Raw genomic sequence first — 72,089 nt, 5'->3', positions numbered from 1 at the left:
AGCAGAGCAGGCTCAGCAACCCAGAATGAAAAGGGACCGTTGTCTGTGCCAACTAATTTATGCAGCCGAGTGTAAAACATACAAGCAAATCCCCCAAAGAGGAGCACTGACGCCCCTGAAGTCAAAGCCTTTCTGCTCATCTGCTGATTAACGGTTGCAGAGCAGATGCACCCTGTGCCACGACTGGCTGGCATAGGTCGGGTGTTGTGGAAAAGGCCCCTTCAGCTGTCTGCTTGGTTTAAGAGGAACCTGTTTATATGAGTTTAAATATACAGTCCATGAACAGCCTGTCTTAACGGGAGCGTCCCGATTTTTCGCATGGGCTGATTTAATGGCAGCAATCAGCACTGTGTTCTGCCTGAGATCCTAGGCCATGTGGATAAATGCAGGCGGCATTCAAAACAAGGCATGCGGCCTCAGACATCAGCTGGGGAGAGCCTGGGTTGGTGGGCTGCCACCAAAATGTCAGCTAAAGTAAAAATTTCAAGGTGGATGGGTAAGTTTCTGTTTAGGTGAAATCTTTAAAGAATTTCATGGGAAGCAAACACATTCCAATAAAACTGGGGCCCACAGAAAACATAATGCAAGCGCAGGTCCACTGTATGTTCTCTCAGCCTCGCCTACCTTACAGGGCTGTTGTGAGAATGAAATGTTCACTTCCCTGTGCTTATGGGCAGAAAGATTGGATTAAAAAATGTGTGATGTTAGACTTGGTATGGGATTTTGAACTTCCTGAAGAGAAACATCTGAGGAATTTCACAGGAAGCTAGAAAAAGTGTTGATAAGACCAGTGAGATTTCTCCCAGGTGTTCTCTATACTCCTATTTTTAATGTAACTAATCTGCAAAGGTTGATTTGTCAGCCTGACTTATGATAAGCTCTATCTATGTAAACAAGGAATTGCAGGGTCTCTTCTGAACAGTTGTCTGGTTACTGTCTTTCTGCAGGCATCTGTGAAACGCAGCTGAAACCCTGCAAATTAATTCAGTCATTTTAGGAAAAGGTTGGGATGCAAATTAACAATAGGCTATGAGGCTCCTTTTCCATGGTGGCTTCTTATATACAGCAGAGGAAGAGCAACTGTTCTTGTTCAACCCAACCGGCAGCTCAGTCCTATGCAGAGCTTACAGTGGTAGACCTCATGATCTGCCACCATAAGCCCCAGACCAGTGGTGTGAAATCCACACCGCTTTTGCGTACTTCTGGGCAGTCAGTACAAAGTGCCAGAGGCCCCACAGATTCTAGACACCTTGCTGGTGCAGGCAGGTCTGTGCAAGAAGTTCAGGGGATGATTATGGGTGGTACTGGGCAGGGAATGGGCTGTGTAGGGGGCTGTTTGGGGGGCAGCAGGGGGGAATCTCAGTGGCAGTAGTGCATGCCAAGATTGTATCCCCACCCTCTGAATCTCCTTGGACTTACACCAGCAAAATAGCTGTCATAGGTCTGAGGAGACCCACTGGAGGCCAGGTGGACTATGTAAGGGGAGGTAAGTAAGCAGAAGTTTTACTTATCTCTCCTGGACCCTCATAACAAGCAGCATGTGTTCCATCAGTGGTGTTGTGTACTTTGGACTGCTGGGGGGATAGATTGGGCCCATAGTGTCTTTTCCAATGACTCTTTGCTGGTGTCTCATTTGTGTCTCTTTTGAGATTGTGAATTCTCTGGGACAGAAAAACATTGTTGTTTTATTTTATTTTGCTATGTTAACTGCTTTGCTGAAAAGTAATATAAAACTTTATTTTTAAGAATAAAAATAATAATAGGCTTAATGAATTTTGCTTAAAACAAAAATTTTGTTTTGCTTACATTTGTTTAAAATTGTTGAATGAAATGTATTGGAGTGTTTTATTTTTAAAAAAGTAAAATGAACCTTGCAAAGATGAATTTTTACAGCAAAATCTGAAAATGATTGAAATCCAACCATTCAAATGTCAATTTTGCCATGTTCCTGAATTTATAATGTGTGAAATTTCATTTCTGCTGAACACGTATATCAAAGGCTGCAATCCAATGCATGCTTTCCTGGGAGTCAGTCCCATTGAACACAGTAAGACTTACTTCTAAATAGACATGCTTAGGATTGGGCTGACAATCACTTAACCTGATTTTAAAGCAGATGTCTCAGAGAGCCCTGGATTGTGTTGGTTCTCCTTCAGCTCATCATAATCTACAATCATCCTTTTGAATGGGCAAATCAGAAACTGGGAGAAAGTCAAATTTCCCTATCCCAAGATAACAGATCGTGTAAACAAGTCAGTTGCCAGTCACCAGCTCAAGAGGTCTCAGAGGAAATGGACTTGCATAATTATCGCTTGCCCAGCTCTGCAGATCCTGGGTTTTGCATTTTGATTCGTAGGCAATTTGTTAGGCAGGAGGAGATATGTTGGGTTTCTCCCTTTTTGGCACAGTCAGAAGAATCTGCTTCTTGGAACTATTGAGGTGTGGTTCTGAAGAATATATGAAACTGCCTGGTACCAAACATTCAGCAGTGTGACCAAACTACCAAGTCCATATAGTCCACTGTTATCAACCCTAACTTGTCCCAGTTCTTCAGGGTTTTAAACATGGTTCCTCTCCCATCCCTACCAAGAGATACAGGGGCCAACCTGGCAAAGCAGGTTCTCTATCACTTAGCTGCAGCCTCTCCTGTAGCAATTGGTGCTTTCATTTCTGTGTGCTGTCCCCATGCTATTGTTTTTTTTTTGGGGGGGGGGGGGCACTGGGAAAGGTCTTATGAATACTGTGACACATTTGAGATTTTAACAAGTTGCACAAGTTCACATTTATGGGTCAGGGTAAGCTACAGATCCTTTGTGAGCCACAGCATTTGCTGTCCCAAAGAACAACAACTTATGGTGACTACTGAAACTGACCAGACCAAAGTAGCAAAATGGATCAGGTGTTGAAAGCACAACCCTAGAATATCTACTCAAACGTAAGCCCCATTGGGTTTAATAGAACTTACTTCAAATATTTTTTTTATATTTATTTTTCAGAATCCTTTATTGGCATATATACTCCAATGTAAGTGTGTACAGGATTGTAGCCTCAGTCAACTTGCTGGGAAGCTGCCCAGAGGAAGCCTAGATGGTATTTGTCTGAGCAGATTTGCCCAGAGTGTAGTTTGAACCAAAGCTTAACAGAGTTTAACACCAGAATTTATTTATAGTGCTAAGTCTCAGCCCTTGAATTGTAAAGAAATAATGCAGAACAGTATCTCAAAGAAGCAGCAAAGTGCTTTTTCCATTCCCACAATCATCATCATCATCATCAGCAGGGATATAAGAAGGCAGAGCTGTGCCATTGTTTTCCATAGGTCTTTGAGGAGCTGTGATTTCAAATAATCCATTAGTTTTATTCTCCAAGAGGATTTGGGCCCCAGCACCTCTTGCTTTTAGACATTAAGCATTAACTCTGGACACACTCTTTGGTTGCTTCACACACCACTGGATTACTGTACAATGGATGACTAGCAGCTGAGAGCGCAATCCTAACCCCTTATGTCAGCACTTTCCAGCACTGGCATAGCGGTGCCAGTGGGACGTGTGCTGCATCCTGCAGTTGGGTGTTACTCACAGAGGCCTCCTCAAAGTAAGGGAATGTTTGTTCCCTTACATCAGAGCTGCATTGCCCTTAAGTCAGTGCTGGAAAGTACTGACATAAGGGGTTAGGATTGTGCCCTGAATGTGTAAACTGACCCTATTGGACAGCATATTGTGTTTGAGGACACATGACAATTCCATCTGCATTGTTGGGATAACTTCTACACTGATGGAAGTCATCACTTGATGTTAAAGTCATTGAGTGATGAATTTGCACGTGTGTGCCATTAGCTCAGATACGCATGGCAAACAAATATCAAAAAGTAAAATAAGACAGTGACTCCATGTTTCTTTTCCTTTGCTTTTTACAGGCTAATGTCACATGCAGTTGAAGGCTCTGGAGGTCATCCCATCATGTTCTCTGGAGAGCCAAGTCTGATAATCAATGAAGCTGGAACAAATATCCACCAAATGAAAAATGGTGCAGGGAATCTGCTACCAATGAACCATGCAAGATTAATTTATTTGTATCTATTTAATTCCATATATCCTGCTTTTTTGTTGTTGTTGTTGTTGTTGTTTTTTAAAAAAGCCTAGGATGTGTGTACAACTTCGTTTCTTCCAAATCCCATGCATCGGTCTATCTCCTATATCAGTGATTTGTGTAACATATTCGTAATAGCTATTCTTCTCAGTAGTAAACTACATTTGGGAAATTTCATTTGTGGTGTATTCTTCAGTCACATTGCTAGGACCCAAGTCATTCCTGCCTTGCTGTCATGTTTGTCATGCCCTCAACCTCAAACAGTGATTAGGGGAGCAACACAGAGCTGCACAAGCTGCAAAGAAGCTAGACCCAGAATCAGGCCCCAGCACTGAACTTGAGCCTGTCAGCTGTGAATCCCTCAAACCAGAGACCCTCCAGAGCCAGATTCCCCTGAAAAATCAGCTCCTACCTCACCCAGAGCCTGCCTGTAGACATTGTGTCAGGTAGGAGTTGATTGAAAGAGTTCCAGACCAGAGGACTGTAACTTAAGATTATTTAAGAAATGGGGGGACCCTGAGAAGGAAGTTTGGCACAAGAAGGATAAAAGGCCTCAGTTGAGTGTCATACTTTCAGGGGGCAAATGGCCGACTTGGAGCTGTCCAGGTGCTGCAACGCTGGCCTGACACTGGCTGATTGACTGTGGTTGGACCTGCCATTGCCAAGTGCCTCCTTGTGCCTCATGGGATCCCCTCATGGTCAGGACGGGACATTATGCATTGAATTGCATCACAGCTTAGATGAATTTGCAAACATAAAAAGAATCATGGCCCTTCCCTGTATTGAAAAGCCCACAACACACTTTCCAATAATCACAGCTGCAGGAAAGGAAGATGTCAGTAAACTAACGTTAGCCTCCAATCCGTTCCAGGATTGATAGGCTGGAGCACCAGGATGGTGGACTGGAGCTCCGATGATGCTTTAGCCCACCACACTCCTCTCTTCCACAGTCCTATTACTTCCTCTTCTTATTGGAAAGCCCTCTATTGGACCAACAGAAAAGTTAACCTGCAATTCAGAGCTCATACACAATATTGACCCTTACATAATATTGTAATAACTTGATTAAAGTCAGATATTATGCACATATTTCCAACAGCTCGTCAACATGACAACTGCAAGGTCCCGTGCCCAAGAAGTCCCTCCCTCCAGTCACACCTTCCTAACTGCTGGTGCTGGGGGAACCCAGAGGATGAAGAAGGAAGGGTTTGGTGAGGTTAGTGTGGAAGAAGATGATCTTCTAAGTAGCTAGGCTGCAAGCTTGGTTCCAGGCTATTTAGTGAAGGAGTTGTATGCCTCTACTTGTTGTACAAAAGGTTCAACCAATGTGTGGAGGTTGGGAAAGGGGACAGTGGATGTGAATCTACTTCTCCCTCAGTGTTGAGTTTCATTCTCCATAGAAATCATGCTATATGGGTTCCTCAGAGCAGCAATTTCCAACCTTTTTCATCTCCTGGCATACTGACAAGGCACTAAAATTGCCAAGGCACATCATCCTTTTTTTGACAATTGACAAGGCACACTCGAGTAGACTCACATCCCCTACTAATTTATGGCCCTACTAATAAATTGCCCTTCTAATAAATGACCTTTTCTCAAACTCCCACAGCACACCTGCAGACCTTTCAAGCACACCAATGTGCTGCAGCACACTTGCCTTAGAGCAATGCTTCTCAAACTCTCTAATGCGGTGGATCAGCAATTTTTCTTTCCAATGTGCCAGGGACCAGTACCATACAGACTAGCACCAGCCCGCAGACCACCACTCTTGAGTAGCATTGCCTTGGTGTATTCAAGGCACAATGAATGTCCTTGGTGCCTTGTGTTTGGTCCTCCTGGAAAACTAAGCCCTATCTTTGCAGCTGAGATTATATTCAGCACCTTCACACAGGTGCTGAACTGGGTAGCTATCAGTCGCCTTTCCACCTTCTCCTTTCTTGCAGCAGCTCAACCCTCCTATTATTTGTTAATTAGTAAATACATCTCACAAGTCCAACAGACAGGCAGGCAGGCAGGCAGACCCTGCAGCCCTGCGACGGCATGTGCACCCCCCAGCTCCCCTTCTGCCCTCATTTGCAATGCTTGAGTGGGGATTTCTCTATTTGCAGAGCTAACAATGCATGTTCCCAGGGCCTTGGAGGATGGTGACATCACTGCAGAGTTGATGGAGAGAGTAGGGGGCGGGTGGGAGGAGAATAGCTGAACCCCTCTCAGCTGAGGGGCTGAGGGAGGGGGGCTCACATAATGCAGAGGCAGGCGTGGGAAATGAAGGCATCTGGTGATGAAGTCCCTACCGACGGCTTTCATTCTCCCTCAAAGGAATCCCAGAGAACTCAACAGGGCACGTGGGTAGCGAAGAGACACCATCGGCCTCACATCCTTTCTTGCTAGAGAGCTAGAGAGCCAGAGAGGGCACGACATTCCTCTCATGCCTACTTCAGAGACAAAACCTTGACCCATCTCATATCATACAAAAGAGCAGGGAAGCGGGGGGGGGGGGGGGAGGGAGATGGTCTACAGAAAGTTCGACCCATAGGCTCAGCCAGCATGTGGCAAGAACTCCTTTCAGTTTTTCCAGGCAGCTTTAGGGAGTTGAGGTTGTGGCTCAGAAGTAGACCACCGGCTTTGCATGCAGAAGGTTCCAGGTTCTGTCTCTGGTGCTTCCAGGTGGGGTTGAGGAGAACTGCACAGCTACGGCCAATCAGAATATAGACAACGCAGAGCTTGACTGACAAGGGATCTGACTCAGGATATACTGGCAACCTCTTGTATATGTGAGCCCATGATGTGCAGCATAAAATGGTGCATTGGTCTATGCCAGGGGTGTCCAAAGTTTTTGGCAGGAGGGCCACATCGTCTCTCTGACACTGTTTCGGGGGCCAGGGGAAAAAAGGAATTAATTTACATTTAAAATTTGAATAAATTTACATGAATGAAGGTCTTGCGACAGCTCAAGGCCTATAAAAGGCCTTGCACAAAGCAAGGTTGGCCTTTGCTTTGCTGCCGCTACTGCATCACAGACGTGAAACAGCAAGCAGTGGAGGAAGCCCTCATCCCACAGCTCACAGGAGAGGTCAAACAGTCACTCTCATGCTGAGAGCAGTTGTGTCCGGCCAGTGTGGACTCCAACAAATCCCCAGAGGGCCAGAGACTCATTGGAGACTGGGGGCTCTCTGAAGGCCGCACTGAGTGGCCTCGAGGGCCGCATGTGGCCCCAGGGCCGGGGTTTGGGCACCCGTGGTCTATGCTAATGAAAACCTATTCAGCATGCTAAGGCATGTGTTACTGGCAGAAGTCAAGCCTGAAGCTGGTTCTTAACCTTGGGGGGGGGGGAAAGACAACAAGGAGGGGGTAGATCAGGGTATTGCAACCTATTCCCCATGGGCCATATCTGACCTGCCACGCAAAGTCTCCCCTCCCAGTTCTGCGTGGGAGGTGAGTCCAGTTTGCTTCAGACAGGGCATGGCAGATCAATTTGCCCAGGCTTGTGGAGTCCCTGTGTCACACGCAAAGACTCCGCAAGCCTGGGCAGGTGGCTCTGCCGTGCGCTGCCTGACATTGTGGCAAATTGGGTGGGCATAAGCCAAACTCCACACAGCTGCTTCCAGGAGCTCAGTAACCCAGAACTTAAATGAGGGTTACATGAGGATGTCATCACCAAACATCTTCCCCCTTTGCTCAAAAAGGTTGACAACTCCTGGAGCAGATGTAGGTCTAGAAAAATTGACATGTACTGGGTGATAGATTCAGGATTGACAAAAGAAAGTACTCCTTAGCACAAGTAACTCACTGCCACAAGATGTGGCAATGATCGCAAGTCTGGATGGCTGTAAGTCTATCCGTGACTATTCATCGTCATGAGAGCTATGTGAAGCCTCTTGACATGAGTCTTCTTTTGAGCCGTTTTGAAGCTTTGGTTCATCAAGGCCGGTGTTCCAAAATCCAAAAGGCCAGCTTTCCAAAACTGGTGACTTGCCCTGTGGACCTGATGCTGCGTGCAGCTCTTCGTCAGAGGATTAATGGGGGTTGCCTCCCTGCCATGGGCTAGCCCCCCCATCCCTGTGGTGCGCTGCTCCACAGTTAACAGGGAGGTGGCATTTACAAATCCCTCAATTGCACAGAGCAGAATGCAAGCTCAGAAAGAGCCTTTATTAGCAGTTGCCTGCCTTTTTCATTAACCGCTCCATCACAGCTGCCTAATTATGGTCACCATTATATCCTCGCTGTCTTTCCCTCACCACGGCCCTGACCCACCAACCCTCTTATTAACCTTAATTTTCGTCTTCAATCTTTGAGGCCTGTGGCGCTCACCTGAGTTCGGGAAGATGTTCAGAAGGAGGTGTGTGTACATGTTGTTGTGGGAGGGGGGAAGGGCTTTGGCTAATTGTCAGCTTACCTTCATCTCAGCATGGGGCAGAAGCTTTGGAAAAAATGGGAGGCCCCCAGCCCCATATCTCACCGCCAGCCTCACGCTGCACACCAGATGTTCAGAGCCGAAAGGCAGAGGCTGGCAGCTCACTGAGCTAACAAGGTGGCAATCAGATCACTAGCAGGGCATTGAAAGGTGCTGTGAAAAGGGCCCCCACCTGAGCTGATGGGGCCAGGCTGGGCCTGAACACAACTGGCAACCAATTTGCTATAATAGGCAGGGCACGCATTTCAAAGGCACTTTCCTATTTCAAAAGTATATTCCGGGGTTTTGCACGCTGGGTCCCAGCAGCTGCTCAGTTCTGAATGTGCACCCAAGAGCAGGGCAGACTCTCCTGCTACCCCACGCGGCTGATGAAGTACTAGCTGCCAGAGAACCAAAAACCAGAGGTGTCAAAAAATGCATGGAGATTGAAAAGGCTGGGAGGATTTTTATTTCTATTGTTATCCTGTCCTTTACTAGGGGGACTCCAAGTGGTACTGTCCCCCTTCATTTTTTTTTAATATGGCAACACTGCAAAGTAGCATGAGATGAAGAGTCGGTGACTAACCCAAGGTCACTGAGTGAGCTTCAGAGGGGAGGGAGGCCTGGAACTTGGGTCTTGCCTTGCCTAGCATCTAACATCTTTGCCATGATACCACACTGGCTCTCAGGACACTGTGCTCATGTGTGAAAGTGTCGCTCTTAAGTAGAACTGTCGAAAGTATGCTGGACATTGGAATGCGATAGTGCTACAGGAATTTTCAGATCTGGACCCCAAAATAAAGAATGCACCAGTTTTGGCCCAAATCCTGTCATATTTTGAACATTCAGTGGCAAGCTCAGTCTACGACTTGGATGTGTGTGTCTGATTCATACTTTCAGCCACCTGATGGTCCTCTTTTTATGCCCTCTCCCCCCCACTAGGTACCTAATTCAGCATTTCTGAAATTGTGGGTTAAGACCCACAAGTGGGTTGTGACCAGATTCTGGTTGGGTCATGGGACCAGAGGAAATCCAGAAGCCACAAGGCAGTCTGGGGCATGACTCAGCCGGCATGGCCAACAAAGTGGGTTGCAGTGTTGAAAAGTTTGAGAACTGTTGATCAATTAATTTAAAATGGTTACACATCCCTTTCTGCCATTCATAGTGAACTGCAAAACAAAGAATACAAACTCTTTAAAATAGCTCAATAAAATCCTAAGAACAAACTATATACCTTTTTTAAAAGCAGTGAATGGCAGCTCTGCAGATAAGCTCACTATCAATCTGACAGCCCAATCCTATCCACACTTTCCTGGGAGTAAGCCCCATTGACTCTAGTGGGACTTTCTTCTGATTAGACATGCATAGGATTGGGCTGTGACCCAGTAGGTGGAACTTCCCCAGTTCAGTTACTTTTGATAATAAATGGGTTTTATAAACCTAAATTAATGTGTGATGGGGCACTCCATATGCAGGTCCATATATATGTGTACATGTCTGATCTGTGCCATCTTACCCCCTTTTTTGGCAGTAATAACCCTCAACACTTACATAGGTGTTTCAGAGTGTGCAAAACCCTTCATGTGCATTATTTCAAGGTAGTTCTTACAACAAAACTTGTAAGGGGAAGAAATATTATTATCCGCAGATTACAGCTGGGGAAGACTGAGGCTGAGAGGGAATGGCTTGCTTAGTCACCTGGTGAGTTGATGACAAAGGCAAGTTCTGAACTGGAGAAGTCTTGATTCACAATTTATGGATGTTTCGACAGAGGAAGGACTGAATAATTTAGGATACTTGGGGAGAGTCCATAGCTCAGAGGCAAACAACCTGCCTTGTCTCCTGAAGGGTCCCAGTGTCTCTAGCTAAGAAGCACAAGTATCGGGCAAGAGGGCAGGCCTTCATCTGCAAGCCCAGAGAATCAGTTTAAATCAGAATAGACAGCATTGGACTAGAATCAATCAAACAACAATTTTTCTTGTTGTTGCTGTTTTTTACACTGTACCGAATTTCCATACACCATACATACATGTTTGGCATAAAGAAGGGGTGCGTCCTCCACCCTCTTAGGAAGAGAATGGCAGTTCAGATAAATGTGCAAACCAGCTCTTGGACCCATGAAAAAGACCAATCAAATGGTAGCTGTCAAAGGGGCTTGGAAATTCATATTTCCCCTTGAAGGAAATCAGCAGTCAGAGATAACAACAGACTTCTTCCTAATAAGGTGGGTGTTTGGGATTTGTTTTTAAATATAGTGATTATTTTGGTTCAGGGTTAGGGAGTCTCAAATCGCTGCGGAGCTATTTTAACCCTTGCTTTTAATAGAATTTTTAAAAGTCTTTGAATAATTCAGTTAGCTGTTCTGGACCTCCTGAGAATCAGGATCAAAATACATAAATAAACACATAACTGGAGTGGATCCACACATTGGCTTTGGCTTCCTGGGACACTGTAGCCTGTTAGGAAATCCAGATCTTCGATTTTAGGAGAAGGATGAAGCTTTGAGACCCAGATCTCTGCTTCCTCTCTTGCCCCCTTTCCCTCTTCTCCGCCTGCTGCAGCATTTGAAAGATATGAACCGCAGCAGCCTCCCTCTTTGGGGAAAAGGGGGAAAAACCCACCCTGATAATAAAGTTCTTATTTCCAGCACATTTGCCATTTCCTGGTCTAAGTAAAGAGTGTCATAAGAGTGACAAGCTAAAAGCTGCTGATTACTGTGGATTCATGGCATTTATTCTCCCAGTGAAAAGAGCAAACATCAGAAATAATGTGGTCCAGCCTGCCTCGGAGCCTAACCCTGCAATTAATCAGCATTCATGTGAAGAAGGTGCAAAGCGCATCTGATATGTAGAGAGAGAGAGAGAGAGAGAGAGAGAGAGAGAGAGAGAGAGAGTAATTAAAGGCAGATGCTTTTGGGGAGGTGGGGGGGACTGGGGAGGGAAGCGCATCCTTAAAAAACACAGAGGAGGCTGAAACTCTCCAGATGCCGCTGATTCTGCCTTTGCTTCTCATTGCAAACATGGCTCCTGGGCCTGGAAAACCCTGTGTTTATCTCTCTGGTTATTTGGCAAGGCTAAATGCAAGACCGTTTGTATAACAAGATGGGCTTAGCGCCCGACATTTCACAACCCCAAATCGAGACACAGTATACCAGAGAATGCTGCCTGAGTGCCACCTCTTCAGTGCCCCCTCTTGGATGACCCACCAGCTGATTTTGGTAATTTTTTTTCAGTAGAAATTGGCATTATTTTAAATACATAAATAAATGCATAAGAATAATGTGGGAATGAAATTTGAAATGCCCACAGCATAATTCTCTGTGTGAAGTTTGTCAACAGTCTCTTTGGCCCTTAACTTTGCTTCAGGGTCTACTTGGGCCCGAACCTGGCCTTGCTTTACTTTGTGTTGCCTTCCATCCCTGTTGAACCCTCTTCATCCCTTCAGTTTTCCTCATCTCAGTGATGGTTCCTAAATCAACTCCTGCAATCTTGGCTGAGTTTTGGCACTCTTGAGATGGCAGATCAGTCTATCTATATCATGAGACCAGGTGAGGCATCTCAGAGAGAGCACCCCCGTCCCTCATGCAAGGAGAACGGGCTGTTTGTTTTGCTAAGTGAACAAGAAGGTTTGGGAGAAACACTCTTTAATTCAGCCTTAAAATCGATTATCTGAACCTTGACGCAGCTCAGCGGTGCAGGAAGGGGATGCAGGCGTCTCAAGGGGAGAAACAGCTCTCTCATCATTGTCATCATCATCACCGGCTGCCCCTGACCTATTGCCGGCTCTCTGCCAGGCCTTGGGACAAGCCCGTAGAGACCTTTAATCCATGGGGATCAGTAAATTAAGCCACTAAAGCATGAAGGGCCTGAGCTGTGTTTAATCGCCCTCTTTTGTGCACTGCAATAGCTAAATGACCATACAAAGGGAAAAACCCACACAGGGGTCAAAAAGGGACAGGGTGGGTGATTAACCTCCCTAACCTCTGTGTTGCTAAGAGCAAAGGCCTTGACCAGAAGCCAAGACACCGTCAGGAAATATGGCTCACAATTACCAACAGGCAAGAAGGAAAATTAATTGAGTGGCAAAGGAGAGCAACAGCAACCCAGACTTCTAGGTTCCAAGCACCTCTTAATTTTTCATTCCTCTGGGAGGCATCAGTTCCCCCAAATCCACTCCAGTCAGCAAAGCTATCCCAGTCAGCCACATGTGCTCATGAGAGCTTTTGGTTTGCTCTCCAGACATCTCTGGACTGCTGGATTTTCCCTCCTGGGATTTCTCCCAGATATAACAAAAGTAGATAAACAGGTATATTGACTTTGCCCAGTTTAGGATTGTACTGTCAGAATGCTGTGATTGTCAGGCTTGAAGAAATCCTTTCCACACTGATTTATCTGACAAGGGGCTGTAGATTTTAGGGGGATCCTGAAGATCTGCATGCGCCTCTCATCCTCCTCATGCAGACAGAGCTGGGTGGGTTGGCTGACATTCCCCCCCCCTCCCCACACACACTGTGTGTGTATATCAGTGGGTTGCACACATTTAGCACCAGGACCCACTTTTTAGAATGAGAATCTGTCAGGGCCCACCTGAAGTGACATCATCAAGCAGGGAAATTTTTAACAATCCCAGGCTGCAATCCTCCCCACACTTATCCAGGAGTAAGTCCCATTTACTATCATTGTTAAAAGAATTTACATAGTAGCTTGTTAAAAGTATAGGTCTGTAACATTTCCCCAAATGCAGTCACATACCATGGTAGCATCAAGTCTAACATATTAAAAATAAAATATTGAAATGAATGGGGACCCACCTGAAATTGGCTCACAACCCACCTAGTAGGTCCCAACCCACAGTTTGAAAAACACTGGTGTATATGCATGTGCTTCCCAGGAAGATGCAGTAGGTTCCCTCTTTTGTCATTTTAAAGAGGGTATGTTGTCTTATGCACAACTTGGAGCACAAGCAAAAAGCAAAAAAAAAAGGGGGTGGCATTGAGTTATAATTTGGGGGTACATTGGGAGGTTCTGGGTGGTGGTCAGGGTGACCAGATACAATCAAGGACAGGGTGCCTTTACCTCTAACCATTGTATAGAAGAGGGAATTTTGGCAGGTGCAGCTCAGCATGGAAGGGTTTAAAAAGCTTCATCTGTCAAAACGCCTTCTTCTATACAGTAGCTAAAGGTGTCGGCGCTCTGTCTTCCATTGTATATCTGCTATTAAATACCTGTATATTGCAGAAGATTCTGGAGCACATTCTAGAACATAAGGACACACAAGATTCCTGCTGGGGCAGACAAAGGGCCTGCCGTGACTCCAGCATCCTGTTTCCCAAGCGGCCAGCTCAGACGTAGGACATGTAGGCAAGTCGCTCTCTTCTGTGGTTGCTTCCCCATGACAGAGGTATCCACCTCTGAACCTGAAAATAGTATGTGGGTAGCCCAATCCTAATCTGTGCTGGAGCAGGCAGGCCAAGTGGCCTGTGCTGTATCCAGTGCAGGTTTGGAGGTGGACCTGACACAACTCAGTAAGGAGACTTATGTCCCCTTACTCCGAGTAGTTCCCCAGCCACCTCAATGGGGCTACTTGAATCTGCACCAGCTAAATTGCTGGTGCAGACCTGAGCAACTTGGTGTCAGGTCAAGTTGCTCAAGAGGGAGGTTAGAATCCGGTCTAAGTGCTGGAGGCTGATCCCACCCCCCTCCCAGCCCAGCCCACTGACTGGCCAGCCCGCTGTCTGCACTCCCCCCACCCTGGAATGCCCCCAAAATGCCCCCCTCCCTCCCCAACCCCCTGCACTGCCAGCCTGCCACCGGTGCAAACTTACCTCTGCAAGGACTAGATCCAGCACGGGGAGGCCAGTGCGCATCCATGCGCCAGACTCCCCAAATCCTGTGGTGCCGTGAACGTCAGCATGTTCACAACACCCAGAAGTCAACACAAGTCAACAAAAGAAGTTAGCACCAGCTTAGCTCCACCTCAAGATTGAGCTCATCGTTGTCATGCCTAGCTGCCACTGATAGACATGTCCTCCCTGCGTTTGCCTATTTCTCTGTGAATAACTTTGTCAAAGCCACATGCTCAGTTCATACAAGTCATCGGCTGCACTGTCACCTTGTGCAAGCTCAGAGTGGCCCGAGAGCATATCCAACACACTTCTCTGCACATCAGAAGTTGACTTCTACGGAGTCAGGTTATTGGCTCATGACAGTGTACACAGAGTATATTCTGGTGGCAACACTTCAGGTAGGTTCTTTTCTGGTCCTACTTGGAGATGCCAGAGATTGAACCCGGGACCTCCTGTATGCAAGGTGGTATATACTGCTGACCAAGGGCCCAATCCTCTCCCATTTTCCAGTGCCGGTGCAGCTGTGCCAGTGGGGTGCACAATACATATTGTGGTGGGATGCAATCACAGAGGCCTCCTCAAGGTATGGGAACATTTGTTCCCTTACCTTGGGCTGCATTGTGGTTGCACCAGAGCTGGAAAGTTGGACAGGATTGGGCCCCAAGGTAGCACTACTGCTGACCTATAGCCACTCTCTCTAGACCACACCTCCTCCCCAAAGCTCTTGTAGCTTGGTATTTGAAACAGGAGATCAATACAGGTGTCCCCCACTTTTCGATTATCTGTTCTTCTGATCCTTTTCAATAATAACCAGAACCTGTACATTTGATGTGTGGTCCTCTCTTTTGATCTATTTTGTCATGTTTTCATGACCTTCCATGCACTGCTTGTTCATTTTACTGTGCTTTTGTATACATAGTGTGTTATTTCACTTTCACACACATTTGCAAATGATGTATAGCACGTTATTTATTTTTTTCGGCAGCCAAAATGTATTTGTAAGCTAAAAAACCGAAAAACCTAGATTCAGCATTTCAATGCTTTCTGGTTTTTGTCAGTGCTCTAGTCTTGGCCTAACCTGTCAGATAAGTGGAGGGGGGGAACAGTCTCCAAGGGGCTTGAGGAATGGGCTCCAACACTTCCCTCTCTCTAGCATGCCACCATTAAGGAAAAATGGCCACTGGCGGTTTGTTGTTTTCCTGTAGCATGTTTGACTGGTTATCTTGTGCTTTTATTTTTTATCTCTGTTGCAGGCTGCCTACACGATGCCTCATCCCCACTTCAGGGGGACTTATGTAATGGTTCTGCATAAGCTGGATGACCCAGCTTACCGGGTGGCTCTGCTGAGGTCTGTAGGAACACACAGTTGTCTGCACGGACCTGCGTTATTGTGTTTTTAGACGTAGTCTCACCCTGCTTACTGCTCTGCTCCCAACAGCATGCAGCAAGGTTTCAGAGCAGGTGCAGGGACCGCACAAGAACGCCAAAGGCAAACATGGAATGGTTCAAGTGGAACATTGGGAAGGGCAGAGAGGATGTATGCTCTCCACCAACCTAATTCTGTAACAGGGGCCGCGAAACTTTCAGCTGCCAGGATCACACATCACTCAGTATTGCTCTTGTAGTGGGCTGGAGTAGGTGAATTATAAAAAATAAGACATTCATTTTGTGCATCACTTTGCAAGGTTTACAATAGGTGAAAAAAAATGTTTGCCATATTCGCAGCTGTTGAGCTGCTTGCCAACTCTCTTTCTCTCTCTCTCTCTCTCTCTTTCTCAGCTGGGCTCTCAGTGAGAGCCATGCAGCCCAGAAATCACTTCATCCAGCCAGAGGAAGGTGGGGGGAGGGATGGTGGCTGGGAGAGAAGGGGCAGAGGAGTCACACAACGTAGTATAATGTCCTTGGGTTCCGTACACTGCTCAAAGTGTTGGTGGGTTGGATGAGGCCTGAGGGCCATAGTTTGGGGATTCCTGTTCTATAACATCAGTTGCAGCAAGCACAGTTAGCGATGGACCAATGTTTTAACACCATTGCTTTCCTTTATTTGTTCAGTGCCAAGTCCATTTCCACACAACCCATTTTTTCACCTGCCCTTCTGGTGAAAAATGAATACAATTTTTAAACCAGAGGGTGAGAAGGAGTAAAGCTGAACTAAACATCCCCTTCAAGTCAGCGACTAATACTGAGGAAAAGGCTGCCACCTCCTGATGATTTTCTGTAAAATAAGTTAGTAGAGAGTCTCTGGTGTTTGGGGGCGGGGGGGGGGAGTTGAATCCACAATCTGTAGTCACTTCCAATTTGACTCCTTGGTAGAAGACAGATCATGAAATGGATCCTTGCTTGCTGAATTTACTCTCTGTCCCAACCGCATGACTGAAAAATTCATCCATTTTTTTTATCCCCCCAGAAAATAGATAAGGCAGTTGAAAGGACATTCATCCCCAGTAAGTCTATGCTCAGTAGATGATGCCTTCATCTCTGTGCAACACACAGAACTCACCAGGAAAGACTTTTTTTGACTACCACATTTCCTTGGCAGAATGCTGTGCCTGGTGGATTTCTGTCTAACTTGCAGCTTCTAACTAAAAAATAAAAAAGGCAACTCTAATAACAGGTCTTTAATTATTCAGAATCACAGGCTTTTCTCATTTTCACATCTGCAGCTTACACAGGCTTTGTTTTAAATCGGATCCTAACTTGCAAAACCTGCATTGCTGAGATGAGCCTTGATTTTTTTCCCCTTCCAAATTCCCTCTGCATTAATTTTATCTCCCCACCATCCATGAATCCACCCCTGTAAATGCCATCCCTCCATCCAGCCATATTTAATTGTGTGGTTATTCATTTTTTCTACCCAGGCTTGGAAGCAGGATGTAAACCTAGTGGAGGAGAAGATAGTCCATTGGGAGCATTTCCAAGGGAAAATCAGTGCAGCCCCCAAGTTCCCCATAGATATATAATAATATTGTTTATAAAGCACCTAGAATTGCAAGGTGCTGTACAAATCTTAAAACTCAAACAGATCGGCTGCCTTATAAGAGAGGCAAAAGAGGTAAAAACAAGATGGAAAGGAAAGGAGGACAAATGGGGGAATGACAGAGCAAAGGGATGTCTCTTAAAGAAATGAGACACTTGAAAGCAAAAAGAGAAGGAAGAGAGTTGGATGTTATGTGGAAGGGCTAGGGGGTTACAAGAGAAAAGGAATGCAGGCATTTTATGACTTCAGCATAAAATGACTTCAGGATACATTTTATTTGCCATAACAATGTGTACTTCTGCCGCTTGTGATTATTGATCTAAATCAGTGATTCTCAAACTTTTAGCACCAGACTCACTTTTTAGAATAAGAATCTGTCAGGACCCACCGGAAGTGATGTCATGGCCACAAGTGACATCATCAAGCAGGGAAATTTTTAACAATCCTAGGCTGCAATCCTACCCACACTTACCTAGGAACAAGTCCCATTTACTATCATTGGCAAAAGCATATACATAGTAGCTTGTTAAAAGTATAGAGCTGTAACATTTCCTCAGATGCAGTCACATACAATGGTAGCATCAAGTCTAATATAGTAAAAACAAAATATTGAAATGAATGGGGACCCACCTGAAATTGGCTCGCGACCCACCTAGTGGGTCCCAACCCATAGTATGAGAAACACTGTTCCAAACTATCCCTGGATCTGAGCACCAGATTCACTTCCACTTCACTATTCACTTCCAAGACTTTTGCTTCAGGATGGGTCATTCTCTGACCTTTGCTGATTCCATTGCTATAGATATGATGAGCTATTTAAACAAGGAAAATCACCCTGAATGGCCTTGGAAACTACTCTTGAAATGTAAGGCCTGTGAATGTTGCCCCTTTCCCAGCTGAAACCAGCTGAAAACTCTTTGCACCTCACTGCAGAAATCTCAAATGGTGGTGAGATGCTGCCAAACCACTTTTCAAGGTTTGATATACATGTTGCATTTTGAAAAGCTTTTTTTCTTGCAATGTTAAGGGCTAGGACGGTATTCTTTACAAAGAATTGTAGCATCCTCTTGATTTTTACCATTTTTCTGTGACGTGCAAATGCGAGGGGGGGGAGTTGCTACATTCTGGCTGACTTGTCTGTGAAGTCAACATTTCTGCCTATACTCCTGAAACCCCACTACCCCACCCTATAGATTCCCCTCCCCCCATGTTTCCTTCTCCCTCTCTAATTTTCTTTAGAAAGAGAATAACCTGTGGTATTTCCCCCCCCTTTTTCTCGAAACTAATGGACTCCTTAAATAGAAAAAATTGCACCCTGTAATTAAGATCTTGCTTTTTAAATGATTAATCATTCTAACCCCTTCCAGCAGCATCCCACTTATTTCTCCTCTCACATTGAAATGCAGATCGGAGACAGGGAGGGAGGGAAAGGAGGAGAGTTGCTGCAGACTGGAGGAGCAATTAAATCTTTCACAGCTGTCCTTCTGTACGGTGATCTCTCCAGATGTCCAGCTATCGCATGGCAGAAGGGTGTGAGTACCCAGCAATAGCTGTGTCAGCTCAGCCTGTGCGCGAAATGTGTGATCCGCACATAGGTTTGTCTTCCTGTCCTGTGATAGCTGTCAGGCCCAGCAAGCAGCAGCAAAACACACACACAAAGTGAGAATGTCCTGCTGGGTGAGGACAAGATCCACCTCTCATCTAGCAATCTTTTTCTGACAGCAGCCAAACAACTGGACAGAAGTGGGCATCCTCTTTAGTAGGCTCCCAGCATCTGGTGCCAACTCAAACATTGTCCTGAAATACGGAGGTTCTATTTAGCAAATATGTGACACATCCCAGACCGGTGGGGGAGGGAACAGGACTCCTCTACATACACTTTTAAGACATATTGAATGACGACTCAAAACAAAAGTAGGTGTTCTGAGCATGTGGATCGTGTGTTTTTATCTCCACAGGCGTCCAGCAATAGGAGGGCAAGTCATTGTCAGGGCACTTGCCCCCTTTACTTGCCCCCGATAAGGCTAGAGTGCACACCACAGCAGGGCCCATCTGGTCCAGGTGGGGAGATTTAGAAGCCCCTCAAGATCGGGGCCAGCAGGCGAGGCAGTGGCTGGGGGCCCCTGAGGTCAGCCAGCTGACCCTGAGGTTCCCCCAGTGCAGCAATCAGCATCAGCATGACTGACAGACTTGGCTCAGTTTGTACCAGTGCCTTCTCCCAGCCGTCCCTCCCTCAGTGCCGCCTGGATACTGAGATAGAGGAATCCGGGTGTTGTTCCCTGTCTCTCCCTGAACCAGCTGGGAGAAGAGAGAGGCAGTAGCATTCCCAGAAAGGGGGCACAACGCTAAGTTTTGCAGGTCTCTCAACATGCTGGGTAAGTGCCCCTTGCCTTCAGATCCATTTCTGCAAAACATAGCACTGTGACCCCCTCTGGAAAAGCTACTGGAGAGAGGAACCTTCACTGGACACTTACATCTCTGCTGGAGTGGTGTGGTTACGGCATCTGACACCCAGGGTCAAAAAATTTTGACGCCCCCCATAACCTCATAGCCATGGGTCTAAGAAAGTCACTTCCAGTTTTCAGTAAAAACGGAAAGTACCTTTTGGAGGCCTTTGGAGGCTCAGAGAGGCCGCACATGGCCTTCCCGTGCCTCAGAACACCTCTCAGATGCAACCAGAAGACACCTCTGAACACATCCAGGAAGTCTCTTGACACCCCCCCAAATGTGGTACCCAGGGCAATGTACCCCCCTGCCCTGCCCACACTATACCACTGCCGTGGTGGCTGCTCCTCCTCCCTTAGCACCACTGAGGATGAGCCTTCAGATATTGCCCTCCTCTCCTCTCCCAGCCATCTGGAACACATTTCATTTATTTGTCTGCTCCTTTGCTAAAAGAGCCATCTAAGCTATTGGCCACCACTACATCCTGTGATGGGGAATCCCACCATTTAATTATGCAGTGTTTTCAGAAGGACTTGTGATTTAGTTCTCTCCGAATATGGTCCCAGAATCCCTTGCAACTCGTGAGGGACCCTTGGCAGATAAGCTGGCATGGAAAGTGTCCTCTCAAGGCAGAAATTCTGAAAATGAGGCATATATGAAAACATAAACAAGGGCAACCTCTTTTGAGGGACCTTATTGGCATTTGACCTTGCAAAATAACAGAAGAGAAGCCTGCGTGCTTCTGGAAAGTAGACTTAATCCTGCTGGTGAGGGCTCATAGGGTTGAGGGTTCACTTCTATGAAATAATCCTTGCCCATAGAAAACTAGACGGCAGAGAAAAGGCAAGGCTCTAGTAACCTTCCTGACATGCTAGTTTTCTCTAGGCTGGAAGACACTTTTTATTTTGTAAGATGAAGCACTCAATCAGAGGCGTAAAGCACTGCCCTGGTGCCCGGGACAGTGACGTCATGGCATCTCATGCATCATAATGCTTCTTCCGGGTTCTCTCCAGAAGAGGAGTTCTCACTGTAGCAGCTTCTTCCTTCAGGGGAGCCTCCACAGAAGGAACAGGTCAATAGGCATGTGGATTTGGGAGAACCTGTGGACATTATATATCTGGACTTTCAGAAGGCGTTTGACACGGTCCCTCACCAAAGGCTACTGAAAAAACTCCACAGTCAGGGAATTAGAGGACAGGTCCTCTCGTGGATTGAGAACTGGTTGAAGGCCAGGAAACAGAGAATGAGTGTCAATGGGCAATTTTCACAGTGGAGAGAGGTGAAAAGTGGTGTGCCCCAAGGATCTGTCCTGGGACCGGTGCTTTTCAACCTCTTCATAAATGACCTGGAGACAGGGTTGAGCAGTGAAGTGGCTAAGTTTGCAGACGACACCAAACTTTTCTGAGTGGTGAAGACCAGAAGTGATTGTGAGGAGCTCCAGAAGGATCTCTCCAGACTGGCAGAATGGGCAGCAAAATGGCAGATGCGCTTCAATGTCAGTAAGTGTAAAGTCATGCACATTGGGGCAAAAAATCAAAACTTTAGATATAGGCTGATGGGTTCTGAGCTGTCTGTGACAGATCAGGAGAGAGATCTTGGGATGGTGGTGGACAGGTCGATGAAAGTGTCGACCCAATGTGCGGCGGCAGTGAAGAAGGCCAATTCTATGCTTGGGATCATTAGGAAAGGTATTGAGAAAAAAACGGCTAGTATTATAATGCCGTTGTACAAATCTATGGTAAAGCCACACCTGGAGTATTGTGTCTAGTTCTGGTCGCTGCATCTCAAAAAAGACATAGTGGAAATGGAAAAGGTGCAAAAGAGAGCGACTAAGATGATTATGGGGCTGAGGCACCTTCCTTATGAGGAAAGGCTACGGCGTTTGGGCCTCTTCAGACTAGAAAAGAGACGCCTGAGGGGGGACATGATTGAAACATACAAAATTATGCAGGCGATGGACAGAGTGGATAGGGAGATGCTCTTTACACTCTCACATAATACCAGAACCAGGGGACATCCACTAAAATTGAATGTTGGGCGGCTTAGGACAGAGAAAAGTAAATATTTCTTTACTCAGCGTGTGGTTGGTCTGTGGAACTCCTTGCCACAGGATGTGGTGCTGGCGTCCAGCCTAGACGCCTTTAAAAGGGGATTGGACTAGTTTCTGGAGGAAAAATCCATTACGGGGTACAAGCCATGATGTGTATGCGCAACGTCCTGATTTTAGAAATGGGCTATGTCAGAATGCCAGATGCAAGGGAGGGCACCAGGATGAGGTCTCTTGTTATCTGGTGTACTCCCTGGGGCATTTGGTGGGCCACTGTGAGATACAGGAAGCTGGACTAGATGGGCCTATGGCCTGATCCAGTAGGGCTGTTCTTATGTTCTTAACAGAGCGAATAAAGCCACCAGCATCTCCTCCATAACTAGGGCAGGGCCTGAAGGGCAGTCCTCACTGGACTCATCCTTTTCTTAACTTTCTGTTTGGGTTGCACATAGTCTAGATTTTCTCTAGGTGAACCTTGAGATCGTTAAGGTTAACAATCTTAAGCGAGAGCACCAGGATGCAGGTCTCTTGTTATCTGGTGTGCTCCCTGGGGCATTTGGTGGGCCGCTGTGAGATACAGGAAGCTGGACTAGATGGGCCTAGGGCCTGATCCAGTGGGGCTGTTCTTACGTTGCAACTTTTACAGCAGCCAATAAGGGGATGAGATGGGCTGGAACTTTCCTTCAGGAAGCAATACTATATCATCAATACTGTATTAGATAAGCTAAGATGAAAAAACACAAACCACTGCTATAGGAGACAAATGGAGTATCTAAGGGCCCAATCCTATCCAATTGTCCAGTATTGGTGCAGCTATGCCAATGGGGCATGCACTGCATCCTGTGGTGGGAGGTAGTCACAAAGGCCTCCTTGAGGTATGGGAACATTTGTTCCCTTACCTTGGGGAGGCATTGCGGTTACACCAGTGCTGGAAAATTGGATTGGATTGGGCCCTAAGTTTAGCCAACTTGCTGGAAGTGCACCTCTTCAGGGGTTTGTGTGTAGACACTTCCCCTCTCTGTGAAACAAGGAGGGATATGTATGTCCTCAAAGATGTAGACATTTCAGGTATCTGAATGTTTGTGGAGAGATTCATTAGGGCTGCCGCCATTTTATTCTGACTTTTAATACCTGCACAACAGGCAGAAATTCAACCAGTGACATTTTTCCAGGCAAAGCAAGGTGCTGATGAGCGATCAAAGGCTAAACCCGTTTTGAATTTAATGCCTTTCTGTCCTGTGATGGTCGTTTCGGGACACATTTCAGTATCAACCGAATCCTTGCTTTGTTCAACAAATGTTCTGCTTACCTTCCAGAATCTTCTGTTTGACTCAGGTTGTTATCTGCTCCCAATTTCCCAAGAAATTTCCCTTTTTTTTAGGAAAATCCCTGCTTTGCTTCATTCTTAACTACACTTCCCCCAATCTATGAACACTTAAGGAAGAGCCCAAATGCAAATGGTTTAGGGGTGGAGGAACTTCAGGTTTCTATCCAGGTAATGGTTCTGTGCATCTTTTTCTCTCCAGTATCTGCATCTCAATATTTTTCTCATCTGCATTTATTTTCTTACTCACTGGTTGTCAATCAAGTTCACATTAGGAAGTTGCTATGCAGAATACCCTCTCCTGAGAGGACCCTGTTTGGCTCTTTACAGGGGGTGGAAGAGGGACTCCATGGAAAAGGGGGGGACGAACCTGTGAATGCCTATAAGGAACTCTCTGGAAGCAAATGGCGTATAATGATTTCCTTTCACTTTTTCTCCTTGGTAGCTTGTCTCCTTCTCTGTGGGAGTTCCGTCCCAGTGGCGGAATCTCAGACTGGGATCCCTTGTTTTGTCTAGCCAGTCTGTTCCTGTCAACTTCGTTGTGACTTGACCATAGGTGAATGGATTTTTTTAAAAAGCCTTAATGTAGTCAGAATGGCAACTGCTATGGGGCTGTGGTGGTGGTGGGTGGGGGGAGAAAGGCATTTTTCTCTCTCACCCCAACACTAACAAACAACATAGATGTCCTTTTCTGCTGGGCTCCTCATAGCGCGGGTTCCAGACAACAAGCCCTGGCCTAGACCGAAGCCACGTCAAATCAGTATGCGCAAGTGGTAGCCACTTGGCCATGAATTAGCATAAAACACTCTAGCAGATAAATAGAGATACAAGCAGCCACTGTGTGCCGCGAGGGGACACCTCTTTGTTCCCAGGCCTCTATTGTCACGGCCCTGCAGAACAGTAGTTTCGTACACTTTTGACTGCTGGATAAAAGGGGGGACATAAAGAAATGGGGGAGAACTATTTTTTCCCCCCAAGTCCAGACAAAGTTACAGACGTCTGTTAAACGTCAATTACAGCTGAATAAAGATGTCTGCTTAAGGCTTAGTTATGGGCTCCTCTCTCCCACAGAGATTTGGGGGGGGGAGAGGCAGGGCTAGCCAAGGATGCCTTCGGCAACCTAATTTGGAGATTGTAACTCTATAAACAAGCTCTGGCATTAATGGGGGCTGGTGAGAATGCAAATGAAGGAGCATCGGGGCTCTGGGAGAGGCCATGGCCTTGTGTCTTCAAACTTCAGGGGCTGAGAGTGGGAAAGAGAAAATGAAAGAAGGTAAGGGAGAAGAGGGGCCCGACAGATGTGTCAAGCAGGGGGTTCCTGGCGAGAGACATGAGGGTATTTTATTTGTCCTGGTTTCACGTTCATGTTCAGGAAACGTTCATTTCACTGAAATATTTGGAAAACACGGGCTTATGTCATTAATTATTGTTGAATTCATATGGGTCCGATTATTTAAGCATGCGTTGGATTGTGTGTGTTTTAAAACTGGAGTGTGATTATGAAAATAAACCATCATGACTGAGGGACAAATCGCTGCAGTCAATCTGACTCCACTTCAAGTTGGAAGTAGACAAGAATAAAAATTACAAATTTTGGAGATGGAAATTGTTTGAACGATGCTTTGCTTCACATTGTTTGCACACAGATTTGCTTTGTCTCATTGTCACCTGTGGTCTAACAGCATCAACAGGTTTTTGAGACAATGCAAGAGTCTATAAAATCTATTAACCAGAGGCAAAATCAGAATAAATCCAAAAGCATAAAGTCTTCATTCAAAGTGCCCCCCACTTTCTAAAGTAGTGTTTCACAAACTGTGGGTCAGGACCCATCAGTGGGTCGCGAGCCAATTTCTGGTGGGTCATGAAAAGTTTTTGGAACTTTTTTTAAAACTGGAAAGCAACTTTGGAAGCAACCTTGTCTGGTTCACAGAATAGCTGAAATGCTAACCTGTGGTATGAAGTAATCTTCATACCTCCAAATTAAAATATCACCTTTTCCTATTTTCTCAAGTAATTGGCATGCCGTAGATCACGTGTGAACTAGTTTCAGCCTTTTTTCCCTGACCTAGCGGTCCCTACCTGCTCATCTTTCTCTCCAGTCTTCTGGATACCCTGGAATGCCTATAAAGGTTTGGGGGAACAGTCCTTGAAATCCATTCCTAGGGACAGTCTAGCAAATGTCTTCACACACATGCTATATGTAAGGTCTCTAGTAGCCTTGAGGCCATAATTGCAGCTTATTATCATCATCATCATGATATAATGATCATGCTTATCATGATGATAAGCATTCACCCAGTTTCTTCTGGTACACCATCTGAGACCATACTTGAGCTGTTTGGTCTGGCCACGGTGATCCATGTTTTAGTCACTACAGGACTGGACTACCATAATGCACTCCACATGAGTCTAACCTCTAAGACAGTTCAGAAACTACAATTAGTGCAGAATGTGGCAATGGGATCTAGATGATATGACTCTGCTGGACCACTGCTTCAGTAGCTATACTGGCTGCCCATTTGCTTCCAGTCCCAATTCAAGGTCTAATCTCAAATCAAAGACCTAAAACACCTTGAAAACACCTAAAATCAAGGTAAACAAGATAAGTCTGCCAACGTTCTATCGAAATACATTAGGAAAAGGCTGGAGGAGGGCTAGATACAAGCACATACTGCTTTCTGCCAACTTTTACAGTTGTGATAGGTTTGTATTTTTATATATTGTTTTCAAAATGATGGAGGGAGTGCTCTTTCTTTTGGGGATGTCTTGGGCTTTTCTTGGAAATGGAAAGACTGGGTACAATTTTTTTTAATGAATGAAGACATAAAAACAATAAAACCAATCACAGGTTCTGAGCGAGAGGCCAGTATCTCTCTAATCACTGGTCCTGCTCTCCATAGTTAACCCCTGTTCTCCATCCCCAGGTTGGGTGCCATTGTCTCTATGCCTTGTCAGGTTCTGCAGTACCCTTGTTGGAGACGAGACTTGCACACACCATATTTCAAGCGAGGAAGCGCCATTTACAGACCCTTTTCTCTCCAGTCTCAAAATTGAATTTGCCTTTTAAAAACAGCAACAACAACAACAGCATTCATACTGAGCTCCCTCTGGGTGTGAAAGTCCTCTGAACCACTGAAGCTTTCACTGGGAAAATGTACGTGTGTGGGAATGGGATGGCACAAAACAGCTGTTCCTTGGGGACGGAGTGTTATCCATCAACGCCTGAAAAAATTTACAACCAAATTCTAGCAAATTGTTATTCATGGCAGCCTTTACAGATTCCTTTTTATGGGGGGGGAGGGAGGAATGACCCACACACCCCTTCGCCAAAGTCCTTCTGTAGCCCATAACTCAAGAAGCCAAAAGGAAGCTGCTGCGATTATCCTGGGTGGAAATTCAAGGCGAGATGTTACCTGCCAATCAAATACCTATGGAAAAAAAGAAAGAAACCCTACAAAACAAAATGTTTGGTCTGAATCTCCTTATCCCATTAACCTGAGACCTACCCGGGAAGGCCCCAGCATGCAATAGCGGGTCTCATGCCTGCCTTAGCAACAGTCCGCGAACAGCCTGAGGCCTGGCCCAAGAGAAAAGACCCATTCTTGTCTGTGAAAGATTCATCATTTGGGCTGAAAGTGGTCCCTCCCCTCTTTCAAATACTTGTCAGCGGGGAGAATACAGCTTAGATACGAAGCCAATCAGATCATGGCTAATCTGTTATTCGTTGCTCCTAAAACTGCCAACGGACATTCAAGCAACTTTACTGAGAGTGTGTGTATGTTATGTCTGGGAGGAAGCCAGAGGGAGGCGAGAAAGACAATAAAGTCTGCCGAAGCCATATTCCAAGTCCTGTTTATTTCCCCGCGGTGTGTCCGCATCTCCAGATTGCCGGGCCCTGTAAGAACAGTTCTAGAAATGGCCATATTCTTGCCGCCACCTTCCAAGAAACCGTGAACGGTTAACGGGCATCCTCTGCCTCATCGAAACCAAAAACCAGAGAAAAGATTTCCGAGAGAGGCAGCTGTGTTCATGTGTTGCAGGCAAAACAAGTCATCTCATGGCACCGCAGGGACAGAAGTAGTTATCGAAGACTCTGTATCATCAGATGCAGAACCCTCGAGAAAATGGGGAATGCCTAATGTGTGTTAAACTGACCATAACAGTTTACTTAAAACACTGCCACATTTCACAATGGGTCTAGTACAGAGATTTTCAACCAGTGTGCCGTGGTATAGTGGTGTGCCGTGGGAGTTTGGGGGAATATCATTTATTAGTAGGGTTATTGGGGGATGTGAGCCCCACACCATTGTGCATTGTTGGTTGTCAAAAAGCTGATGGTTGTGCCTAGACAATTTTAGTGCCTTGTCAGTGTGCTGTGAGATGGAAAAGGTTAAAAATCACTGGTCTAGTAACTACGCTTGTTACAAAAAAGCAACTCAAAAGCACTCAACAAGATCTACTATCTGGATAAGTGGTTATAGTGGAGGAGGGTGGCATTTTGTGTGTATGGGTACACTTCACAGATATATGTGCTAGAGCCAAGATACATCTGATCCCTAATTTAACAATAGACCTGGGCAAGAACCCAAAGCACTAATGCAAATGTGCACATGAGTGGGATTTTTAAAAGACATTTTCTGAAAAGGCAAAAATAGAGCTAGAATTTTATTAGGGAGCATATACCAGAAAACAGGAACGATCCCTGGTAAATAGCGACAAAGCATATGACTGTACTTGCTAGCCTTTCTGGCTATATACACATGTGTTTTACGTGCTGATGGTGTCTGGCTATACATACCGATGTAAGTCATTTCTGTCACATTAACAGCCTGAATGTACAAACCCTCTTCCCATTTGCAAAAATATCCCTGCCTGATTGCCTGGAAGAAATGTACCTTGCTGGGGCAAATGTGCCACAGGCCGATTACTGAATATGTGAAAACAGCAGAGACCGCCTGGGAATACCTGGTGCTGTAGGCTTATACCATAGTCTTTCGAGACTGAAGGTTCCCAACCACAGCCCTCAGCAGACACCTTCAAATAATTCAACTATCTATTGACAATGAAGTCAATAGCTTCAGCGCATAAAAACGCAGTGCATAAAATTTAAAACTGGTGGAAATAAATCCATAGCTTATCTGGGGACCATCTCTAGTTTATAGTCCCTCTGGATCTAGGATTATCCGCGCCCCTGAGATTATATAGACTTAACTTCTCACATAGGCTGTTCTATTGCAAAACTGAAAACTAGTTGCCTGGGAGAACATGTGAGAACTCACATGGCCTTCTCATCCTGAGGCCTTCTTGGTTTGGCATTTAAAAAAAAGCAGTATTGTACATAATCTCCGCCTCCCAAAGCATCAGAGAGTGGGACTGCAGAACTAGACAGCAGAAAGAGGGTAGAGAAATAATTGGATATTATGCTGGGAATTCAGTCTTCTGCATGAACAGCCTCTTCTCTCGTTGAATAGGGATTGTGCATGCTCCTTTAACCCTTCAGCCTGCATTGTCGGACATCCTTTCTCTCCTCCTGTTGCCCTGGACCCCAGCTGGCAACCTCCTGACAGAAGCAATTACAAAGAAACTCCTTTACTAGCCTGTTGGGATCTGTTTGAGCAGACCCAAACATCTTGTCTTGTCACAGCCGTGCCGACAAGATATACACAAGAATCTCATTCTTCCACGAGGGCGTCTCAAAAGCCAAAAGTCAGCTGCAGATTTCTTGGAAGGGTCCGTAATGCATTTCAACTCTCCTACATGGAAGCCACCCTTCTCTGTACTTTATTGGTACTCTACCATATAGAAATATTATACTCCAAGTAGTAGTTATATCACTAGTTATATGGAACAACTCTAACAGTTGGTGTCCTACCAATCCTTGAATAAGAAGCCTGTTTTCAGTGGAAATTTTGCGTGAATTAGGCCTTGTTCTCCACTCACATTGATAGGTTCAAATGACATGTGGAGCTGTGATTTAGCTAACAAGGATTCCTCCATCTCAGCTCCATATCAAAGGTGGGGAGAAAAAGGAAGGAAAATGAAACCTCTTCAGCTTGCATTTATGATTCTGAACTGACCCAGTGAGATGGATTTCCCCCAAAGACTGGTGTTTGGCAGGCTAAACCTGGTCTTCGGGGCAGCGAGGCAGAACATTTCTATGGCCCACACACCACACAAACACAATCCACCAGGGGTTCTGTCCCGGGAGAGAGCCAGTGTGATGCACTGGTCAAAGTGGACTTCAGCCAAGGAGACCAGGATTGAAGTCTGTACTCCACCAGAAAGCACAACAGATGATCAAGGCCAGCCCAACTAGGAGAACAACTGAGGCAGTCGCCTCAGGTAATGGATGGTGGGAGGACAAACCTACACTCACCCACCTCCTCTGCGATTATGTCTCCCGCTGCCTGGATTCAAAAAGAAAGAGGGGAGTGGAGTTGAAGGGGAAGTGTGGAGGAGAGGACACTCTGGTTCTCCAGCCCACTGCGCTCCTTCTCCATTACTCTCCATCCTTTGAACTGAGGTTGTGGAGGGGCAGCTGGCCTGCTGCCTGGTAAAGGGGGCAGTGGTTCAATAGCTAAGGGGATGCAGGAAGTGCAATTGCACCAGGCAACAAGTTTTAGGGGGGCAGCAATCTGAGCTTCACACTAATGGCCATAATTGTTTAGATTGTGAGCCCTTTTGGGACAGGGAGCCATTAGTTATTTGAGTTTTTCTCTGTAAACCGCTTTGTGAACTTTCGTTGAAAAGCGGTATATACATACTGTTATATTTTTGAATAATATCATCGTGTAATATACCATTGGATGTGGAATTTAATGCAGAATGCAGTGAAACAAACTGTATCAAAATATCCCTGTTCTATCAAAAGTTATAGCCAAATAACCATAAAATAAAAACACAACTGCATTAGGTTACAAAAACTGGATTTTCTTAACTCAAAATTAAGGGTGTGACGTCACTTCCGGGGCATCATTTTGAGCTCGGCACCAGGCTGTACAATCACTAGCTATGCCACTGGGGTGCAGCGCTTGGCAAAACTGTCTCGGGTGCGAGGCAGCCATTGGCTGGCAAGAGGATCTTTAGTGATCTTTGATCCATCACTCTTCCTCATCCGAGCCTCCCTCGCAGGGCTGTCATATAGGTCAAGTGAGGTAGTCTCTGTGCATGTCATGAGAGAAAGGATTGGTTACCAATTTGAATGTTCTTGTGCATTTCATTTCAGTTGGGACTACGCAGGAGAACTTCCCAGTGGATTGCACTCTGGGCTGGATCTGTCTCTAAAGTACCCATAATCCATTGCCACTTTGCCAAATGGCAGGGCTGCCTCTGGAAGTGGTCCCAAATTCATCCATGCAGGATGAAATCCCAGTGTTGAATTTGGCTGCAGAGGGCTCTACACAATGCCGCTAGAGGCCATCAGCATCTCCTGAGTCTGTGCTTCTCACCACATTAGCACATGAATGAGGCAGGGGGCTTGGGAGGAGAATGGACAAGCCCCCACTGTCCACTCAAGCAAACAATTTGGCTAGTAAATTGACATAATTACAAGGGACAGAGAAGAGAGAAAGGGAACCCCCCTTCCCCTGTGCTCCAGAGGGCCTGACCCCTGCTGAGTTACTTAGACCCTTTGTAAGGCTTGGTACTAGGTACTGATTAGGAACCGTATGTCCTTTTCAAGGGCTCTAAGTGATTGGCTGCCTTAATCTGATTACAAATTTTACAGCGCTCCTTCAGAAGACCCTGTAGAGTCTTGCACACACACTGTTCGAGGGGAGATCAGCAAGTGCATGTATGTACACCTGGACACCAGCACGTACCCCAACACCTGGCCTAACACACAATGATTAAGTCCTATGTAAGATGGCTACCAGCATGCTCGTATGTACTGAAACACAGAGATTCATGTGTACAGACACACACACACACACACACACACACACACACACACACACACACATGAATTATTATTATTAACAGTATTTATATACCGCTTTTCAACTAAAAGTTCACAAAGCGGTTTACAGAGAAAAATCAAATAACTAAATGGCTCCCTGTCCCAAAAGGGCTCACAATCTAAAAAGACGCCAAGGAATACCAGCAGGCAGCCACTAGAACAGACAGTGCTGGGGTGAGGTGGGCCAGTTACTCTCCCCCTGCTAAAAAAAGGAGCACCCACTTGAAAAAGTGCCTCTTACCCAATTAGCAGGGGTTAAATGGGTAGGTACTATGAATGAGTACATAGATACAAAGAGAGATAGTAATTAACACTTACACAAAGCAACCCTAATATGCACACCTGTTAAACATGAGCATAAATGCATGGGTGTACAGTATTCCCACGTATAGCTTGATTGGCAGTGATGTCAACCCTGGTGCACAGTAAAGCAGAGATGAGCCCAAAACAGAGACTAACATACACAGTCCCTTGGAGAATAAGAGGACATTGATAGATATATGTACACAGAAACACAGGTGTAGTGAGGCCAACATGAAAGTCTGCATGTGCTGATATGCCACTATGCTTAGAGCAGTGGTTTTCAACCCATGGTACATGTACCACCTGTGGTACACGGGGTGGCATTGGGGGGGATGTGCAGCACCCACCGTCTGGCAGTGAGACTTCAATGGGAGCTTTCAACAGCCATAGGAAGCTCGTGCCGGTGGGTAGAGTTCTGGTGTGTGGTTTTCGAGCTCAAGAAAAGGCTTGTCCACCCACCCTGAGCCTCTAACTCAGGGGTGCTCAAACTTTCAACTTTAGGAATGCTGGACCTTTAACAAGTGTATAGAAGAGAGAATTTCAGCAGGTGCAACTTGTCATCCCACAGATGACAAGTTGCACATGCTGAAATTATCTCTCCTACACAATTTTAAAGGTCCAGGGTCCCTAAAGTTGAAAGTTTGAGTACCCCTGCTCTAACTGACCTTGGAAGCTTCCATCATAGTCTCCAAATCTGGAAGTAACTGGCAATGATGTTACTTCTAGTGGTACCTCCGAGGACAGCAGGGTGACAAGTAGAATGTTGGGGAGCAGTTGAGAAACACCAGTGTAGAGAGTCAAGAAAAGGCGCGCAAAGGCTGAAACCAACACAAAGAAATTGCGTCTATGTGGACATGTGAGAAGACACTTCTGTGCACAGTCATGGCAATTGACTGTCACATACATACTCAAGAACAACTGCGTGCTGTGGTTGACACACATAAAGATAGGGGCACAAGAAGTTCACCCATTTATGTATTCACCCCAAGAAAACCCAAGTGTTGGTTCATATGTTCAACCACTTGAGGATGGCAATATCAAGTTTTGACTTGCATGGGAAATTGAGCAAACATGGACAGTACGTGCCCGCTCATATCACCACAAGCAGTAACTCTGAGCCATCAAGCACTGTGGAGTCAGGGGACCAGAAAGCAAGTAATGGACAGACATGCATGTGAGAACCAGTCATCAGGTTCTGTTACGGGTCAACGAAGATGTAACTTGGGAGTAGTCTACTTGACCAGTTAATAGCCGCCAGCGGCTGCTGCTCTATGGATCAAGATCACAGTCCTGATCTGGGTCCCCCCTGAGATTTTTACTTGCCCTGGCATAAAAGTTCCCATTGGCACTACTAGGGGCTTTGTACCAGGAAAAAATAATAGTGGCCATGGTGGAAAAGATGGGGACGATGGGGCTAGATCTGTGCAGAGCCTGATCTGACTGTGACTTAATGCCTCAAAAGGATGCACACCAGCCCCAATCCCAAGCTCCAAGTAAGGGCTAGTTTGATCCCTCCTGCCACGAACATGGGGCTAAACACACAGGCACTTGCCCCGGAGATATAGTGCGCACTGAAGTTCTTGTTCACCAAGGGAAGCTGCTGCCTGAATGCAGGTCTTTTCTGCATAAGCAGGTCTGCAGCAGCCTTTCAGGGATGGGATCACACTCTAAGCCCACCCACCTGCCGACTAACGGTAGGATTAAGGGCTGCTGTTCTCCATCCCGCCTCCTTGGCCGTCCTGTGCTAACTAACATCATCCCCTGGGGGAAGCCGCCATCTTTACATGATAATTTTTCTAACCCCTTTTCTGCTTCTTGGCCTGCAGTTCTGAAGGGATTAGCCGCTAGGCTGGGCCTTGAACGTGGCTGGCTTCAGCCAGCAACACCCTCCCCCCCCCCCATGGGAACCGGTCTCAGGACAGCTTCGCTTAATGGCTTCATCCCTTCAAATTCAATTTGTACCTCCTAATCCACCCCCAAAGACCAGGCCTGTGGTTTCAATGGCTCCTTTTCCCACCCCATGCCTCTCACAGCCCCCTCCCCGCATGCACTCTGCCCTCTGAAACAGGATAGACTTCTGCTCTGAACAAGCCTCCGTGGGGAGGGTACTTGCTGCTCCACTTAGCTTATGTGGCTGGCATTTGCTGGGCTAAGACAGGGGCAAGGGGTGGGGAGGGCAGACAGCAAACAGCCATGGAGAGACTGGCAACAAGGCAACTGCAACTTAACAATTGATCAAGGTGAGAGCACCTTTGCTGCAGAAAGGAAAATTCTTTCCATCTTCAGGGAGCAAGGAGAACTGGGTTCAAGTCCCATTCAGCCATGAAGTTTCCTGGGGTGACCTTGGGAAGAATGGAGGCTGCACAAAGCGGCCTTGAAGAGGAGCACCGAGAACTTTGCAGCTTGAAAACAAGAAATGTTTTTCTTGCAGAATGTTTGATTTTATTTTTTTTAACTCAAGGAACTTTCAGAAACGTGATTCTCCTTCCCATCAATAAAGTTGGAAGTAGTTCACTCCATCCTTCCACCACATTCAACAACACAGGTAACCCAGACTGAAAAGCCTCTGGCTGCATCATCAAGATGGCTTTGGGTGCAATCCTAACCAACTTTCCAGCACTGGCATAGCTGTGCCAGTGGGGCATGTGCTGCATCCAGCAATTGGGGGGCAGTCATGGAGTCCTCAATGTAGGTCAATGTTTGCCCCCTTACCTCGGAGTTGCACTGTCCTTATGTCAGTGCTGAAAAATTGGTTAGGATTGCAGTCTTAGCTTGGCTTCTTCAGGGCACGATCCTAACCAGGGCTACTCAGAAGTAAGTCCTATTTTGTTCGATGGGGTTTACTCTCAGGAAAGTGTGGTTAGGATTGCAACCTCAGTCTGGTAAGAAGAATCAAGCTAAGCCATCTTGATGATGCAGTAAGATGCTTTTCGGCCTGGGTTACTTATGAATAACATGGTAGGATGGTGTGAACCACTTCAAGCTTTATTTGATGGGAAGGAGAATCACATTTCTGAAAGTTCCTTGAGTTAAAAGAAAAAACCAAATATTCTGCAAGAAAGACATTCACAGGGCAAGACGCACACTGGGCCAGAACCTTTTTCCTGGGCTATTTTATTTGCAGGAAATTCGACAGAACATTACAAAATGGTATCTCTCAATTGCGTGGTACAGTCTATTATATTAATGATAGTAATAGATGTTTACTTTTTGGCAGGTGCGGTACTAAAGTTACCGATGACACAGTACCAGCCCCCAAGCTTCATGCTGTAGAGGAAGACATTTTGGAGAAAGGGAAAGGGGGGGGAGAAAAATCAGTCAGAGACACGCAGGACGAATCACTGTCAAAACAAGGTTTCTGTCTTCCTCTATCCCATGCAGCAGTGGGAACCAAACTGACTGATGGATTGAATGATAGGATTTTAATTCTGCCTTTCTCCCACACCAAAGGGGATCAAGACACACGCAAATTGTGTGCTGCAGCACCCCAGGGCACTGTGGCAAACCCACAGGGGCACAGGCTCTCCTGGGCACTGCCATCAAGATCACATGAGACCCTGTGAAATCTCATGCAATATTTTGCATGATCTTGCGGGAGAGCTGGCAGTCCTCTTGTCCCTCCGCAGTGTAGCACCGCTGTGACAAGGTGCTGTGACAGGGTGCCATGAAAGAATAGGGCAGCGTGATCAGGGTAGGCCTGGAAACCGCTGACATACAGAGTGACTGAGTGTGGGTGGCGTTTGATGAGAGAGGAGGGCCCAGCTGGCAGCTGGGTCAGACAGGCTGATGGAAAGGGTCTCTCTTGTGGGTCCTTCTGCCACACTGCAGAATGCAGGCTGTTTATCCCACAAATAGATCACACAGGCACCACAACTGAAAAGGTCTTAAGCGTTCCCTGGACTCCAACAAGTGTCTGCCCAGCATTTAAAGAGGTGTCTCCACTGAGCACACAATCCTGGTCTCACCTCTACCACCTCCCTCCATCTACCTCTGGCTGGATTTGTCCTTGTGTCAGCCAGCCAGCTACCCCCCTCGCTGACCAGGACAGAGAGTAGCAATGCTCTGTCTGTTCAGAAAGCGCGCACACACACACACACACACACACGTGCAGACGGCAGGACGGGCTCATAAAACTCAAGAAACCTCTGCTCCAGCCTTCCACACTCACCCGTGCATAATGTCCTCCCCGGGTGAGGAACAGTTGGGCAGTCTTGTTAAACCGACATGGCTTGTTTGACCTTTTGACCACTGACCTCCTCAGACCTTTGAGGAGTAGTCAGAGGCCCACTGAAGTGCATGCAAAGTAAACAGGCTATGAGGCTTGGGAGAGGAAGAGAACCAGATGCCTAATTTCTGGCCAGTGTGAACGTCACAGTCAAACCACAGGCACAGAATAAGAGAGGCTGTTGTGAAAACAACTTTGAAACTGTGACTGAGGTAAGAATTTCCTGGCAAGCCACATGCAGAGGGGCACTGAGGAGAAGCAGCAGCACAGCTTCAGGGAAGTGGCGAAGCCAGAAGTATTGCAGGCGCCATGTGAGCAGCCCCTCCCACTCCCCATACTGTCAGAATGTTGCCATCAGAATGGCTTTGATGGTGCATGGGAGGAGCCACTTACACAGCGCATTAAGGTACCTGCAACACTCCCCCCCCCCCATAGTTAAGCTACTGGGGAGGACAGTAGGCTTGGTGTTCTTTTGTTTGTTTGTTTTTTTGCTTTTTTATCTCAGGCAGATGGGTGGAAGAGGTTAATCTTGGGCATTTGGGGGCTATTGCTAGGCTCCGCCCCAGTCTGCCTCGTGGAAAGGTGCAGAAGTAGCATCAGGGGTTGGTCAGCCCAGACACTGACCGAGAACTCACACCCATCAGAAGGCCCTCGAGGCTGGACCAACCCCTCAGCCCTGTAGTGCTGGTGGCAGTGGGAGAACATGCCATGGGGAGTCCAGCTCAGGACTTTGCCCCAGATCCCCAGCAACCTGGGAACTCCTTGCCACCAGATGTGGTGATGGCACCTGGCCTAGGTACCTTTAAAAGGAACTGGATAGGTGAAAAGCCCATCACAGATTACAAGCCATCAGAAACAGGCTGCCTCAGAATGCCGGGTGCAAGGGAGTGACAACAAGATGCAGGTCTCTTGTGGTCTTGAGTGCTCCCAGAGACATCTGGTGGGCCACTGTGAGCTACAGGAAGTTGGACTAGATGGGCCCTGGCCCTGATTCAATGGGACTTTTCTTATGTGCTTAGCCTGGTGCCAGACGGTTGGCTCCATGTTTCTTACACCGCAGTCCTCACGAACTTTCCAGCCCGAGGAAGCTGTGCCAATGGGGTATGTGCTGCATTCTCCGTTGTCCCATAAGCTCAGGGCTGCATTGAAGCTGCATCGGAGTTGGAAAATTGCTTAGGATTGGGCTGTTGGGCAAACCCCTAACAGCTGTCCTCTACTGCGAAGGGCATGGTGCATGGGAACAAAATGAATGGCCATTGGCAATAGGATTGCCTCTACCTTCCCCCATTCAATCAAAGCGATCTCAGGTCAATTCAAGCCCTATCTTTGCTCATTGCAGTGCTTGGGGGTTGCCGCTGTGCCGTGTGGTGGGAACACAGTGCTGTGGAGCCTCCTCCTTTGTCACAATGTTGGGTTTTTTCTCCCCCCCCCCCCATTTCCACAAAGCAAACTGTCCAATTAGAACAGGCTCACTTTGCTTCCATCTTTGCCGACAGTTAATTAACATGCTGCTGCTGGCAGCTGCTGACAATTCCAGAAACACGTTGTAAAGGGTGGTGTGGATTTTTTTTCCTGGTCTTTATCCAGCATGGAAAATGAGGGTGTCGTATCCTGAGGGGACATGAATAGCTTCCTTTCAAATCTCTCCTCAGGTGTGAGGAGTGCAGGCAGGCACCCAGAAGGGGAGGCAGGCACCTTCTCTCACGGTTCACCCCTGGGTTCCTCTGCTCTCCCTCCTCTTGAAGGCAGGGCTCCCCCTCACGCTCATTCAGTCCAAATGTTCACCATGCATAGCCCCAAATTCCTCTTCCCAAGGCCTGTCCAGGCTGTCGAGTACCTGGGATAGAACACTGCAGTGGTACCTTTCCCCCTTTCATTCATTTACGGTCGTGACGTGACGCAAAATGTCCATTTCAAAAATGAAATCACAGAAAGGGCAAAGAAGGCAGAGGAAGGATGCCGAAAAAATCTGGGCATTAGCGCACCTTCAGGACCGGCTTGCGCATGCAGGGCTTTTTCATTTAGAGGGGGGTAAACAGGTCACTAAAGAAGAGGTGTGATGTGCATTCATAAGATTATGCACGGCCTGGGAAAAGGGAGAGACTGACTTCAAGCCTGGCTTCTGAGCTTCTTGGAACTTAGTATCTGGTTGGGCATTGTGGTGGACGCTGAAATTTCACACCATGAAATCTGAAGCAAATTCCAGTGCTCCTCCCAAGCGGCAGGTTCAAGAGCATCCATGCACAGGAATTCCACACTGTGCAATTTCAAGCCTGTTGCACCTACCTGAAGGCCCCGTGTCAAGCAGTAGGTTCGGACGGGTGGCAGAATGACAAGGGATAGCATCCCACACCTGCAGCCTCCACCAGTCCACCACCGATAGAAGCAGGCCAGTCTGTGCTCGAGTCGCCTTCCCACTCGCTCAAGGTGAGCAGGAAGAGGATCGTCTCCCTCGCGGTCCCAGAGTAAGGCTGCAAAACACCCTCCCAGCTGCTTTGGAAAGCAGTGCAAAGGGACTGGGATATGGAGAAGTGCTCTAGCAGAGCCAAGGGGAGCTGGGGGTCAGGGCCCTGGGCACCACGCCTGAGGCCTCCTGGACACAGCCAGAAGGGCCTTCCAGTCACACCCAAGAGGAGGCTGCACAGGCCTCCCGCCCCCCAAGCCTCAGGAGGCCTTAGAAAAGCACTTCCGGTTTTTGGCCTTTTCTAAGGCCTCCTGAGGTGCAGGGAGAGGTGCATAGGGGCTGCAAAAATATATATATGCCCTGCATGAATGCCAGACACCCCAGCTACACCACTGGCCCTCCCACCCCTTCCCTTACACCCAGCATTGGCTCATCCAGGCACAGCCTCATTCCTTGGGTACTTGCAGCCCCTCGGGGACTGTGGAAATGACCCAGAAGAGCAGAGCTTGCTGGACTCCCAGCTTGTTCCGCTGTCCTGGGTCATTTCGGGCAGGAGCTGGCTTGCCTTGGCTCTCTCCTCACCTGCAGAGGAAATGGGGTGGGCATAGAGTGGGGTTTTTACTTCTATCTGGGGACTTGGGGGAGGAAGGAGGCGTATTCCGGCTGGCTCAGGCACCATCCAGGCCTGCTGCCCACCTGCTGAAACACCTGAGAATTTTCAAGGAATGCTAAATGGATTTTTATAAAATGCAATATTTTTCAGGAGGTATCTGCTCAGGATCCTAGTCCACCATCTGTCCTCCCCCCCCCCCCCCGCATCTATACTTTAAAAAAAAAAAGTTTATGATGATAAGTAAGAAAATGAATATTACAATTATACCCATTTTGTGCAGGTACCGGACAACCTACCATACGTTCAATTTTATGGCATGTTAAAAATGATGTGCACTATCAAAAGGAGTGTGTGCTTTGTTCTGCCAGCAATCAATAAAGAATTTCTAATTTTGAATAAATCTATTATGCTTTTGTCATTTTTGTTCTAATATAACTGGTTAATTTAGCCATCACTGCAACGTGATATAGTTTAACTTCCCATTCTGAAATGATCTTTTTTTTCCCCAGGTTCCAGCATAACAGGTCAGCTGCAACAATCATATATGAAATTAATTCTATGTAGTCATTAGTAAAGGTGGGAGAAAACGGTGTTATTTTTTTGCTGAGAAGTGCAGAGCGTGGTGTGATGTGTTTTTATTCAAAATTTAAATTGTACTTATAAATTATAATAGCTTCAGAAGTGTACTAGGTAGGTGATATAAATGGTATAGTGTCAGCAGATGCAACCACAGTCATTACCAATTCACCCCCCCCCCCATTAAATAATAAATAAAAAACAAATAAAGTGGCTTTATTTTTTCACAGATTTGGGGCTTGTTGTTTTGTTGCTGTTGTTTTACAAAAATGAGAAGTGCAGAAATCTGTTTTTATTTCGTTATCACTATTTTCTCTCACCTCTAGTTGTTAGGTAAATTTTTCATAGTCAGTAGGGGAAGTGATGTTCTTAATGGAGAGCGTGGAGGAGAATTTCTCGGTGGAATGCGCCACTGGTTCCCACCCTGCTGTTTTTCATGGCACTCCCCAGTTGGTCCCAATTTGAGGTAGCCTTGCCCAGTAGTAAGAGTCAGAGCCAGCCAAGATCTCCAGGCAGCTCCAGTGCACCAAATACCCTCCTTTCCTATACACTGCCTTGACAAATGCTAGGCAAGGCACCTGATGGGCACACCTGGTGGCACACCAGCCTCCTCCATCACGGCTCCTCCTCCTGCCAGTGTCAGTCTGCGAGCCATTGGCTGCCAGTCTGTGGCTGAGTTCGTTGTGAGGCTTCCAGCACTGAAAAGATCAGAGCCATGATGTCTCCCGAGGCTTGTCATGGGACTTGGACGCATGCCAAGCCTCGAGAGAGACCACAAGACAACAGGAAAAGAAATGGATGCAGGAGAGATGAGGTGAGAGCCGATGTGCTACTATATAGCTCACCGCTTGCTGCTCTGTAAACCTCACTCATTGTTTTGCAGTAAGTGGAGATTGTTTCCAGTGCATGTTCCATTCCAGTGCATTTTGTCTTCCATTTGAAGAGTCTGAGCAGAGGAAGGGGTGTAGTCGCTGCTTTTCAATCCTAGAGCTAGGAGCACAGTGATTTTACCCCTTCCTCTGCATGGGCTCTTTAATGAAAGAGGAAATGTCGGGCGCACTGAGAATGATCTAAGCTTACAGAGCAAAGACAGTGGTAAACCAGTGGTGAGTGGCGCACGGTGAGTGCAGGTGGCTCTTTTTGCACCTCCCAGACTTTCCATAAACTCAAAATTATATAAATCAAGGCTTCTGGAAGTTGGGGAGGGCCTGTAAATGAAAAAAATAATTCTTCCAGCTTATTAATCTCAGCTGCTAAACATGATAATGTTGCACAAAGTAGGTACAAAGCAAGTGTGAACATATATAGTGATTAGTCATTATTTAATTCAATGTGTTGCTGCCATCTTTATCCTGCTTTTCACAGAAGAGTTCTGAGCTGGGAGAGCTATTCATGTACAGCTGCTCACCATTTCTTGGCTCCTTGCAGCGGCACAAATCTATATGGGGATACACAGCATAAAGCATCCCCCCTCCCAAACCAACCCATGGAGCAATTTGCAGGGGCTTCAGCAGGGTGGCCCCTATTTGTTTCCAGACAAAGTCTACCAAATGCGGTTACCTCTTGCCTCAAACACATTGGCTGTGTTAACAGCCTCTCTTTCAGGTTCACCATGAAAGGGTGCAGGGAGAGAAAAATAAGGCCACAAATTTGCCCATCAATGATCACTGTGTTCAGATGAATAATGGCTTCGGGGCCTTGTTTTGAAGAAAAGCGTGTACCTCTCTGGGGGGGGGGCCAAGAAGGGTCAAAGGAGACTGAGAACCATCCAAGAGAATTCAAGGTGGAGAGGATGCTTCTATGTCTGGTTGTCTGGGGTGTCCTACAAGGGAAGCAGAGAAGCCTGTCAGTAGCATTGAGAGCACTTCCTGTTGATTCAGAGGATGGCCTGAAGACCAAAGATGCCGGTTTGTCAAGACGTCTCTCTATCTTTTTCTTCTCTCTCTGGTGGACAGTCAGCAAAGGTCATTTTTCTTCTCTCTCTGGTGGACAGTCCCAACCTCAAGTAATTTGGGAACTACTGCTGGGTTCCACCCCCTTATCACTGGGCTCAGACCCTTTCTGGTTTGGCTCCACCCTGTTAATGCTGACCTCTGCTCTTTGACCACTGGGCCCTTCTCCTATACCAGATTTCCTCTCCTCTCCATTTTTCAAGCATTGAAAATGTGTTATCACTGGGTCCCACCTCAGAGATCTTCGTATGCATCTAACCTGGCAACTCTACTGAAGGTCAGCAATGCTGTTTTACAACCAAAGTTGTAAAGTGTGCCAGAAGGGGAGACCATCTTGCAGCCACATGGAGTGCAAAAATGCCTTGACTTTCTGGTGTAACACAAGGCCCCGCAGATTCTTAGAGCAAGATGGCTTTGATGTTGAAATGATACAAGTCTCCAAGACACACCTCATTTCTCATTGAAAGAAGCTCACCTCTTCCTTTCCCCCTTACCATGACAACATCCCTCTTCCCAGGATGAAGGAGGTAAATCCAGGTGTGCAAAGCTCCTGTCAAACTCACACCAGAACATAATATTTCCTATATACTCCTTATCGTCACACAGTTAGACCTGAAGGTGACTGTTCAAAGGAACAGGGCAGTAAGATGATTCATCTGGTTGCAAAATAGCAAGTGTGACAGCAAGTGTGAATCTACAGGGCAAGAGTAGGTTCCAGGTGAGAGGTCACTGTTGAGGATTCTTGCAATCTGACAACAGAAGGCCAGCACTGCAATCACACAAGCTGCTCCACAATGCAACCAACGGTACAAGACCTGGAAAGCCTGAACCTCCAGTGGAACAGGTAAACTGGTGGAGGGAGTGGTTCAGGGGAAGATAAGGGCAGAGACTGGGCTAGGCTGGGGGTAGGCCAGGGACTGCTCTGGGCAGCAGTGACATCTGCAGGATCCTATACTCCTGGCCCAATGTGCCTCCTTGGACCTGCCAGATTTATGCCAGCAAAACTGCAGGTGTAGATCCAAGTTGACCCATTGGGGCTCAGGGAGCAGTAAAGGAGGCAAAAAAAAATGTCTTATATCTCTGCTGCTTCCTGGACCCCAGCTGACCCATGGGATGCAACAGAGCCTGTGTGGGCGCAGTTTGGCTCTGGATAGGATTGCGTCATTACAGTCTCAGTCTAAAGTGCCTCACAGGGTTGGGCAGAAGATAAAGAAGTGGAGGAAATCCTATATGCTACCTTGAGCTTACTGGGGGAAAAGAGTGGAATAAAGAAGTCACTATTGGATGCTCCACCCACTCCAGAGTATAGGGCATATTAAAAAGATGGTGGAGAGGGAGAGGTCATCCAGGTGCAAATATATAGCATAAATATGCCACCTGTGCTATTACATTCATTTGTAATCAACACATGACACATACATACGCCATATGAAAGTGTGAAGGGAGAGGTGCCTGCCCCAAAGAGCTTGCAATTCAGAGAGCAGATATAAGAGCACCAACAGAGGAGGGAGGAGGAAATGCAGGCAGTGACACACGCTTGGGCTTAATTGCAATGCATGCTTGGCCTGGCATAAACACAATGGACCACAGCTGCTCTAGAACTTGGCAATAGACCCATCTTACCTTTGTGTTTGCTCAGGTGGGTTTAGGAGTCAGCCACAGGCTTAATGTTGGCATTGTGCATACAGTACTGGCCGCTCTCTTCATCCTCAGGCACCTTCATAAGTATAGCAAAAGGTCTATCAGGCCACATTGTCCCTCCACCCTTAATATGATTGTGATGATGTCAAGGAGGGACACAGGCAGGAAAGCCACATAGGAAAATGCAATGTTCATATGACAGGGCAACAGCACCATCTTGTGGCTGAATGACTGTACAGAATGGCTGTACTCTTCTGTCCCTAAAGTCCAAACCAATGGTTTGTCTGAACATCATTATTATTACTGTTATTAAACCATCTATGGACAATGGTAGTTTGAGCGAGAAGAGGGGCTTACATTCTAGATATTGACAAAAGGGGAGACAACAGAAAGAGGAAAAATGGGTGGAGGCAGAGAAAATATGCTCCAGAGACAGAAAGTCAACACTTTCCTTCAGAAATAACAGCTGTAAGGCAATCAGGGTAAGGACTGGTGGTGAGGGGATGGTTAAAGCCCTCAACTTCTTGCCATGGTGCGCCCCCAAGGAAAAATTATCTCTGCAAATGGAAACCTAGCACATCAGGGATCGTGATCCCTCAGGTGCTTGCTGACGTCATGGTGCAAAGACTCTGATCCTACAGGTCTAAAGCAACTCACCAACCAATAGACATTGTCCTCAAAACAGTTTTCATCTGTGGGGTCGCCAAAGAAGGGCAGCTTCAAAATGCCACCTGGAGGAAAGGGAGTCAAGAGCTCAGTCCAGAGTTACCCTTCCAGCATTGAACACGTGTGGGTGCCAAACCAAACCAAAACTTGAATAAAAAACTGCACAATGGGGGTTTTGGTTTGTTTTGTTTTCCTGTGACCAGAAACTGAAAGCAAAACCAAACTGCATAAACACAAAAATTGGTAACTGGTTCCAAATAAGTGGTTTAATACTCAGGCACTTGGGTTTCAAGTGTTTAGTTTAATATTTTATTTTTCTTTTTTTCTTTTTTTTTTTAAAAGAAAAAATTATTGTATATTTGTTAGTTTAAAAAATACATATTTAAACTGTTGGAATATGGGTGCAATGCTGCCTGCAGAACTCTAGGGGGCAGCGTACTGTCCAGTGGCCTGAGACCCTGTCCTCTGTGGCACCTGTAGGAAGTGGGTGTCCACTGTGCAACTTCCATTCTCCACATGTTCCTGCTTTGTATGTTGGTCCGTTGTGTTGATGAATTACCCCTCCACAAAGAAAATAAGTACCCAGGCTAATGTGCCACAGAATGTCCGCTAAGAATGCATGTTCCACTCAAGACTGAAGACCCTGCCTTCCAAGCTTGTCCCAAGTGAACTGACGAGTTAGTATTAAACTCTGTCTTGTGCATTGGGCTTCCATAATTGGAACCCCCAGTGTCATCCTCTTGTAAAAGCAGCCACTGGGCAGCCCCCCCATCAGGGCTGTGGTGTGGGGGTGGGCAGTTCCAACCCTTCCTCTGTGCTGATTCCCTGGCTTAAATCACTCCCAGTGAACCTGATATTGGCTGAAGGGGGGCACTTGCATCAGAGCTTCTGCAGCTAATAACTGCTTGGGGATGACTTGAATGGGAGCAGCAACAGTGGGGAAGGGCTAGTCCCTCTCCTCTCTTACAATGCTGTGGTCCCAATCCAAATCAGGGATCCCAACATGCCTTTACAAGAAGCAAAGAATGGGGGGGGGGGATCCAATCACAGAACTCTAACATGTTGTTTGACCTTTAAATATACACTTTGGCTGAGTGTACACACCTCAACTGGAGGAACTGCTCAATAACGAGAAGAGGAACTCCTTGAGAGTCTGTGTCCTGACTGCAACAACAGAGGACATTCTTAATCAAGTAAAGAAATAGCGTTGCTCATTTCAGCTTTAACCATACTCCACAGTGCCACAAGGTGGCACCAGCGAAGCATCACAACCACATACAACCACATGGCTAAAGTTGTGGGCAGCCCCCAGTAACTGGCTAGAACAGAAGTGGAAAGGTGTTGGGTTAAGGCTAAAGCAAGTCCAGGTTAGACTGTTCTGGCCTCACCCAAGCTGACTCCGGACAGTCTCAGAGACCAGCGTGGACAGAGGCACAAGACAAGCCAGGCAACTCAATGTAACAAATTGCTCAGACTGGGGAGCCAAGCCCAGGAGAGTTTAAATAGTAAGGCCACTATTAGCTCTGCTGGTCACCTGATCCCTCTGGACTGACTGGTTCCAGTTCCCCTTTCTGCCATGTTCATGGAGAGAGCGCGGTGGAGCAACAAGCATCATGTCATCAGTTCCTCTCCCCGTGAACTGCCCAGTGCTGCAAATCTAAGGGGCCTGCCAAATTCCTTGGTTTAGGCTTGCTGGCATTTAATGGCCATTCACACAATCACAGTGCCAAAGAGGTTCTCCTGTCTGGAGAGGTCTGGCAGATGGTGGAAGCAAGAAATGACTTAAACACAGCCTAGATCAGTGATTGTCAACCTTTTCCATCTCACGGCACACTGACAAGGCACTAAAATGGTCAACGCGCACCACCAGATTGTTGACAATTGACACGGCACACCATGCTGCCAGTGGGGGCTCACATCTCCCATTGGCCCTATTAATAAATGACTTGCCCCCAAATTCCTCTGGCACACCTGTAGACCACTCACAGCACACCAGTGTGCCACGGCACAGTGGTTGAAAATGGCTGGTCTAGATTGCTGGTAAAAATGAAAAGCCACATCGGTTGTGGCTCTCTTTATGGGTGCAGGCTGGCATTGCTCTATCTCTGTGGTGAAATCCTGCTTAGAATGGAAAAGTGGTTCCATTTGGAACTGGAATTTTGAGACAGTCTTCTTGTGTGTGACGGTTTAGTGGCTGTCAAGATGTCTGCCTACCACAAAGGTGACCTGAACCCGGCTTGTTGTCTTCCTCCAGACATTTCCCAGATACTCACCTACAACGGCCCCTCCTGCCAAGGCCATTGCTAATGACACAGCAATGCCCGCTGCCTGGAATCCCCCTTGTACACTCGGCGTCCTATTGCTATACTCGCCAGTAAAACCAAAGGCACGGATGAGCCTGTCGGGAAAGGAGAGAAAGGGATAAAAAAACTAAACCTATTTCTCATAGTGAGATAGCCCTAATGAGTAGCCACAAGTCTGGAGGGGCTTAGTGACGTGGCCCAGCCTTCACCTGTTCACACCACCTGTCACTGATGGACTTGGACAAAAACACACCAGAAAAAAGACGCTCAAACCTTTTCCCCTCTGTATTTACACAGCCTTGCAAACTGCAGAAGGTCAGCTCCTTGCAAACCTCAGGAGCTCAGCTGTTTGCAGGGCAATTTGTAGCTGTCTTGCAAACTGCAGGAGCTCAGCTCTTTGGAGGGCAGTTATCAGCTCTCTGATTTTTGAATAGCCTTAGGGCTCGAGGCAATTAGTTATCTGAACTTTCCACCACCCACGTTTTCATTGGAGGCTCTGCGGGACCCACCAGATATCGAGTTCTGACCCACAGTTTGAGAAACACTGCCCTGAAGCATCAGGTTCACAACCTGAGGATCCATTGAGTCTAAAATTCTGCCCCCCATCATAAAGACCACCCCTCAGATGTGCTGCAGAGCATCTCACCCTTCCGCTCCGTAGACTTCTTCAGTTGCACAAGCAGCCGTGATGGCCCCCACAATGCCCCCGATTAACCCTGGCATGGCGTGCAGGTTGTGAATACCACAAGTGTCCTGGATATGCAGCTTGGACTCCAGAAGAGGCTAGCAGGAAATAAGAAGACGGGGTCACTCACATCCATCTTCTCTCTAAGCCATTCTCATACTAGAGAAATTCAAGGAAGAAAAATCTGACAGTGGCCATTAATCAGGACAGCTAAATGGAATTACCATCATGTACAGAGGCAGCGTGGGCCATTTCAGATGATCCAAAAACCTGTGGCTTGTTATAGAACAATCTGATGCCTGTCTGCCCAACAGTAAGGCTTGCTTAGTTCAGCGGGACTAACTTCCAAGGAAATAGCATTTCAGCCTTAGAGGACAGTGCGAATGAGCACCGAGCCTGCACAGTCCTTGGTGCAAACCTGTGACCCAGTCATCCAGGCACGGATCCAGGCACAGATCCAAGACTTGTGATTTAACCATGGTTTAAAACCAGGATATAAAGTCGAGATCTGATTTCTTAAATTGGTTTGTAAACCAAACTGTAACTTCTGAGTTTGGTTGGTAACCACAAGGGGAGGAAGAAAAAGGGGAGAGAAGAGCACATGGCTTCAGCGTCCATTGCTGTTGCCTTTTCCAGTCAAACAAACCACAGTCGCCCGGAGCATCAGTGGTTAAGAGACCAAGCTGTGAATCAGGACTTCCCCACATCACCTCCGCCATGAATTCTTACTAGATGGCTTTAGGCAAGTCACTCTGCCACAGCTGCAATATGAGGATAATAATACTTGCCTGCCTTACAGGGTTGTTGTGAGGATTCTATAATATATGGAAAGTACTTTGCACGTTCTAAAAGTACTACATCAGCATTCTCCAAACCACAGCCTGCAGGCCAGATCTGGGGTTTGGAAAAAGCCTTTGCCCCTGTGAGTCGGCCCTGAGCAAAAGATGTTCTTCGACTCTGATCTGGATCTTTGTCTCACGAACCAACGTGGCCACCTACATTTTTGTGCAGTTTGGACCTTACCATGATGTAGACAAACCCGACAGTAGAGACGATGCCACAGCAAAAACCAACAATGAGGGAGCCGTATGGAGGCAGCATCATCTCTGCGGCAGTCCCGACGGCCACGCCTCCCGCCAGCGTGGCGTTCTGGATGTGGACCTGTGCAAACATCAGGCTCCTTTCAATACTTATCTTTCCTAAAGAACCCCACATCAAGCACAGCTTAAACTTTTAAAAAGAAAGCAAAACTCCCAGCATCCTGTCCTGCCTGAGAGCAGGACCCACAGAGGACAAGTGGGCGCCTCTCATTGCCTGTTGTTCTGGTGCCTGCCAGTGTACCAGTTCTGGGTACTGTGTTTCAAGGCTGAGACTGGGGCCATGTTGGTGATAACACATGAAGTGTGGGATGACCTACCCAGCAATTTAATTAACCAGCTGACAGCCCAGTCCTATGCATGTCTAGTCAGAAGTAAGTCCCATTAGAGTCAATGGGGCTTACTCCCAGGAAAGTGTGGATAGGATTCAGCTGTGAAGCTCTAAAGGTCTACCAAAGGAAAGTTGGTGACTCACCACCAAACCAGAAGGTACTTCTGCCCACTTGGTTCCAATTATCATCTTTCCATTCTGGAAGTTTCCATTGCAGCCACTTTCGCTAAGACTAAAGAGGCAAGCTGCTTTTTTCCAGTGCTAGTTTTAAAATATACATTGAACAGTGGCTTGCCTCTCCAGCATTCACAGAGAAACTGTTACATTCTTCCATATATTCTTTATGACTTCCATTATTGTCTCAGGACTATCTAAAAGTGCACTGTGGGGGGCGGGGGTGGACCTTGGATCACAGTTTAAGAACCAAAGAATTCTGGAGATCTTCATTTCAACATAAACATGTTTCTGCAGCTCCTTAACGTTACTTCTTGCCTGGGGGAAGTATACTTATGTGCCTCCATAGGACTTCCAAGACCCATGAAATTCAACTACATCCCCAGCAGAGGAGGCCTGCACTCTGCGTGTGTGTCGTGCAACCCCTGCCAGCAGAGGGTGATAGGAAGACCACCAGCCTTTGCTCACCATACTCAGCTTTCCTTTCTTCTGCAGCAGACTGGAGAAGGCAAAAGTGGTGAGGACACAGGCTGCCAGGGAGCAGTAGGTGTTGATGGCAGCTCGGTGCTGAGCGTCCCCATGATCAGAAATGGCTGAGTTGAAACTGGGCCAGTACATCCATAGGAACAGGGTGCCTGGGACAGGGAATGAAGCTGCTGGTTTATTCCTTCCTTACAGCATTCTAGGGATTTACACTCTGCCTTTCCTCATTAAATGAGCCCATGGAAGCTAATACAATAAATCCATATTTAAAAATACAGATCAAGGTTATCTGGACTTGCTAAGCTTGTGCTTTTCTCTGGGAAGGGCAAGGAAGGGAGGTGTGCCTTGCTGTCCTGTTTTGAACAATGCAAAAAGCTCTCAAGAAACGGAAAGGAATAAGGAGTCCTGCTTCCAATAAAACAAACCACAGCATCAGATTACAATGTCCACTAATCCAATTTCTTTTACAGAGACACTAAAATCTTAAGACCTCCGTGGTGCTGAGTTGATGTGTGTTTGCAGTAGCATATGAAGAGGGAGGCTGGGGGCCCGCAGTCCCAGGTGACAGGCTGCAGGGGGGTGTCCAAGTGGCCACCCCAAGATGTTTAAACTTTTTTTTCAAGACGAAAACTTATTTCTTTTAAAATTATTTTTCAGTTGTTTATTGGTAGATTATATATATGAATTAACAAAGTTATATATAAATATACACATTTAAATGTACAAACTTACAAAATTTGTGTGTGTGTGTGTGTGTGTGTGTGTGTGTGTGTGTGTGTGTGTGTGTGTGTGTGTGTGTGTGTACACTAGGGCTAGGAACTTGGGATTGGGTCTCAGGATGCACAAACTCTGTGAGAGCCATTGGCTTCTGTGCTTTTAGGGGTTGAATAGAATACGTGGCCCCAACCACACCAGTTCACGTGAGCCAACAAGAGGAAGAGTGTTTTTTCAGTTCCAGGACATTAATCTGAATCTGGCTCAAGATCCTTTGAATAGGATGAAGGGACATTCTTCTCATTAGCAACTGAAGCCCCATTACCTCCACTAATCCTGACCAGACCCAGAGAAGCCACACAACCAGAGACAAACTCACCTATCATAGAGAAAAGGTCTGCGTGGTAGATGGACTCTTGCTTGTCCTTGGTCTGTTCCAGGTTAGGTCGGTACAAGATGGCAGTCACCACTAGCCCAAAATAAGCTCCAAAGGTGTGGATAGTCATGGATCCACCAGCATCCTTAACCTGGAGAGGGACAGAAAAGAGAGGGTCACAGGGTGCAACAGTAGGACATCTCTAGCAGGGACTGTAGCTCAACAGTAGGGCACACGGTTTGGCATGCAGAAGGTCCCCAGGCTCAATCCCTGGTGTCTTTACTTAAGGGGGTCAAATCAGATGCAATGCTAAATGTGTCCTTTCTGCTATCAATGCACTCCGACAGCAACAGAAATACACAGGATTTGTAAAGTGCTTTCTGATTGTGCAAAGCATGTATTATTTTGATGTAATCCTGGCAACAACTTTGTAAGGTAAGTAAGTAATTATCCCCATTTTGCTGATGGGGAAGACTGAGAGAGAGAGACCTGTTACCACCAAATGAGTTCACTGTCAAGACGAGGGTCAAACTGGGCAAGTCTCAGTTTGCAGCTCAGCCTCTTAGCCATGACCCTAACCAGCTCTCTAACTCTAGCAATCTAGTAAGGAGAACAAAAATGAAATGAACAGGCATTTAGCCAATACAGGAGACCTCCTAATGCAGTGGTTCTCACACAGTGAACACTGGGACCCACTTTTTAGAATGAGAATCTGTCAGGACCCACCGGAAGTGATGTCATGACCAGAAGTGACATCATCAGGCAGGAAAAATTTTTACAATCCTTGGCTGCAATCCTACCTACACTTATCCAGAAGTAAGTTCTATTTACTATCATTGTTAGAAGAATATATATAGCAGCTTGTTAAAAGAACAGGTCTGTAACATGTCCCCAAATGCAATAAGTCTAATATATTAAAAATAAAACATTGAAATGAATGGGGATCCACCTGAAATTGGCTCATGACCACCTAGTGGGTCCCGACCCACAGTTTGAGAAACACTGTTCTAGTGCTTTGGCTTCCATTGAAGCCAAAGCTGTCCTGACAACTTGTATTTTGGCAAATCTGTTTTAAGCTCCCTTGTCTATTTCAGCCCTTCAGCCACCATTTTATCCAATTCTCCATTTGATGATCAGAGGAATCTTTTTTGCCTCTTGGGCCTTTTCTGCACAATAAATCAGGCATGTCCCACTCGTGCAATCTCATTCCGCAGAAGGCAGTCCTGCCTTCAGACCCTTGCTCAGCCACGAAGCTAAAAAGCCAACCTGAAGCCAAGTCACTCTCTCTCAGGCTAGCCCAAGGTCCTTAAAGGAAGGGAAAGATGACAAGTAAACAGGTAGACGCTGGGCCACTTGGCTACATGGCGACTGGGTTATTTCATTATTTTTTTTACTTACGTGTAGCAGATCCAGCAAGATGTATTCATTCACAGAGAAGAGAGTCACCTGGAACAAAGTCATGATGAGGAGCTGCACAGGGCTGACTTTACCCAGGAGGGCACCAAAGGCGATGCAAACAGATCCTACGCAGAAATCTGCGCCAATCAGGCTGACGGGAAGAGGAGGAGGAAGAGGAGAGAGCACAAGCGAAACATCAATGCACTGCAAAAACTATATCCCTTAAATCAATGCATTTCAACTGGTGCGCTACAATGTTCTGCAGGCGTGCCAAAGGGAGTTCGGAGCACAGTGGTTGAAAATTGCTGAAAACTGCTTTTACCTTTCAACTCCAATGAGTATTTTTCCATTCTCAAATGTATGCAACCAGCCTTGCATCAGGAGAGCCCACTGGATCCCAAAAGCGGCAAGGAGGAAGTTGAACCCCACTGCTCCAAAGCCATAGCGTTGAAGGAATGTCATGAGGAATCCAAAGCCCACAAAAATCATCACATGCACATCTTCAAACGCTGCATCGAGAGAAGGAAGGAGATTCACTCACAAACATTTATCCATGAATGTTCATTTTCAAGCTCATATCTATTTGCATGTGTAGCAACTGACTTACTTCACCTTGAGGACTAGCACACTCATGAATGTTTGTTACTCAATACTGTCATTATGACAGTACCTTCTGCCACCCCTGTTCTAGACTAATAATGCACAGTATTTATACTATAGACCAGTGGTTCCCAAAATTACTGGGGTCACAGCGCTCCTGCCTCCTCAGCCTCTTCGCCCTGGCTCAGGCAGGTCCTGCCATCTTGGATCCTGAGAAATCTTGTGAGGTCCAAGATAGCAGCACAAGATCTTGCAAGATCCAAGATGGCAGCAACCAAATTTCATGAGATTTTGTGAGGTCCAAGATAGTGGCACCCAAATCTCACAAAATCCAGGCACTGCCATCCTGGGTCTTGCAAGATTTTGTGAGATGCAAGATGTTGGTGCCTAGGACAGTGTTTCTCAAACTGTGGGTCAGGATCCACTAGGTGGGTCATGAGCCAATTTCAGGTGAGTCCCCATTCATTTCAGTATTTTATTTTTAATATATTAGACGTGATGCTACCGTGGCATGTGACTGCATCTGGGGAAATGTTACGGCTCTATACTTTCAACAGGCTACTTATGTATATGCTTTTAACCATGATAGTAAATGGGACTTACCCCTGGGTATGTGTGGGCAGAATTGCAGTCTACAATTGTTAAAAATTTTCCTGCTCAATGATGCCACTTGTGGCCATGACATCACTTTCGGTGGGTCCTGACAGATTCTGACAGATAAAAAGTGGGTCCCGGTGCTAAATGTGTGAGAACCACTGGCCCAGGAGACCAGGTAGGATGGGTCACAGATCTACATCCTGTTGCGCCCCTGTGAGTGCACACTTGTGCCCTAAGGGGTAGCAATGCATACTTTGGGAACCACTGTAGACCAATTGAGAGATCTCTGGATGATTTGCAGTAGAGCCACATGGTGTCGGATCAGCCTCCCTTGTGTAATTGTGGCTCTCCCTCATTGGAGATTTTCAAGCAGAGGCTGGATGTGGATCCTGCTATTCTATGATTCTAGATTCTCCAGCTGGTTATTGCAAAAAGTAGAAGACTTCCCTCCCCCCAAATCCAGTGGATTTGTGTGTGACAGGACTGTGAGCTCAGTTGGAAACCAATTCCTCAGTTGAACATGTGGACCTCAACATTTCCTGATTCTAACTACATATCAGCTACCACCCTTTATTTTGCACTTGGATCGGGTTAGTGGACCTTGGGATTCTTGCATAAAACAAGGATCCTGCAAGACTGAAGTGTGCCCACTAATCTAGATTTAGAGGTAGAAGCCTTTTCTTGCAAGAATACATACTGTGGATTCAGTTGAAGTCGGCAGACTCCAAGTGCCACTGGCCATAGAGTGCTAATTCAACTGAAGAAATGCAGAAGATGTAAAATCCTGAAGATGATGATGATGATGATGCTTAAAAAGACTTAAAATTCATAAGTTGGGCATTTGTGCTACACTAGATATCACTGGGTAGCAATTTGCAACTCTTTCCCCAGGGGCCCTTCTGTCTTCATGGCAAAACAAGCATATAAGGGCCCAAACCTATCCAATTTTCCAGTGCCAGTGCACCCCAGGCACCCCAGCACGCAGGGGGGTGCACTGCATCTTGGGGTGGGGAGGCAGTCACAGAGGCCTCCACAAGGTATGGGAACATTTGTTCCCTTACCCTGGAACAGCATTGCGGTTGCACCAGTGCTGGAAAGTTGGATAGGATTGGGCCCTAAATCTCCAACCAACATTGCCTTGGGTCCTTTTACCAAGACAGAAATCAGCCCCAATGACAAAACAGAAACTTGGCAGTCATTCGTGGTCCAGGAGGTCCTTAGGCAGGTGAATAAGAGGAGCCAGTGATGCTTCCTCCATTGCTTGCTTGGGAATCCCCCATCCATGGTTATTTGGACTTATAGAACAATCAGAAAGCATCATGCTGTGATCCGTTTCGACGTGCACGTCTGGGGAAGAATACTGGGCAAATCTCTCACAAAAACCCTTGACTTCCGACGAGCGGACTTCCCTCAAATGAGGAGGCTGGTTAGAAGGAGGTTGAACGGGAAGGTAAAAAGAGTCCAGTCTCTCCAGAGTGCATGGAGGCTGCTTAAAACAACAGTAATAGAGGCCCACCAAAAGTGTATACCGCAAAGGAAGAAGGGCTCGACTAAGTCCAGGAGGGTGCCCGCATGGCTAATGAGCCAAGTTAGAGAGGCTGTGAAGGGCAAGGAAGCTTCCTTCCGTAAATGGAAGTCTTGCCCTAATGAGGAGAATAAAAAGGAACATAAACTGTGGCAAAAGAAATGTTAGAAGGTGATACAGGAGGCCAAGCGAGACTATGAGGAACGCATGGCCAGCAACATTAAGGGGAATAATAAAAGCTTCTTCAAATATGTTAGAAGCAGGAAACCCGCCAGAGAAGCGGTTGGCCCTCTGGATGGTGAGGGAGGGAAAGGGGAGATAAAAGGAGACTTAGAGATGGCAGTGAAATTAAATGAGTTCTTTGCATCTGTCTTCACGGCAGAAGACCTTGGGCAGATACTGCTGCCCAAACAGCCCCTCCAGACCGAGGAATTAAGTCAGATAGAGGTTGAAAGAGAAGATGTTTCAGACCTCATTGATAAAGATTAATAAGTCACCAGGCCTGGATGGCATCCACCCAAGAGTTATTAAGGAACTGAAGAATGAAGTTGCTGATCTCTTGACTAAAATATGCAACTTGTCCCTCAAAATGGCCCCAGTGCCAGAGGATTGGAGGATAGCAAATGTCACGCCTATCTTTAAAAAGGGAAAGAGGGGGGACCCGGGAAACTATAGGCTGGTCAGCCTAACATCTATACTGGGTAAGATGGTGGAATGCCTCATCAAAGATAGAATCTCAAAACACATAGACAAACAGGCCTTGCTGAGGGAGAATCAGCATGGCTTCTGTAAGGGTAAGTCTTACCTCACAAAACTTTTAGAATTCTTTGAAAAGGTCAACAGGCATGTGGATGCGGGAGAACCCATGGACATTATATATCTGGACTTTCAGAAGGCGTTTGACACAGTCCCTCACCAAAGGCTAATAAAAAAACTTCACAGTCAGGGAATTAGAGGGCAGGTCCTCTCCTGGATTGAGACCTGGCTGAAGACTAGGAAACAGAGAGTGGGTGTCAATGGGCAATTTTCACAATGGAGAGAAGTGAAAAGCGGTGTGCCCAATCTGTCCTGGGACCGGTGCTTTTCAACCTCTTCATAAATGACCTGGAGACAGGGGTGAGCAGTGAGGTGGCTAAGTTTGCAGACAACACCAAACTTTTCGGAGTGGTGAAGACCAGAAGTGATTGTGAGGAGCTCCAGAAGGATCTCTCCAAACTGGCAGAATGGGTAGCAAAATGGCAGATGTCTTTCAATGTAAGTAAGTGCAAAGTCATGCACATTGGGGAAAAAAATCAAAACTTTAGATATAGGCTAATGGGTTCTGAGCTGTCTGTGACAGATCAGGAGAGATCTTGGGGTGGTGGTGGACAGGTCGATGAAAATGTCGACCCAATGTGTGGCGGCAGTAAAGAAGGCCAATTATATGCTTGGGATCATTAGAAAAGGTATTGAGAACAAAACGGCTAATATTATAATGCCGTAGTACAAATTGATGGTAAGGCCACACCTGGAGTATTGTGTCCAGTTCTGGTTGCCACATCTCAAAAAGGACATAGTGTAAATGGAAAAGGTGCAAAAAAGAGTGACTACAATGATTACGGGGCTGGGGCACCTTCCTTATGAGGAAAGGCTACAGCATGTGGGGCTCTTCAGCCTAGAAAAGAGGTGCCTGAGGGGGAACATGACTGAGACATACAAAATTATGCAGGGGATGGACAGAGTGGATAGAAAGATGCTCTTTATACTCTCACATAACACCAGAACCAGAGGACATCTGCTAAAATTGAGTGTTGGAAGAGTTAGGACTGACAAAAGAAAATATTTCTTTACTCAGCATGTGGTTGGTCTGTGGAACCCCTTGCCACAGGATGTGGTGACGGCATCTGGCCTGGATGCCTTTAAAAGGGGATTGGACAAGTTTCTGGAGGAAAAATCCATTATGGGTTTTTTGCCATGATGTGTATGTGCAACCTCCTGATTTTAGAAATGGGCTATGTCAGAATGCCAATGCAAGGAAGGGCACCAGGATGCAGGTCTCTTGTTATCTGGTGTGCTCCCTGGGGCATTTGGTGGGCCGCTGTGAGATACAGGAGGCTGGACTAGATGGGCCTATGGCCTGATCCAGTGGGGTTATTCTTATGTTCTTATCATCTCACTTCCCAGTTCTTCACCAACTCACTTAAAAGTTCTATGAAGCAAACCATTTGTTATGTTTCTAGCCTTCTCCATCCATAAGCAATTATTATTTTTGTTTTGTGAAATTCTGTACCCCACTTGCAGGACGGTTTGCAAAAACAAAACAAACACAATAACAAAAGTCAAAGTTTGTTTATTGTATTAGCTAATAGCCATCACAATAAGATAAAACATGTAAATCCAAAAATACATCAAGATACAAACAATGATAAAATGATAAAATTAGGTCAAAATCAAGCACAAAAGGCAACTACACCCATCATATTAAGGAATCTCCTTTACAATCTACCGCTATTTCCCCCAGGTAGTTGGCACGAATAGTTCTGGCAGCTTTAGCAAACAACACCACACTATAGGTGACCGATGGGTCACAATCGGAAAGTAACCAATACAATTTCGTAAGTGTGTTCTCCCCTTGAAGGGTAGCCAAAATAGGCTCCAAAAATCTTACCCTAGGATTTTGATAAAGCTGACAATGAAGCAGGTAATGTACAATATCTTCAATCTGTTCTGCTGGGCAAATACAAAGCTTCAAATGCCTGGGAATGGACATATATCTGCCATCTAGAACTGCAGTTGGCATAGTTTGAAAACGCAGTTCAGTGAACGCCTTTCTCAAGGAGGCAAAGGTAAGTGAATATAAATATTGCACTCTTGAGTGACTTGGTTTCAGGGAATAGTACAACTGGGAAAAATTTGAAGATCTTACTATAACTAAGTCCTGATCATTATCCAATTTAAACATCCATTCCCTCAGCATTTGTTTTATTTCAGAAAAGACAAAAATGTCAGTAGAAAGAGCTTTAGATTTTAGGAGCATTTGCCCCAGAGTGGCCCAGCCTCCTCTTCTCCACTGCTCGGCCAAACAAAGTTTAGGAAGACGATTTTCCGGCATGTCCAGGACTCTCTTGTAATAAGAAATTATAGCTATGGCAGCCCTGGCCTTTATAGATACAATACCTGTCTCCATTCTAAGAAAAGCTGCAGGAGTAGATGGTGGAACAGCCAAAATGTGCCTCAAAAATTTATTTTGAGCAACTTTGGGAATATATATGTTGTTCTGTTTAATACCCCAGATCTCTATACCATATAACATTTGGGAAATTACTCTCCCCGAGAAAACCGTTCAAGCTGGAATTACCAAGTTGCCTCCTCTAGAATGGAAAAATTTTAATAAGGCATAAATTGATTTTTGTGCGAATGTTTTAACGTTCTGAAGTTGGAATTTCCAGCTGTTTCTTTCGTCGAAGAATACACCCAAATATTTAAAGACAGGAACTTGTTCAACCGCCCAGCCGCCCTGGGTCCCTTTTTGGGAGAAGGGCGGGATAAAAATAAAGTTTTATTATTATTATTATTATTCAATCTTGCGATCACCCAAAGTCCAATTAAATTTTGGTGAATGCTTGCCAAAAACCACTATTTTGGATTTGGCGTAATTCACCTTCAATTGCTCTGAATCACTGAAATCTTGCAGCTTATTTAGGATTCTCTTAAGCCCTTTCCTATTCAAAGATAATAAAACAATGTCGTCTGCATAAATGAGGGTTGCAATCTTATGATTTCCAATTGAGGGGGGGGGGAATTATCTGCATGAGTTAGAACATTTACAATGTTGTTAATATAAAGATTGAAAAGAAGTGGGGCCAACAAACACCCTTGTCTAACACCTTTGGTAGAACAAATTTCCTACCATCTGCACTTATCCTTACCCTCAAGGTGGTGTTAGTATATAATTCCTGCATTAAAAGCAGCAACCTCCTATCAATATTAGTCCCAGCAAGCTTATCCCATAGACCAGGGGTCGGCAACCTTAAACACTCAAAGAGCCATTTGGACCCATTTTCCGGAAAAAAGAAAATCTTGGGAGCCACAAAACCCTTTTGACATCTAAAATGAAGATAACACTGCATATATAGTTTGCGCTCCCCTCTTATAGGTCCCAGTTATATAATATACTCCCCTCTTACAGGTCCCACTAAAAATCAGGTCCAGACCCACAGCTGGAGAGCAACTGTTTTAGATTGTGCACAGGTGAACTGCTTGTGAAGGATACTGTCATTCTTTACAGTCATTTACTTCTGTACTTTTGTAAATGCCGTTACACACAATACTACCTCTGAACAAGACCACTTAGTACTACTGAACACTGTTCACAAAAGTGCTCCTGAACAAACAAGCTAAGAGTTCAAAACTGCATAAAATAAAAGGCATACTAACAGTGATTACTTCCCAACAATGAATATGCTTTGGTGCTACATATACAGTATGTTACACATATAGTATACAAACATATACAGAATACCATCTGGTGCAGGGGTCTCCAAACCCCTTTCAAGTTTCCAAGTGAAGGAAATGGAGCAGTGAGAGTGTGAGTGAGCGATGGGGGGGGGGAATGCTGAGTAGGGAGCTTGAAGGCTGTAATCCTGTGCACACTTTCCTGGGAGTAAGCACAATGGGACTTACTTCTGAGGAGACACACACAGGATTGTGCTCTGAGCTTGGGAGGAGGACAGAGCAGCTGCACCCAATTGCTTGCTTTTGCACTGCGGCTCAGGCAGGAGGGAACGTGCGGTGGCAGCGGGGGCTCGGTGCGGGCTCTTTGGGCAGGAGCTCCTATGAGGCGCAGCCGCAGGACGCGTGGGAGCTGCACTCGTGCGCTCAGGCTGGTGAACGTCGGCTGCGTCGCGGGAGGGGTGAGCCCCTCCCCCCCAGACAGGTTGGCCCCGCAAGGAGCCACAGCAAAAGGCTGAAAGAGCCGCTTGCGGCTCCAGAATGGCAGGTTGCCGACCCCAGCCATAGACGATCCCTAGGGACTGTATCAAATGCAGAAGAAAAATCTATAAATGCTGCAAAGAGCCATTTAAATGGCCTACTTGTATATTTACAGATTAAATGATGAAGGACAAAGATTTGGTCCACTGTACTATGGCCTTTCCTAAACCCAGCTTGTTCTTGATGCAAAATATCATTTTCCTCAACCCACTTAACCAACTTCAGAAGGAGATAATGACAGTAAACCTTAGAACTGATATCCAGTAAACTGATTGGGCGATAATTCTGGGGGTTGGAATTATCCCCTTTTTTATAAACTGGAAAAATAATACTCTGCCTCCAGCCTTTCGGGAAAAATCCTGTGGCATTAATGTAAGTAAATAATTTGGCAAGGAAAGGGGCCCACCATTCAATATTGGTCTTATACACCTCAGGAGGAATCAGGTCCTCACCAGGTGCTTTTCCTGTTACTAAAGCATCTATAAGTTCACCAACTTCCTGTTCCGTGGCTTGGGGCCATTCCGGTGTTAATGCCAAAAGCGACTGACTATTGCTAACATTATTTTGCCTAGCATTGGTGTCACTGTCAAATATATTACTAAAATAGGAACACCATGTACCGGCAGCAATACAGTCGTTCATTTTACAGCTAAGACCCGGGTTGGGAGGTGAAATTAAAGACCAAAACGTTTTTTCGTTCTTTTCCATGACAGCCTTCCCCAATTCCTTCCACTCAGCTGACATATATACACTCTTTTTTTGTTTCAGAAGTTCCTTATAAGTTGAACGACATTGGGTCAAAGCATCTAAGTCTGAGGCTAGCCGAGTTTGTCTTAACTTCCTAATCAATCACGTCAGATGTTTTTTGGTCAATCTACATTCCTTATCAAACCAGCTACTCCGGTAACAGGCAGAACCAGGTTCCCGTGACTTCTGAACTAATAAAGGTCTTAACTTTGAGACATTATAGTTAAGACCTTCAATAGGATCCATATCTCCTTTAACTACGTCCCTATGCAAAGCCACAAAATTAGGACTGTTTAATAATTCCCTGATTGATAAATCAATAGTGGGGGACCATTTCAATCGTTTCCCCACAACAATAGTCCTCTCAGCTCAATCAGTGGAAAGAGAAGGCAGCTGAGGGATTTCTGTAGATATAGAGAGACAGACTGGTAAATGATCACTATCAGGACGATCTAAGATGTCATAGTTCAGCTTAAAAGATAATAACCTGGTGGAACAAAAAATATAATCAATGACACTTGCTGCCCTACTGTTTTTTAAGAAAGTGAAATAACCCTTTGAATTATCCAAAAAACTGCCCTGAAGGCATGTTAACTGAAAAGATGACATTAACTCAACTAACCTTCTACCTTGTGTATTAGCCACCCTATCTAAGGAGGAGTGATCAGATAAAAAAGCTTCATTATGATCAAAATACTTTCTACTAATACCCGAACCCACTCTAGAACTAAAATCACCACATAAAATTATAGTGGCATTTGGGTATTGCGATTCACAATAATATATAACCTCCTCCAGTTCTTCCCAGAAGGAGGTAACACTCCCAATATTATTAGGTGGACAATATACATTAAGGCAAACCAATGCATTTAACTCAAAGCCCCAATTGCCTATCAACAAAACAGATAAAATACAGTTGCTTTTGGACCGATAAATAACTTCTGCCACCACATCCAATTTGACAGAAACCATAATAGCTAGACCTCCTCTTGCTCTTCCTTTTACATGCGACTTAAGGGCAGGAAGCAAAAAGGAGCTGTACCCTTGCAACAACATGGGAACAGCATCAAGTGTCCAGGTCTCCTGCAGACAAAGAAGATGAAAAGATGAAAGAAATTTCAAAAAATCCTGATCATAAGTCTTATTCTGCCAAACTGCAATATTCCAGGATAAAACAGAGAGTCATTGAAGGTCAAACTCTGCCTCTACCAAGGAATTAGATGGAGATAGAATAGGCTGTGATGAAGATTCCCGATCAACTTGTAGCATCATTTTGACGGGATTCCTATTGGAAGTTGACTTCAGCAACACTTTTTGTGTTACCTCTTTCATCGCAGCAGAAAACAAGGTTCCACCTGGTTTGGGAGAGGCCAAGTTGACTGACGGACTACAAGATGTAATTTGCTTATGAGTTGTTGGGAACGCAATTAATTCATCAGAATGAGAGTCTGTAACAAAAAAGGTTTCTGGAATGTGTTGCACTGGTGACCTACAAAACTCTGACCTTAGCAATGGGGGATGAGTAAAAATACTGTTGGACTGCGGGTTGGACTCACCCAGCTCTAACTCCATATCCATAAGAACAGGACGAACAGCAGCATCAGACACCACAGGGCTCTTGGGGAGGGAAGCTGAATCAAGATCCATTTCACTTCCCAGTTCCAACTCTATCCCAGGAACTGCCTGACTGGTGGAAAAATTTTTGAGTAGGTTTGTTAATCTGGCCTGTAAATAAACTGAATCCTCCTCACCCAAAGATTGCCCAGTCGATTTCTCAACTGGTGGAGACTGAGAATCAGCCAGAGAATAATAATCATTAGTCCTAGACCTTATATTAACAGTCTGCCTTCCCTTATTTATACAAAGGGGGCAAATGTGCAAGTTTTGAAACATTCTATGTACTAAAATTTGAAATCTGTCCTTCAGGCTCTCAGCAGCTCATAAAAGCAGCCCTGGAATCCTTCTAGTTTTAAAAGTTAGAGACAATCTCTTATATCCACGACAAGAGGGCAAAAAATGATAGCTTGTTAATTCCGAGGGATGAATAGATACCTTCAGCAGTTGAGATATAGCTCTAATTATCAACCGCTTACTCCTCCACCAAGCAGAGTCTGATACAGGAATAGAAAGCAAAACACAGTTTTGCTGTAAAATCAACTTCACTTTGTCTTCCTCAGCTTCTGAAGAGGGGGTTAAACACGTTACTCCTGGTATTTCTTCATTTCCAAACCTGTGAGATCTTTTGTTAGAGACAGCCAAAGTCTGGGTTAGAGAGCCAATTGATGTTTCAATCGAATTCATACGACCAAGAATATACAAGAGGGTGTGACTGGATATCAAACAAGCCTCACTTAGTTGTTGGGTGAGTAGTACCATTTGTAAGCATTTTTTGTCTCTAGCCGAAGGGTTTGTTCTTATTTTCTTCCTCTTGTATATAGGCAGAGACCGTTTGATTTTCTGGGGAGGAGGGCTACCCGACACAACAGGAATATCATTAGTTATACATGCCGAGGCCTTCAAAGGGATATGTGTACCGGCAGAAGGAGATGGTAGAAATTCTTCAATCCTCAATTGCTTCGACCTTTTATAAACACCCTCCTCCGACTTGATGGGACTTTTCCGAAATCTCTTCTTACCTCTTTCTGGAAAGGCACTCCCAGCGAGCAAAGACATAATGACCAATCCAAGACGCAAAACAGCTCTGTTTACCCAGTTAACAATCCACAACCATCCAGGCTTCAAAAGAAAACATATGAAAAGCTCTCAGCCATAAAAACATAAAAAGTGGATCCAGTATCGAAACAGCTGATATGGGGGGAAAAAAGGCCCCACATTAGTAAACAACAGCTAAAATCACATAGAGCTCTTTAGAGAAGCCTGCACCTGGTCGGCCATCTTATCTCGACTGCAACACAATAACATTAAAATCACACTATCATTCATTTATTTTTATACCACCCTTCCTCCAAGCATAGTTCTTTCCCACATTTTGTCCGCACAACAACCCTGTGAAGTAGGTTAGGCGGAGAAATAGTGACTGGCCCAAAGTCACCCAGGAAACCTCATGGCTGAGTGGGGATTTGAAGCTGGATCTTCCAGGTATGTCCAACGCTTGAACCACTATACCATCCTGGCTCTCATAAAGCAGCAATTAAAACAGTAGATTAAAAAGAGCAGTTTTAAAAAAGTATTTAGAAGGCTTGGGATAATAGAAGGGTTCTTGCTTTCTCCCAAAAAGACAACAGTGAAGGTGTCAGGTAAGGCCCCCTGGAGAGAGATTTCCCCAAGCAATAGGGACAGACCATTACTACAGACAGTTGTGCTAATGATAACATAAGAAGAGTCCCGCTGGATCAGGCCAAAGGTCCATCCAGTCCAGCTTCCTGTATCTCACAGTGGCCCATCAGATGCCTCAGGAAGCAAGGACAGCAGGACACAACCTGCATCCTGGCGCCCTCCCCTGCATCTGGCATTCTGAGGTAGTCTGCTTCTAATGAAGGAGCAATGAAGACGTTCTTATGAAGGAACATTTGGCATGCTGTCTCAGGTGCAAGGTCTTGAAAAGGCCCTACTGAGCAGGGATTTGAACCTGCATCTTTGTGGTCCAAGTGCTATCTACGGTTTTCTTTTAATTTTGTAAGCTGCTTTGTACCCCAGCTTGTGAGAAGTACAAGGTATAATGCCCCCCCCCAAATTAAATAAAGTTAAACAAATAATATGATCTTTCAAGACATGTGGACAAGAAAGGGCTGCCATCTCTTGTATGTCCTCCTTTCATACAAGGAGCCCATGTATTCAAAGTTGCTCTTGACCAGCTTCCGATGTGTCTGCCCTGAAATCCAGGCACAAATCTTGCTGGAGCAGTGGGCTACAGATGCAACTGCCCAGAGCATCGCTCTGTAGAGATTGAGCGGGCTGGTTGGGAGTAGCACAATGGAATGGTAAGCGCTGCTTAGAACGGGGATGGCTTTTTCTGGACACAGCAGTTGTAAGTTCGGCACAGTTGCTCTAGCCAGGGGTGTCCAAAGTTTTTGGCAGGAGGGCCACATCATCTCTCTGACACTGTTTCGGGGGCCAGGGGAAAAAAGGAATTAATTTACATTTAAAATTTGAATAAATTTACATAAGTTTAAATAAATGAATATATTAAAGATGAACTTATATGAATGAATGAAGGTCTTGCAATAGCTCAAGGCCTATAAAAGGCCTCGGACAAAGCAAGGATGGCCTTTCCTTTGCTGCCGCTACTGCATCACAGATAACAGCAAGCAGTGGAGGAAGCCCTCATCCCACAGCTCACATGAGAGGTCAAACAGTCGCTCTCATGCTGAGATCAGTTGTGTCGGGCCAGTGTGGACTCCAACAAATCTCTGGAGGGCCAGAGGCTCATTGGAGACAGGGGGCTCTCTGAGGGCCGCACTGAGTGGCCTCGAGGGCCGCAAGTGGCCCCAGGGCCGGGGTTTGGGCACCCCTGCTCTAGACCATCAATTCTCAACATTTTTCTTCTCATGGCACACTGACCACTATGGTTTTTTCTATGGTCTTCTTCCTCTTGTGATGTCACTTTTGGCTTCCTGAAGACTCTTTCAGATTCTGCAGCTGTTTCTAGGGCACCTGTCTGTTGTAATGAATTGCCTGTCTCTCATGCTCATGGCAGAGCCAGGAATAGTCAATTCATTACTACAGACAGTTGTCCTGGAAACTGGGACAAAACTGAGCTGCACAAGACACTTTTTTTCCTGTCCCTCTCCCATATTGGCCACTACCACCCCCTCCAGTCCTAAGGTTTCAGTCATTGGCCTGGTCAGTGGGCTCTGTGATGAACATGGCCCTGAACCAGTGCCTAACCTGGCCACCCTCTGACACCACTTGTATCAGCTCTCTCCACTGGGGAGTGTAGTTCAAGCACATGCAGGAACTATCAAAGCTGGCTTAAAGAGGAGTCTGCATTTCTGACAAGTAGCAACAAACAAAGACCCACCAAGGCTGATGACAATGCAAGAGCCTCACTCCACCCTGGAGGAAGAGAATCAAAGACGATAGTGGACCTTTGCCAAGAGCTTATGCACATAACAGGACTTGTCATTTGGACAATTAATCCCTGACTTGAACTGGGTGTAGCATCACACTGTGTCTTGCCTTATCCGTGACCTTCTTCTGTAGAAACCTAAGAAGTTTCAATGGTTCTGCTATGCTACCCTCACCCAGGCTTTCCCAATCACTCAGGACCTTGACAGAGATGCATCGGTGGTTTATTAACCCTGACTCACTGCGTTGGGGACAACAGGATTTCTTCACTTGGTTTTCATAAACAAAACACCTCAGTTCATTAAACACAAACCAGAGATGAGAATTGGCCAGTTTTATCAGTCCCCAGAAAGCTTTCGCTGCGCAATCTCATGGCAATAGAAATCCTGGGTGAAGCCAGACTTTGTTTAATCATTAAACACCCACAGATGAATGTGATGGGGTTGTTACAATATAGTTCTTATTCCGCTCTTAGAGCAGGGAGCTTTAATCTGCTGCCATAGGACCAGGAATGTACTCGACATGAGTTAGAGACTGTCTCCATCCTGTATGTTCAGTTTGAACATTTCTTGATGTTCAAAGATTTAATAAGCCACACACTTGTTTCCTATTCTCATGTAATTTATTTTTCATTTTGGGGTGAGATTAACATTCCTTTGTGTTTGGCTAGAAGACCAGACATCTCTTTATCCCTGCTCTCCTGTTCTGACTCACTCCCTTTGTTTTGACCTGAAATATGATTTGATTGGCTCCAGATCACATGGGTGCATGCTCTCATTCTGCCATGAGTTCCATGAATGCCCTTTCCATAAAACCCTGGCCATTTGTTTTGGCAGACAGCAATTGCCCCTGATTAGGAATGGGTTTCTAATCACTGGTAATGGTTTAAAACAGTGCCCAGTTCTTCAGTCCTCATATCTAAATGAGGATAGTGTACCGGTTCCATGTTGTGTGATTATTTTCTTTGCTGCCTGATTCTGTGCTTTACATTTGTCTAAGTCAGTGGTCCCCAAACTGTGAGCTCTCTGGGGAGCCACAGAAACCAACCAGGAGAGCCACAGAATCCTTGAGAAAAACCTGCCATCCTATACAATATGTAGGGTTGTTCTTCCCCTCCCCCCTCTTCCCTGTTCTTCCCCTCTTACCTGCTAAGCTTCTGCTCCTCCCACTTCCTGAATCAGAACAGGAAATGTGGAGGAGAGGAGAGCCCTCTTGTTTTTCAACTCCATTCCCCTTTTTCAATCCAGGAGGGGGAGCAGTAAAGGCGAGTGAATGATCAGAAGAGAGAAGATATACAAGTGAATGGATGTAGCGGTGAGCACCCCCCCATTCAACTGCCATCTGAAAGGAGGAGCCAACCCTACTGCTCAGCCAGGTGGCCTTGGACCAGCCACTATCCCTCAGCCAAGCCTACCTCAAAGGTTGTTGTGATGCTAAAGAGAGGGAGAAGAACTCTGCACACGGCCCTGAGCTCCTTGGGGAAACAGCAGAACCCAAAAATCAACAACTGATTTTGTGAAATGGTTGAAAAACCATTGATTTTGTCAACTGTGAAAAATCAACAGTCAATACTGGCAATCAACACAAGCATAGGAAGCTGTCCTACACTGAAGCAGACTCTTGGTCCATCTAGATCAGCTCCTGCAGGCAGTGGTTCTCCAAGGCTTCAGGTGGGGTCTTTCCCAGCCCTGCCTGGACATGCTGCCAGTGATTGAACTTGGGACCTCTTCACGCAAAGCAGATTATCTGCCCCTGAGCTAGAATACGCTGGCGATGGAGACGGGAGCGGAGAAAGTATTGGAACGCTTTCAGGGTTTCCAGAGCCCATTTTATTTATATAATCCTTTATTTTCCTTTGAAATCTGTTTTTGCTGCCACTGTAATGTCAGCAGTGGTGGAGCTCTTCTGAGTGACTGGTTCCCATCAATGCCATGATTTTTGGCCGTCCCCCAAAAAACAATTCTCAGCCACTATTGCTACCATCAGACAAAGGACAAAACAAATCAGTAAGTCACCCCCAAGCACTTCGGATGACTTCTTGGGATGCCTCCCAAAATTGCTCCCTTTTCACACACTCCAAATTTGTCTCTCCTTCTCAGCTTTGTGCCAAAAGTTATTTAGACAGAACTTTCAGCATAGCGTACCCAGATTCCCTTGAATTACCCAGGGCAAGATCAACATTCCATATATAATGCTATATATGTGTTCTCTGTGTGGCTGTGAGTAAGTCAAGATTCCTTTGTTGTGCAAAACTATGTTGAAATGTTGCCTGAGAGTCTGAGAACACGGACTTCTTTTCCAGACTAGAAGGGCTGAACATTTGGCTTTATTCCTTGTCAGGACCTCAGTCTTGTCCAGAGAGCAGACAATGAATTAACGGTGAGCTAAAATCCCTGTCTCATATATGCAGAATCTGTCCTTGTATCTGTTAACAGATTTTTTAGGGAGACGAACTATACAGTGCTTTTGTACCAGAGTCTCTCTCTCTCTCTCTCTCTCTCTCTCTCTCTCTCTCCTGATCCCCACATAAGATGTTCTGAAGCTGATTTCACTGTGTTTTGCGACTGCAGTTTCCTTGCCTTTTTGGGTTTGTAGGGTGGTTTCTGATTTTAAGATATTTTGTGGATTGATGGTCTTATTGTAATGTCTTGTGCATGACCCTTTGCTGTCACCTGAAAAAGATGGGGCACTCCTACTTCAAATAATTACCAAATCAAACAGGTTACCCTACAAACTGAGCAAAGAGACATTTTTTCAAGTGGTGCTTCTCTTACAGGGGAGAATACTTGTCCCTTTTCAGCACAGCGCAGTGTCTTTTGCAGTTACTGCCTGCAAGCATTTCTTCTGCATCTTTTTAGATCATGAGCCCTTTAGGGACAAGCAGCCGTTTAGTTATTTGATTTTCTCTGCAAACCACTTTGTGAACTGTTTGTTTAAAAGTGGTATATAAGTAATAATAAGTTATCCTAAGCCAAGAACATATCTAGGGTGTGCAAGGGGCATTTAACCTGGGTGCCACTTGGGGGGGGGCGTCAAGTGCAAGCTTACTGGGAGGTGAGTGGTAGCGGTGGCATCCCCTGTCTGTGGAGTTCTGGGTGGTACCCAATCTCTCAGAGGGGTGCGCACTCATTGCCTGCAGTTGGGCCCAGCCACCCTCCTGAGGGTCCCTTTGGCTTCCTGAAGGAAGGGCAGGATACATGTGGGACATGCAACAAAATGTTACATCCCCTCAACCCTGTTGAACCTTAAGTGGTTCAATGTCCTCTCTCTGCCCTACCCTCCTTCTACTGACCTCTCAGCATTCCATGGCTCCTGGAGGCCATTGAGCATATTCAGTATGCATCAAGCTAAGTTGTGGGGGGTGTCTTTTAATTTACAAATATATCTACTACTGCATTGTCTGTTGGTGGCCCTATTTTGTGCACAAACCGATAGGCATTCAACCACCAGAGCAATTAGTAAACAGATCTATAAGACTAGCTTGGCGTTCTCATTACTCACACGGGTATCGGAAATAGAAGTCATTCTCAGCATCACTGGTGATGTTCTTCATCCGCTTCTCCAGTTCCCAGCCGGCCACATCGGACTCTGGGTTAAAACGCACAAAGACGCCAAAGAGGACAATCATGGCCACCTCCCAGATGAGGCAGATCAATGGAAGGCGCCAGCGCATGCCAGTGTTTCTCGCCATCACAGTAGTTCTTGCACCTTGTCGACACGTAGACAAGGTCTAAGTGCTCCAGTCCCAAGACAAGGCAGGACAAGGCAGGAGCTCCAGTCCCAAGACCTGGGGGCAGCTCATTTGTCTTATGTAACCTGGGGAATGTGGGTGTGACCACAAGGCTGTCAGTCATTTCAGCCACCCAGGGACAGCAACAAGTGCCGGTCTGCAGCTCCTTGAATAGATCGGGTGCACCTTCACGTGTCAGCTGCTAGGGAGGAAAAGGGAGTGGCACATGCCTCATTCTCTTCTGATTGCCAGCTCAATATGCCCTGTGCCCAGCATCACAGCATTCCCTGCAGGCAGAGAGCGGCTGGCTGAGACACTAGGGGATTATAGTCACTCCTTTGGGGCAGCTAGTCACAGCCAAGCCTCATTATACGTGTGCTTATCGTCTTGACATTTGAGCCTTTATACTGTTGTGCCTTTGCCCTCGAGCAATACCTGATCAGCATTTGAGATATGGCAAAAAAAGAAGGTTCATGTTAGTTAATGGTCAGTAGCTGTTTCTGGATGGGAATTACTCAAAAGGAGACGGTCTCTGGGTGTAGAGACCTCTGTAATGTTTGGAACAAGGAAAACCACTGGACGAGCTGCGGCTCCCGCCCCTTCTAGGCCTGACCCACCCTCTCTGCACTGCTGTTCCCATCTCCCCCTAGCCCTGTGCTGCCTGGCAGTAGCTCACCTGCTCCATTCGGCGTAGCATCTGGATGTCGTGCTGGCAGGATGGTACAGCCTACTCACAGAATGCCACAAACATACTTTGGGCACAATCCTAACCCACTTTCCAGCACCGACCTAAGGGCAATGTAACTTATGGGTAAGGGAACAAACATTGCCATGCCTTAAGGAGGCCTCCGTGACTGCCCCCCAACTGCAGGATGCAGCACATGCCCCACTGGCACAGCTATGCTGGTGCTGGAAAGTTGGTTAGGATTGTGCCCTATATAGGACATTTGCAATGCCCTAGGCCGGCACAGTGGCCACTGCACAGGTGTAAGGTAAGGATAGGATTGCACCATTAATTTCTAAAGATCCTGGGGAAGGAGTTGAACCCCAAAGAATGACAACTCTATTTAACGCACCCCCCTCCCAGATTTCAACACAGCATGCTCAACAGGCAAAAGCATGGACAATACAAGCATCATTATTTTTTAGGAACAGGTTCCCAAAAACAGACACTGTCCCTCCTAAATAAAGAGGCACTGCTGGAGCCTATGAGAAGAATGGGTATAGCATATTGTCATAAGACAATTTCTTCCTTTGGAGAGGAGAAAGAGAGACACAGGTGTGATTGTCACAGAGATCTACCCCGTTCAGAGTCAAATTCTTTTCTGTTGGTGACTTCAAAATCTTTGACATGAATTGGCAAGTGGGGGCGTACCCAAGGGTGCAAATGAATGTATCCCAGCACCTCACCCCAGTCATCATGACTGCCTGAATCACCACTGAGTGCTGTCAGGGAGGATCTTGTGTTCTGTGAAAGTGTTCCTTGTCCTTCTGGAACCAGTCCCTGTAAGACAGGCTCCTTTTCACACCTTCTCTAGAGCTTAAAATGTATTTTCAAGCAAGCACAGTGCATTAAAGGATGTTGGGCAGGTCACGACAGCTGGGAAACAGGGATGGGATTCACCAGGGATGGTGGCAAGATGACTTTTGAGCAGTCTCAGGAAAAGTCTGATGGATGTCCAAAGAATAGATCATCCACCATTCCGAACAGACCTCAAAAGCTACAGTGTGTGTGAAATGGCACACTGCACTGCATGGGGCCATAGTGTCTGATTAGATGATACACTTGTTGTGTGATCAGGTCCAGTGTGCTGAATTTTTTAAATGCAGAAAGCAGCCCTGCTAAGCCCTGCTCCAGATCAGACTTTGATACACAAGCACACACATTTCCAATCTGAATCAGGCTCCCTGCAGCTGCGATTTGTCCCAAGAGAAAAATAGCGCTTGGCATCACTACTCCCACTAAGCTGTGCGGCATCCGCACAGCTGAAAGCCAAGCTCTGTGCAGCTTGGAGCTCAGCAACATGGAAGTTCAGAGCTACGTGACTTCCAGAGATAGTGTCAAAACACAATCACAATGCTGTGCGGCAACAAAAGGAGTCTGCACAGCGACATGGACCCCTTATAGGGAAACTTGATTGCAACCAATGGGAGTTTTTTTCCTTGGCTCAGACAGCTGATAGATTAATTACACATTGTGTGAAGATGGTTCTCCTTCCCTCCATCCTAAATCTCCCACCAGTTGGTTTCATTGGGTCTAGTGTTGTAAGAGAGAGAGAGAACAACATCTTCCTGTCCACTTTGTCCACACTCAGTATAATTTACTGAACTGTATAAAACAGTATAAAAACTGTTATATGAACAGTATAAAATATATAAACAGTATAAAATATATGAACAGTATAAAAACTGAACGCTTTCCACATGCGCTGCCTCTGACGCATCCTTGGCATCACCTGGCAGGACAAAGTTCCAAACAACACAGTCCTGGAACGAGCTGGAATCCCCAGCATGTATGCACAACTGAAACAGAGATGCCTGCGTTGGCTCGGTCATGTCGTGAGAATGGATGATGGCCGGATCCCAAAGGATCTCCTCTATGGAGAACTCGTGCAAGGAAAGCACCCTACAGGTAGACCACAGCTGCAATACAAGGACATCTGCAAGAGGGATCTGAAGGCCTTAGGAGTGGACCTCAACAAGTGGGAAACCCTGGCCTCTGAGCGGCCCGCTTGGAGGCAGGCTGTGCAGCATGGCCTTTCCCAGTTTGAAGAGACACTTGGCCAACAGTCTGAGGCCAAGAGGCAAAGAAGGAAGGCCCATAGCCAGGGAGACAGACCAGGGACAGACTGCACTTGCTCCCAGTGTGGAAGGGATTGTCACTCCCGGATTGGCCTTTTCAGCCACACTAGATGCTGTTCCAGAACCACCTTTCAGAGCGCGATACCAGAGTCTTTCGAGACTGAAGGCTGCCAACAACAAAAGTATAATTTAACTCCTCAGTGGGCAGATCAATGCTGAAAAACACATGCAGATTCATTGCTCCTTTTCCATGCAAGTTAAACAGCCATACCTTGGCTAAAATTTGAATGGGCCAGATGGGGTTGATTGGGGGACCCAAACTGACTGGGCTCTTGGACTGCCACTTCCCCATTCATGGCATGAACAATAAATTCAAAATACCAAATTCCAAAACACAATCCCAAATTCTGTGCACAGGTACAAAAACTGCCCTTTAACACTGTCCTTTATTCGTAAATTCTTGCAGCAGGAAGAATCCTGCCTATAGCCTTTGTCTGTTGTTCCAACCCTTTCAGGAGTATTTCTTGCTGCCCTAGATGGTGACCTGGAAGGGGGGGACGGGGGCTTTGTAGCAGCCAGTTGTGGTCCTTGCACAGAAGAGCAGACAAAAGGTGAGCACCTGTGTTTAGAGGAGCCACTGGACCATGGAGGCATTGAACTCCTGCCTACAAAGCTCTGATCTGAAGGTGGATAAGGTGTGAAATGGTGGAAAATGCAGCAAGGTTGAAAGGGGCTCTGGGTTCAGCGGAAAGGACATTAGCACCTGGTTCCTGCTTTCCCATAATGAGAGACCAGCGCATGAGAAAGGAAAGGAAGGATCTTTCCACTGGAAAGAAATTGGTCAATTGCTTCCCTGTGCTTTGCCAGCTGCTCTATCACACCCTCCGACATTTCACAGAGGAAACAGGGACACACCTCTTCTCATACCTGACCCACTTAAAAAGGGTTAACGTCTTCTCAGTGAGACCGGGGGGGGGGGGGGCGCACTTCCCAGATGAAGCTGAGGGAGCAGGTTAGATTAGTTCCGTGAAACAAGGAAAGTTAACCTCACAACATCCATCCGACAGGATTGGC

General features: G+C 46.1%; 1 protein-coding gene across 1 annotated transcript; it reads right to left on the bottom strand.

The window, feature by feature from the left end:
• Positions 1–42,792: 42,792 nt before the first annotated feature.
• On the bottom strand, positions 42,793–68,180 carry RHCG (Rh family C glycoprotein). Its single transcript, XM_066635301.1, has 10 exons — positions 67,985–68,180; positions 51,338–51,524; positions 51,016–51,166; positions 49,621–49,768; positions 48,513–48,679; positions 47,466–47,603; positions 46,404–46,540; positions 45,728–45,852; positions 43,446–43,519; positions 42,793–42,864 (listed from the first exon to the last, which is right to left on the bottom strand). Exons 1-10 carry the CDS (start codon positions 68,172–68,174, stop codon positions 42,793–42,795), a joined length of 1,389 nt encoding a protein of 462 aa, XP_066491398.1. The 5' UTR covers positions 68,175–68,180.
• Positions 68,181–72,089: the final 3,909 nt, after the last annotated feature.

Source organism: Tiliqua scincoides, chromosome 8, assembly GCF_035046505.1.
Source record: "Tiliqua scincoides isolate rTilSci1 chromosome 8, rTilSci1.hap2, whole genome shotgun sequence".
Taxonomy (NCBI): domain Eukaryota; kingdom Metazoa; phylum Chordata; class Lepidosauria; order Squamata; family Scincidae; genus Tiliqua; species Tiliqua scincoides.
The sequence above is the reverse complement of the archived record's forward strand: the minus strand, read 5'-3'. Positions and strand labels throughout refer to the sequence as shown.

Bases quoted from the DNA above. Each gene is read 5' to 3' on its own strand.
- RHCG (XM_066635301.1), bottom strand. From the start codon at position 68,174: ATGGCGAGAAACACTGGCATGCGCTGGCGCCTTCCATTGATCTGCCTC. The intron at 49,769-51,015 runs GTAAGTAAAAAA...GTCCCTCTCCAG, and splicing joins TCTTGCTGGATCTGCTACAC to GTTAAGGATGCTGGTGGATC. The intron at 45,853-46,403 runs GTGAGATGCTCT...CTTTCCCGACAG, and splicing joins GAAGTCTACGGAGCGGAAGG to GCTCATCCGTGCCTTTGGTT.